This window comes from Oncorhynchus kisutch, linkage group LG25, assembly GCF_002021735.2.
Source record: "Oncorhynchus kisutch isolate 150728-3 linkage group LG25, Okis_V2, whole genome shotgun sequence".
Classification (NCBI taxonomy): domain Eukaryota; kingdom Metazoa; phylum Chordata; class Actinopteri; order Salmoniformes; family Salmonidae; genus Oncorhynchus; species Oncorhynchus kisutch.
The window spans coordinates 28,180,641-28,241,280 of record NC_034198.2 but is presented as its reverse complement, the minus strand read 5'-3'; the positions used below and the strand labels follow the sequence as shown (position 1 = coordinate 28,241,280).

Sequence of the window (60,640 nt, the reverse complement as noted above, 5' to 3'; positions counted from 1 at the left end):
AGACTAGTCAGGCTCGAGCGAAAGATGAACGGAGCAAAGTACAGAGATCCTTGATGAAAACCTGCTCCAGAGCACTCAGGACTTCAGACTGGGGTGAAGGTTCACCTTCCAACAGGACAATGACCTTAAGCACACAGCCAAGACAACGCAGGAGTGGCTTCGGGACTAGTCTCTAAATGTCCTTGATTGAACATCTCTGGAGAAACCGTGAAATAGCTGTGCATCCGAGCTGACAGAGCTTGAGAGGATCTGCAGAGAAGAATGGGAGAAACTCCCCAAATACAGATGTGCCAAGCTTGTAGCATCATACCCAAGAAGAATCGAGACTGTAATTGCTTCCAAAGGTGCTTCAACAAAGTACTCAGTAAAGGGTCTGAATAGTTATGTAAATATGATTTTAAAAAATTAATTATGTGCAAACATTTCTCAAAACCTGTTTTTGCTTTGTCATTATGGGGTATTATGTGTTGATTTATGAGGGGGGAAAACTATTTAATAGATTTTAGAATAAGGCTGTAACCTAACAAAATGTGGAAAAAGTCAAGGGGTCTGAATATTTTCTGAATTAACTATAAATAGAGTGTGCGACTCTCTTAATTTATTTTAGAGATTACAGTTTATTCGCCTTTAGTCAGCACCCCTACACTAAATCATTTTCTCTGGGTGTGTGCCAGCTCATGCTTTTTATTGGGTTCCAAATATAACTATTTTTGTAAGAGTGTGGATGGACACTACATTTCCCATTCCTCAGTCAGGAGAGATTAACTTCATTTTATATTGTAACATTCCAGGAACCTTAAAGTATGTTTTGTACTTACAACTTTGCCTTGGACCAGACGCCAGATAAAATACAGTTTCAGGAAGCACCTTAATTTGGGTCCCAATGTCCGTATCAGGGGCCATATATTAGCAAGCGTCTCAGAGTAGGAGTGCTGATCTTGGATCAGTCCCCCCTGTCCATGTAATCGAATTGCTTGTGATCCAAGGCAAAACTGATCCTAGATCCACACGCTGCAACGCTTTGGCTGCATTTACACAGGCAGCCCAATTCTGATAGTTTTTCCACTAATTGGTCTTTTGACCAATCACATTAGATCTTTTCACATCAGATCTTTTTCAGAGCTGATCTAATTGGTGAAAAGACCAATAGTGAAAACAATATCATAATTGGGCTGCCTGTATAAACACTGCCTTTGTGAATGTGGGCCTAGGACATTTAAATGAGTTGATGATTCATTGATTTTATTTTGGGTTAAACAATTTGTACAGTTTAAAAACAGTATCTAAAAGTACAAGAAACACAGATTAAGACACATGAAATGTAAAAATACTTGTCAGAAGACATAGCACACAGGAAAATGCATGTTTTTTTTAGCCTGTTTTTGTCCAAAACCTTGAGTACCAGCCAGTCTTCATGTCCATGCCAGCAGCAAGTTTGCGTCCCAAATGGCACCCTGCATAGTGCACCACTTTTGGCACATAGTGGACTACCAAATGGCAACCTATTCCCTGCATAGTGTACTACTTTTGGCACATAGTGGACTACTCCTCACCAGTGTTGGGGAGTAGTTCCACTACTTGTAATTCAACTAGTAATTGAACTACGTTTTGCAGTAGTTTTCTTGGCATGTATCGGTGTACCTAACTTCTATCTAGAACAACCCACTAGGCATACATGTTTTACAAAAAACAACCCCCTATTGTTCTCTCTCTCTCTGACCACTGGGAAATTAATGGAAAACTCCACCCATGTATTTGTTTCATTAGTCCTTTGTTGACATAGTCCCTAAATGTTTTTCTTGTCAGAACTCAAGTTTTCCATATACTGTATGTAACTTTCAAAATACTGAAATTATCCCCATTTTTCATCATATGGTGCTGCGTTTTGCATCATATGGGGATGATTTCTGTATTTTGAAAGTTCATACAGTATCTTGAAAAGTTGAGATCTGACAAGCAAAACATTTTGGGACTATGTTTTCCTTTAAGACCACACTCACTTTCTGGCTGTCACAAGGATCTCATTGCACTCTTAACATCTTACTACAGAGTGATGTGTTCTTGCTGTCGTGTGTCTCAACTTTGTATTACATATCATTTTTCACGAGGTCATTTTGATTCGTTGAACTACTTATTCATAGTAACTTTAGTTAAACGAACAATATTTATCTTATGGCTAGCTTTACTGTAGCTCAACTGCTTTCAGTGTGAAATAATTGTATAGCTTGGTACACTATATTTTCATCATAGCTTTCCCCAACACTGTGCATTATATAGGGAATAGAGTGGCATTTGGGACACCACATCCTCATTAGCATCTAAATCAGACTCTGTAAGAGCCAGCAACTATTATAATCAGACTTCAGGCAAGGGAAGGGTTGGGGTGTGGTGGGTCTAATAAAGTAAAACAGCAGATAAAAATCGAAGCATTTCTAAATTCCACCCAAGAAATTTAATTTCCCTTTGATCCTCTTCCAAGGTCACTCTGACCTTCAGTTCTCGCTACATTTCTAAGTGCATACTAACGGGAATTAACAGGACACAGAACATATTGTTCTTATCTTGAATTACTGTATATCTGTCTCGTGCAATCTTGTAGCATAAGCAAAAAAAAAATGGCGGACTGTCTATGATATCAAAATTATCATTTTCACCACATTCTAAGGATATACGGTGTTTGTTTACAATAACATTGTTTACAAATACATTTGTAAAACACGTTTATATGTTGGGTTTTGGTGGAGTAGTACAGCCGTTGAACTAAACTCCTGAGGCACTTATAAATTATGTTCTTCAAGAATCAATGGGTTTATATCATTAATTTTAACGTTTTTTTGTTTGTTTTTATCGCAGATTGACTATTTAATAGTGCTAATTGTATAATCCCAAATGAAAAAAGTTTCTGACAGTCCCAAGCAAACAATCCATCATGTCTGTGCTTTCACTGACCTCTGCTGGTTGAGAGGTGGTGTTGCAGCAGAGACTAATCTGTTTATCCTTGTCTTCGTTGCTGGAGAGGAGTTTCGGTATCTAGATCTCCAGCTAAACGTACATTCATACTGTATATTAAGTCTTCTGACAGCTAACTTTCTAGCTCCACCCACAATTCCGTTACTCCATAGCGTTCCCAGAAAGCATGGATTATTGAATCATTATTAGTTTTACACTTCAGACATCACTGCCATTGTGCTGTATTTTGTCTCTTGTATAATTCATTACATACAGTAGTTTATATTGGATTAAGTGTACATTTTCGTTAACTGTAATTTCGTTAGTTATGCTCCAACTTTCCCTTCCATCTTGTGCCAACATAAATTATTTTTAAGTCTAAATTCCAATAGTTTATATTTTTGTATAGGAGAATGTCAGTTGGATAAACTCTCTGCAAGGTTTTGTATATCTTCCCTATCATGTGAACATCCTTATCTGACTCAAATAAGATTCACTCAAGGTTGCATTTCGTCTAATCGAAATGTTGTGATATGTACCTTTTAAATTGCATATATTTGAAACTATCTACTTTGGTGAGTCCATATTTACTTTTGAATTCTCTCATGGAAATAAATGTGATTCATGTTACCAAGTCATTTATGGTTTCTTATGCCTTTAGTTTTCAATGTGGACCAGTTTATCAGTGAATTCTGAAAAGCTACCCAAGGATTATTCGACAAGGTTGTGTTTTAAGGGAGTAATATTGGTTCTTGTAGAGTAAGTTTAATTTTCTTCCATATTTTTATAGTGTTCTTAACTATGAAGTTGTTCATGTTCTTAACTTTATCCTTTGAAAATGAGGTACTGAGCTGGGCCGGCAGGGCTTCCACCAGGGTATCTCGCTCCTTCCTCCATTTCAGTAGGTCCTGTTCCTTCTCACTGAGCTGGGCCGACAGGGCTTCCACCAGGATATCTCGCTCCTTCCTCCATTTCAGTAGGTCCTGTTCCTTCTCACTGAGCTGGGCCGACAGGGCTACCACCAGGGTATCTCGCTCCTTCCTCCATTTCAGTAGGTCCTGTTCCTTCTCACTGAGCTGGGCCGGCAGGGCTTCCACCACGGTATCTCGCTCCTTCCTCCATTTCAGTAGGTCCTGTTCCTTCTCACTGAGCTGGGCCGACAGGGCTTCCACCAGGGTATCTCGCTCCTTCCTCCATTTCAGTAGGTCCTGTTCCTTCTCACTGAGTTGGGCCGGCAGGGCTTCCACCAGGGTATCTCGCTCCTTCCCCCATTTCAGTAGGTCCTGTTCCTTCTCACTGAGCTGGGCCGGCAGGGCTACCACCAGGGTATCTCGCTCCTTCCTCCATTTCAGTAGGTCCTGTTCCTTCTCACTGAGCTGGGCCGGCAGGGCTACCACCACGGTATCTCGCTCCTTCCTCCATTTCAGTAGGTCCTGTTCCTTCTCACTGAGCTGGGCCGGCAGGGCTTCCACCACGGTATCTCGCTCCTTCCTCCATTTCAGTAGGTCCTGTTCCTTCTCACTGAGCTGGGCCGACAGGGCTACCACCAGGGTATCTCGCTCCTTCCTCCATTTCAGTAGGTCCTGTTCCTTCTCACTGAGCTGGGCCGACAGGGCTTCCACCACGGTATCTCACTCCTTCCTCCATTTCAGTAGGTCCTGTTCCTTCTCACTGAGCTGGGCCGACAGGGCTTCCACCACGGTATCTCGCTCCTTCCTCCATTTCAGTAGGTCCTGTTCCTTCTCACTGAGCTGGGCCGACAGGGCTTCCACCACGGTATCCCAATCCTTCCCCCATTTCAGTAGGTCCTGTTCCTTCTCACTGAGCTGGGCTGTCAGGGCTTCCACCACGGTATCTCGCTCCTTCCCCCATTTCAGTAGGTCCTGTTCCTTCTCACTGAGCTGGGCCGACAGGGCTTCCACCACGGTATCCCTCTCCTTCCTCCATTTCAGTAGGTCCTGTTCCTTCTCACTGAGCTGGGCCGACAGGGCTTCCACCACGGTATCCCACTCCTTCCTCCATTTCAGTAGGTCCTGTTCCTTCTCACTGAGCTGGGCCGACAGGGCTTCCACCACGGTATCTTGCTCCTTCCTCCATTTCAGTAGGTCCTGTTCCTTCTCACTGAGCTGGGCCGACAGGGCTTCCACCACGGTATCTCGCTCCTTCCTCCATTTCAGTAGGTCCTGTTCCTTCTCACTGAGCTGGGCCGACAGGGCTTCCACCACGGTATCCCGCTCCTTCCTCCATTTCAGTAGGTCCTGTTCCTTCTCACTGAGCTGGGCCGACAGGGCTTCCACCACGGTATCTCGCTCCTTCCTCCATTTCAGTAGGTCCTGTTCCTTCTCACTGAGCTGGGCCGACAGGGCTTCCACCACGGTATCTCGCTCCTTCCTCCATTTCAGTAGGTCCTGTTCCTTCTCACTGAGCTGGGCCGACAGGGCTTCCACCACGGTATCCCGCTCCTTCCTCCATTTCAGTAGGTCCTGTTCTTTCTCACTGAGCTGGGCCGACAGGGCTTCCACCACGGTAGCTCGCTCCTTCCCCCATTTCAGTAGGTCCTGTTCCTTCTCACTGAGCTGGGCCGACAGGGCTTCCACCACGGTATCTCGCTCCTTCCTCCATTTCAGTAGGTCCTGTTCCTTCTCACTGAGCTGGGCCGACAGGGCTTCCACCACGGTATCTCGCTCCTTCCTCCATTTCAGTAGGTCCTGTTCCTTCTCACTGAGCTGGGCCGACAGGGCTTCCACCACGGTATCTCGCTCCTTCCCCCATTTCAGTAGGTCCTGTTCCTTCTCACTGAGCTGGGCCGACAGGGCTTCCACCACGGTATCTCGCTCCTTCCTCCATTTCAGTAGGTCCTGTTCCTTCTCACTGAGCTGGGCCGACAGGGCTTCCACCACGGTATCTCGCTCCTTCCCCCATTTCAGTAGGTCCTGTTCCTTCTCACTGAGCTGGGCCGACAGGGCTTCCACCACGGTATCTCGCTCCTTCCTCCATTTCAGTAGGTCCTGTTCCTTCTCACTGAGCTGGGCCGACAGGGCTTCCACCACGGTATCTCGCTCCTTCCCCCATTTCAGTAGGTCCTGTTCCTTCTCACTGAGCTGGGCCGACAGGGCTTCCACCACGGTATCTCGCTCCTTCCCCCATTTCAGTAGGTCCTGTTCCTTCTCACTGAGCTGGGCCGACGGGGCTTCCACCACGGTATCTCGCTCCTTCCCCCATTTCAGTAGGTCCTGTTCCTTCTCACTGAGCTGGGCCGACAGGGCTTCCACCACGGTATCTCGCTCCTTCCTCCATTTCAGTAGGTCCTGTTCCTTCTCACTGAGCTGGGCTGTCAGGGCTTCCACCAGGGTTATACACAGAGGAGTTTCTTTAGACACAGTAGAGGGTAAAGCAGCTCTATTCTAAGGGTAATTTGTACAGGGAGTTATTTTACCATTTGGGTTTGCTGTTTGATGTGTGGCTCGGGGTCGTCTGCAAACGTTCTCATCTCCTGGTTCCTCTTGTACTCTGCCTTGGATAATATCCATATGCCCACATCTCTATGATTTACTTTGATCTCTGCTTCAACACAGATCTTCCTTAGTCTGTTTTTAAAACCACAATCCTGAATTCGTCAGCCAAACAGCAGCCCCTTCACTTGATTTGCTATAAAGCTGAGTGATGGGGCTGGAGAAAGCCAAGGTAAGCTGATCCAATCTTAAATTCAGAGAAATTATGAATGCAAGGACCACCCAGTTTAATATTTTGAAGCTATAGGCTACACTGTTTGCTTACAGCGACTCAAATATCAAAAACATTTACAATGGATCACAAAATAAGTATTTGAAAATATCAGATTGGTTTATTGACTTAAACAAACAATAAATAACAAGCATAATATACAGATTAACTTTACAATAAATACAAAACTCAGTGAGGTCTCTTGACGCTTTGCATTCTAGTCTTTTCAAAAAAAAAACCATCAAAAATATCACTCAAATGATTTCCTATTTAAAACATTCTCTAAACCAACATCAACTTTCCATTCCAGCTCACTACTATCACTTCTGTCTGTGTGTTTAGACTGAAACAGGTGAATGTAACCAGAAACTAGCTTTGGTTAATACTCATTTGTTGTTCAAAGTCTTTTGAGCATACAATTGTACTGTTAGTTTTCCAGTAACATATCACCTTGTAAAATCCCACAGTACATGCAATTGCATTTGTCTTGCACTTGCTCTTGTTGCTGGTGATTCTCTGATCCACCTCTACGCAGACGACACCATTCTGTATACATCTGGCCCTTCTTTGGACACTGTGCTAACAAACCTCCAAATGAGCTTCAATGCCATACAACACTCCTTCCGAGGCCTCCAACGGCTTTTAAATGCAAGTAAAACTAAGTGCATGCTCTTCAACCGATTGCTGCACGCACCCTCACGCCTGACTAGCATCACTACTCTGGACAGTTCTGACTTAGAATATGTGGACAATTACAAATACCTAGGTGTCTGGTTAGACTGTAAACTCTCCTTCCAGACTCACATTAAGCATCCAAAATTAAATCTAGAATCAGCTTCCTATTTCGCAACAAAGCCCCCTTCACTCATGCTGCCAAACATACCCTCGTAAAACTGACCATCCTACCGATCCTTGACTTCGGCGATGTCATTTACAAAATAGCCTCCAACACTCTACTCAGCAAACTGGATGTAGTCTATCACAGAACCATCCGTTTTGTCACCAAAGCCCCATATACTGCCCACCACTGCGACCTGTATGCTCTCATTGGCTTGCCCTCACTACATATTCGTCGCCAAACCCACTGGCTCCACATCCTCTATAAGTCTCTGCTAGGTAAAGCCCCGCCTTATCTCAGCTCACTGATCACTATAGCAACACCCACCCGTAGCACGCGCTCCAGCAGGTATATTTCACTGGTTATCCCCAAAGCCAACACTTCCTTTGGCCACCTTTCCTTCCAGTTCTCTGCTGCCAATAATTGGAACGAATTGCAAAAATCACTGAACCTGGAGTCTTATATATCTCCCTCTTTAACTTTAAGCATCAGCTGTCAGAGCAGCATACACAGCCAATCTGGAAATAGCACACCCAACTACCTCATCCCCATATTGTTACTTATCCTCTTGCTCTTTTGCACCCCAGTATCTCTACTTGCACATCATCATCACTCCAGTGTTAATGCTAAATTGTAATTTATTTTGCCTCTATGGCCTATTTATTGCCTTACCTCCCCACTCTTCTACTTTTGCACACACTGTACATAGATTTTTCTATTGTGTTATTGACTGTACGTTTGTTTATGTGTAACTCTGTGTTGTTGTTTTTGCTTTGCTTTTACTTTATCTTGACCAGGTCACAGTTGTAAATGAGAACTTGGTCTCAACTGCCCTACCTGGTTAAATAAAGGTGAAATAAAAATAAAACCAACAATCACATAAATAGCCAACTTCAACACAACATCAAAATGCATGGAAGCTACAGCCCTAACATTGGCCAGCAATATCGGCATTCAACAATTCTATCAGTATCAGTTATCAATGACAATCTGAATGAATGGATGGATTTCAATAGCCATAGATCTCCCCAAGACCTTGAGAAGTCATTGTTCTATTTAACAGATTTGTCATTGTTGATGTTACACAGGAGGTTTTTAGCACCACTCTGCCAGGCCAGAAGATTCTCACTAGGGGACTTGCCTTCCTGTAAGGGGAAAAAACACAAACATTCAAATGAACTAAGCATTTGTAAAAATGGATCACCTTACTGTATCAACCATCAATATTCAAATGGACTGTAAATGGCGCTATGCTCACACAATAGCCAGTAACAATCATACCGACGTCACTGGAATATACTCAATGAATGTGAAAAGATTAGCCAAAATTGTATGAGGACAGACATGTTGGATGATTATGGAGTACTTACACTGTTCTTAGTTTTAAGACTGGCTCCATACATCAGCAGCAGCCTGATCATTTTGAATCGGTTTATCCTCACAGCATCGTGCATGGGTGTGTCTCCATCCTGGTCATAAACAAAGTAGCTATTAAAAACGCAATACACAACCATACTATACAATAGTGCAAATCAAATCAAATCCAAATGTATTGGTCACATACACATATTTAGCAGCCTCATTAAATATAAATTAAATTGTACCCGCAAAACACCAGTCTCAACGTCAACAGTGAAGAGGCGACTCCGGGATGTAGGCCTTCTAGGCAGAGTTGCAAAGAAAAAGCCTTATCTCAGACTGGCCAATAAAAATAAAAGATGAAGATGGGCAAAAGAACACAGACACTGGACAGAGGAACTCTGACTAGAAGTCCAGCATCCCGGAGTCGCCTCTTTACCGTTGACATTGAGACTGGTGTTTTGTGGGTACTATTTAATGAAGCTGCCAGTTGAGGACTTGTGAGACGTCTGTTTCTCTAACTAGACACTCTAATGTCCTCTTGCTCAGTTGTGCACCGGGGCCTCCCACTCCTCTTTCTATTCTGGTTTTTCTCGCATGGAATAGCCTTAATTTCTCAGAACAAGAATAGACTGACGAGTTTCAGAAGAAATGTATTTGTTTCTGTCCATTTTGAGCCTGTAATCGAACCCACAAATGCTGATGCTCCAGATACTCAACTAGTCTAAAGAAGGCCAGTTTTATTGCTTCTTTAATCAGGACAACAGTTTTCAGCTGTGCTAACATAATTGCAAAAGGGTTTTCTAATGATCAATTAGCCTTTTAAAATGATAAACTTGTATTAGCTAACACAACGTGCCATTTGAACACAGGAGTGATGGTTGCTGATAATGGGCCTCTGTACGCCTATGTAGATATTCCATAAAAAATCAGCCATTTCCAGCTACAATAGTCATTTCCAACATTAACTATGTCAACACTGTATTTCTGATCAATTTTATGTTATTTTAATGGACAAAAAAATAGCTTTTCTTTCAAAAACAAGGACATTTCTAAGTGACCCCAAACTTTTGATCGGTAATGTAAATATTAGGAAGAGCAATGTTGGAGTGGCATTGACTAAAATACAGTAGACTAGAATACAGTATATACATGAGTAAAGCAGTATGTAAACATTATTAAAGTGGCTAGTGTTCCATTATTAAAGTGGCCAGTGATTCCATGTCCATTTACTGTATATAGGGCAGCAGCCTCTAAGAGTAACTGGGTGGTAGCCGGCAAGTGATGGCCTTGAGATAGAAGCTATTTTTCAGTCTCTCGGTCCCAGCTTTGATGCACCTGTACTGACCTCGCCTTCTGGATGATAGCGGGACTACAAATGATAGCATGGAGTACAATTGGTGGGTTTTCGAAGCCTCTCTGTGATTTGCCCCATGCTTGCATTTGTCATATTAGGGTTTGTATGTCTTACTCTGTCTTTAGCGTTGACGTCTGCTCCACAGTGGATGAGGTGCTCAGCACATTCACTGTGTCCCGTCCTCACTGCCACATGGAGAGGAGTGCTGCGCAGCTGAGAGAAAACAGAGAGGGGGGGGGGGGTCAGACCACAAACACAGACTGCTCAACTATCCATATACCATTTAATATGCTCTATATGTGGCTCTGTTCTGTATATATCCCCAAGTAAAACCCTATATGTTTTTGATGTTGGGCATCACAAATTGGGTTTAAGGGCTCTCTGTCTCAGTGTTGTACCTTGTCTCTAGAGTTGAACTTCCCTCCTTCATTGAGAAGCAGCTCCAGAGTAGTCAAGCTGCCTCCCCTGCAGGCCCAGTGTACTGAAGTGGCATCCAACTGGAGGGAGTGGGCAAAACAAACAGTGTTAGGATGATGACAGTTCCTAGCCATTCTGAACCATTTCCCATGTACGGTATGTAATTAGAGCTCTGATGAGTGATTGAGTGAGCAAGTGAGTGAGAGTGCGTGTATGCTTGCATGACTGCGTGAGTATCTGAGTTTGTGACTAAGAGAAAGATAACTTACTCTGTCTTTCTTCTCAATGGAAGCCCCAGCCTCCAGCAGTCTCTTCACAATCTCCACATGACCCTTGGATGAGGCTTTGTGTAGTGCTGTCCTTAGGAACTGTAAGAGAGGGAGGGCAGACAGAGTTAAGTGAGATTCGTTTGGCTTCCTGTTACTTGTCCTGTGGCATTGTGAGACTAGTGCTATATTGGCCTTCGGCTGTCTGTAACTCAAGATGTTGTATCTCAATCAATGTAGCTTCTGGCATGTCAAAAGACTGATTTAGATGGCTGTCCATGTGTCATCATAAGAGAGACATGATGCGGTACTCACATGATCACCGACGTTGGGGTCACCTCCATCTGACAGGTACTTCTCAATCACAGGTAGTTTATTTTCCATAGCTGCTTTCAGGAACGTGTCTTCATCGACTGTGTCGGGCTGTGTGACAATGAAAAGAGACATGTTGCATTAGCTTAGTGCTGTTTGACTTGTTTTAATCCGTTGCTGGCCTTTCTACATTGAATTCCCTCTTCTTGATTATGGTGAGGAATTTTAAAGAAAGAAGGAGAGAAAGATTGTGTAGAGTGAATAGTGGTGGGACGTACAATGATCTCTGGCTCAGGTTCTTTCCTGTTCTGCACCTTCCTCTCCCTCCTCCTCTTCCTCAGTTTCAGGATGTTGAAAAGGTCATCCACGGTCTCTAGTTTCAGCCGGCCTGATTTGTCGGTCTGAAAAGGAATAAGGTATGCAGAATGTTGGGCCACATTTTGAAAGGCAAGTAGAATGTTCAGTGTTTCTAATTGAGCACTAAGCATATGAGGAGCTAAAAACTCACATTGAGATTGACAACTGTGTTCTCCTCCTGAGTGCTGTTCTCATTCTCCTCTGGGATGAGGTCTTTGTGTGACCTCCGGCCATCCTGTTTCTCCTGGTTGACGGCTGCCTCGTACACACTCTCTGAACACGCCCCCGATAGGTGCTGGCCTGCCTCCTTTCCCTCACACCTTTTACCAGTGACCTGGGAGAGAAAACAGATTGGAGATGAGCTGGCCATCCACCTAAGCAGTACTTTCTATTCCAAGAAAGGAAAAAACCGAATGGAGGACAGGTAGCCATTCACAACAAGCCTTCCCTCTGTGAGATGTTTCTGTCCTAATAAAGGACCAAAGAAGGAAGTATTGGGGTGCTAATAGTGAAATGTGTGCTGTCTAATGTCCAACTCATTTACAGACTGATCAAAGCCAACCCTTTTAGATGACTGGGCAGACAACCAACTGCTGGATTATTTTGGACCAAATGAAAACCATAATGTTTTGTTAATTGTATGTACAGATAGATGTAGGATCTTAATTTGAGCATGTTTGCTACAGCAGAAAAATAATCCTGCAGCAACAGGAAATGTGAATTATTATGTGGATTATAATTAATGGACATTTTTGTAGGAGATTGATACAGTTTTCATGAGGGAATATCAAGTCGGAAATGTGTGGAAAGATTGAAAAATGGAGATGGAGACCAAACGGAAAGATCTCCTACAGAGCCGGCTCTAGCCTTTTGGGGGCCCTAAACGAGATTTGGTTGCCCCCCCCCCCACACACATTTTAGTGGCTCCCCTCTTGACAGCAGAGAGATTTTTTTGTTTTAAAGTACATTTCCTGCAATTCTACATATTTGGCCATGGGGTGTAGGGAAAATATTGCCGTTGTAAAACTAGTGCTCTGCAGTTCTACACAGCAATTTTATAAGACATTTCCTGCAATTCTATACATTTTGCCATGATTTATACCATTTTAGTAATATCATAGTGAGAGTAACTTAAAAAATGTATGGGGGCCCCCTGGAGGACAGGGCCTCTAGGCATGTGCCCTGCATGCCCGATTGCTATTCAGCCATGATTACTACACGTTTAGATAGCTGGCTAGACTAATTTACCAATATAAAAATTGTTAGTTGACATTGCTAATTGAGTGACTGTCAGTGATTGGCATAACAAGATAAAAATTGCTGATGCAGAACCAAATTTCGAACTTGCACATTATATATATTCTACGAGTCAAACTCTAAACAGTAAATTAATTGAGAGCCAATTGAGAGCCAGACAGAGGCCCTAAGCGCTTCAGAGACTAATATTGTCAGCAACAACATCTAGAATCCCGATCACACATGCAAAAAACAACCTACCAGCTCTTCAACGCTGTGCAGTCCCATGTCTAGTCTGTCTGTGTGATAAAAAGTATTCCAGTGTCTCAACTCCCGAAGTGGCCAGTGTCAATTCTGTTCTGGGTGAGGATGAGATCCATCATCTCTTATATAGCCTACGAGTTTGTGATTAGGAACACACAAAAAAACAGAAATGAGGTCATGTTTCCCGCTATTCACCCTTTACCATCTCGCGCAGCCCCAGCCAAGGTGTCTCGTCAGTGGTCACGCCTGGCATGCGTCCGTGGTATGCGCTGATGTCACCATTGCTGGCTTGTAAAAATGTAATTCCTAAACCGCTAGACACCTTCAATCATTTGCACTCTCCTCATAGATAAGGTGACATCGCAGAATGCCTGCCTAATGGCTAGTCCTCAGAGCTGATTTATTGCGCGGACGGTGACAAAACTTCTCAACTATGCGCTTCCGTTCGTGATACCCACTCGCACTTGCCATAAACAGCTGACTGACACATGCAGCTTGAGTTCGACACGCACAAGGTCATACGGTAAAAAGGTACATGATGAGAGGTCCTTACCTCATATATGCTGCTATTTAAAGACAACAACGAAAAGTGCCACAAAAAATACATCATTGAACTTACAATTTATTTGGACGAGGCTACTATATAATATGCCTAATAGATGCATGGTTCTTTGAGGGGGGGTATTTAACACTTCACATAATTCTGTATAAAGGCTTACTAGCTAGTAATATTAATAATAACAATAATAGGTATAATCAATAGCAGTGCAGTCATAAGGTCACTATTTGGCCTGAACCAATGTAACAATTTCGCAATTTCAAATTGTGTTATAACTGTTTTATAAAGATAAACTATGTAGACTATGTAGCTTAATTAATGCAAAATGTTACCAAAAAAGTCAATTCCATAGTAGTCCTGTCAGTTATGAATTTTTTGGATCACTCATGTCAAAGTACATGTTCATAACTACAGAGTAACTCATTAAAACATTATTGCTGGTAAACTATTTTGAATGGTGCCCTTATAAATGTCGGTCTGTTATGGCAAGCATGTGGAGGCATGTGCATGGTCAGCAGCTGCCTTTTTTAGAGAACACAGCTTGAACTGTAGGCTAGATCTGACATTCAGACATCCATTTAGTAGGCTACCAACATCACTCATTTTACCTGTCCTTAAAAGGCCACCGAAGAGGCTGGTTGTGTGTGTCACAGGTTAAGTCTAGTAGTATCACTACCACACACAAGATCATGAAAATGATTATGGTGCTGACACAAGGAAAATGACTGTATTGTACTGTATTAATTGCCTTTCAAACTATTGGTATGACCAAGACAACCTCTTTTGTTTCATCACCCTTGTCTTTGTGCCCCTATCTTCAAGGTACAATGAGTTTCAAAGGATGACCACTGAGCAGCTGTAGTTGTTTGCACCATGTCCTTTGTACTTGATAAGACTCTGCTCCAGTAGCCTGCAGGTCACAGTGTCAAGTCCTGAAGGATATAGGAGTATTTCTGAATTAAAAATAGGCCTGTGTGAGATTCCTGTTCTTGAGATATATCTTGTTGATTCTAAAAATAGCAGTGTAAATCCTGCAGCTGAATTTATCAGTTTTTATGATAAGGTGCAGTTGGACATTGTATTGTCGTTAGTATATTATTGTATCATATTTCTGTGAGCATTGATGCCATGCTTACACAAGTTCAGCATCTAGTTTTGGCAACTAACATGAATTCAAAGTCAAATCAAGAACAAATTCAACCATGCCATTGGATTTAGTTTAAAGGTTAGCTGAAAAACAGAAAATCAACTAAATTCCTTGAAGTTAATGACTTTTCGCAAATCCAATCAGCTTTCCATTGATTCAACATAGATTTTTTTAAAGTTTCTTATTGAAATGACGTGGAAACAACATTGATTCAACCAGTTTGTATGGTATAATAATGATGACAAAACTCTTCCGTGGTCGCACATTGAGATTTGTGGTTGCAAGTATGATTTAATTATGCAAGCTGTATCATGAGGTGTGAATTTTTTTACAACAGTCACAAACTTGTAACTTGACATTTGAATACATTCAATAAGATTTGCAAGCATAATTTTTTACAGAATTATTACAAGTCCATTTACAACAATTCATATTCTGCTGTGAATATAAAATACACTTGGAGATTTTTTTTATCTGTGCATACTCAAAAATCTGTCAATATTGTCACGTTGGATTCGTAAACTTGTAGAATGTTTTGTAAGTTTGTAGAAAGAGATTTGCAAGTAAAAAAAACTGGTTTGAGCAGCTTTGCTGGCAGGAACTTTTGATCAGCCAAAACCACATAGAAATATGATTTACAGATCTGTCATTGAAAGCAAGTCTAAGAAGCGGTAGATCTGTTTTATGTGCGCCGTTTCTATGCTTCCTGTTTTGTTTTTGCGTCTGAAAAGATATTTCACAGCGGTTTGATTGGTACAATGATTCTATACATTGCTTGTTTTGTCACATAAACTGAAATTAGGAAAACTATTATATTTTTTTGCAACCAGGAAATGGTGTAGCGATTTCTACATATTGCACAGTTATTAACATGTGAAATATAATCACAGATATTTCACCTATGTATAAATGTGAAGCATCCGTTTGGCGTTTCCACTTACTACCAAATATGGTGATGAGAGGAAGCTCAGTAGCCGGCAGTGAGAGAAGAGATTGATTTTGGCCAACATTCTGCAACTTTTCTCATGATTGAAACATTTGATCTCCATACAGTTTTCTGTTTCCAAAACTAGAAACTGTAACAAACAGAGTGGACTGCATTTTGTAGACTTTACCCTTTGCCAAAGTTGCGTTGTTTAGAAGGAGTGCGAGGATGAATTTAGTTATTGCATACACGCACGTCACAGAGTAGGCATTCCCTAATGGGAAATGCGCAAATAAATGCTAGAACATGCCAATAGGATCTTACTAACTTGTGCTTGGCTCTGTCACCTCCCTGCTTGTTCCGCCCATTATGCTTCATTTGCTCCCATTGGAAATGACAAGCTCTGGTCTATCTTGGGTTAGTTATACAAATCTTTGATATAATGGTACATTTCATTTGAAATTGACAGCAGCTCATGTCAGCTAAACTGGCTTCTGATATTCATCCTCGTTTCACTATCAACTGATTGGCTTCATCAGGCAGCTTTAGATGTGAGTAGAAAGCACATATATTTTCTAGTTAAACATCTGGTTGATAACATGTAGCTAGCGAACGTTAGCTAAATTGAAACTGCTGGGGGGGAAACAGTAGCTAATAATGTTATGTTACTGGAAAATAAAAACAATATATTTTAAAGAATTGTTACTGACTTTTGAACACTTTTTGTCAAACTACTTCATTCCACTGCCTGTTTATTGATTAAATAGGCTGTATTGGTAAAATGTAGCTGAATAGGCTTAAACACATATACGTGCATGCTTAATTAGCCAAGTTAGCCAAATGACTACCTGACTAGGCTTATTGTTATTCATGTTTTTGTTGTTATTGCATTTCAGCTGGACAGGGAGGAATATTATTAGAAACCAGAATGCTGCCAGACAACCACAGGGCCATAGAGGTATAACAGTCAGTAATATTATTAGAAACCAGAATGCTGCCAGACAACCACAGGGCCATAGAGGTATAACAGTCAGTAATATTATTAGAAACCAGAATGCTGCCAGACAACCACAGGGCCATAGAGGTATAACAGTCAGTAATATTATTAGAAACCAGAATGCTGCCAGACAACCACAGGGCCATAGAGGTATAACAGTCAGTAATATTATTAGAAACCAGAATGCTGCCAGACAACCACAGGGCCATAGAGGTATAACAGTCAGTAATATTATTAGAAACCAGAATGCTGCCAGACAACCACAGGGCACATAGAGGTATAACAGTCAGTATTTTATGTAACCACTCATTTATACAAACTGCTACAGACACAAGAACTGACTTAATTGGTCCTATTCTTCAGGCTTGTCTGTGAAATATATTTTAGTTGGCAACCAGTATTCAGACCCCTTGACTTTTTCCACACTTTGTTACGTTACAGGCTTATGCTAAAATGAATTAAATAAATACAAATCCTCATCAATCTACACACAATACCCCATAAGGACAAAGTGAATACAGGTTTCTGCAGCATTGAATGTCCCTAATAACACAGTGTCCTCCATCATTCTTAAATGGAAGAACTTTGGAACCACCAAGACCCTTCCTACAGCTGGCCGCCCGGCCAAACTGAGCAATTAATTTTTTATTTTACCTTTATTTAACTAGGCAAGTCAGTTAAGAACAAGTTCTTATTTTCAATGACGGCCTAGGAACAGTGGGTTAACTGCCTGTTCAGGGGCAGAACGACAGATTTGTACCTTGTCAGCTCGGGATTTTGAACTTGCAACCTTTCGGTTATTAGTCCAACACTCTAACCACTAGGCTACCCTGCCGCCCCAATCAGGGGAAGAACGGCCTTGGTCAGGGAGGTGACCAAGAACCCAATGGTCACTTTGACAAAGTTCCAGAGTTCGTCTGTGGAGATGGGAAAACCTTCCAGAAAGACAACCATCTCTGCAGCACTCCACCAATCAGGCCTTTAGGGTAGAGTAGCCAGACGGAAGCCACTCCTCAGTAAAAGGCACATGACAGCCCACTTGGAGTTTGTCAAAAGGTACCTAAAGGACTCTCAGACCATGAGAAACAAGATTCTCTGGTCTGATGAAACCAAGATTGAACTCTTTGGCCTGAATGCCAAGTGGCACGTCTGAAGGAAACCTGGCACCATCCCTATGGTGAAGCATGATGGTGGCAGCATCATGTTGTGGGGATGTTTTTCAGCAGCAGGGACTGGGGGACTAGTCAGGATTGAGGGAAAGATGAACGAAGCAAAGTACAGAGAGATACAGAGCACTCAGGACCTCAGACTGGGGTGAAGGTTCACATTCCAACAGGACAATTACCCTAAGCACACAGCCAAGACAACACAGGATTGGCTTCGAGACAAGTCTCTGAATGTCCTTGAGTGGCCCAACCAGAGCCCGGACTTGAACCCGATCTAACATCTCTGGAGACCTAAAAAATAGCTGTGCAACGACGCTCCCCATCCAAGCTGACAGAGCTTGAGAGGATCTGCAGAGAAGAATGGGAGAAACTCCCCAAACACAGGTGTGCCAAGCTTGTAGCGTCATACCCAAGAAGACTCAAGGCTGTAATCACTGCCAAAAGTGCTTCATCAAAGTACTGCGTAAAGGGTCTGAATACTTATGTGAGTGTGCTATTTACATTTTATTTTAACTAGATTTGCAAACATTTCTAAACCTGTTTTTGCCTTGTCATTATGGGGTATTATGTGTATATTGATGAGGGAAAAAACTATTTAGTCAATTTCAGAATAAGGCTGTAACGTAACAAAATGTGTAAAAAGTCAAGGGGTCTGAATAATTTCCGAATGTACTGTGCATTAATAAAAATGTATACACCCTGGACATGGCACTTGCATTGATTTTAGACCTTTAGGAGTCATAAGCACCAAGTGCTGTCTTGTTGGAGAAAGTCTGCATGTTGTATGATGTTTAAGTTACCAAAGTAGTTAGTAAAAATGTTTAGAACAGACTATTAAAAATGTACTGTTTTTTAACAACTTGAACATGATTAGTTTATACCAAACTTTATTGAGTTTGGTGATCATCCCCCAAATTTGGCCTTTGAAAGCCTTGATATTTGCTGATAACTGACAACAGAGTGGCAGGTTCTTTTGATGTGCTGCTCTCAACTTCCATGGCCCAGCACTCACCTGGGGACAGGGGGATTGACACGTTAGTTTGTCTGGGAGACTTTTAGAGGGAGGAGATAGCATGAGTTTTGGGGTGAGTACAGTAAATCCAATTCAACCAGTGGCCCTGGATAATATGCTATAATACGCTCATCACTTAGAAAGACAGCAATTGTGATGGAGATTTGCATAGTGCATAAAGTATATTACCACCAGCGATGTTTACTTCTCTGCTCTGGAGAGATCACATGTAGTTGGTCAGAAGGCTCTGGAGAGATCACATGTAGTTGGTCAGAAGGCTCTGGAGAGATCACATGTAGTTGGTCAGAAGGCTCTGGAGAGATCACATGTAGTTGGTCAGAAGGCTCTGGAGAGATCACATGTAGTTGGTCAGAAGGCTCTGGAGAGATCACATGTAGTTGGTCAGAAGGCTCTGGAGAGATCACATGTAGTTGGTCAGAAGGCTCTGGAGAGATCACATGTAGTTGGTCAGAAGGCTCTGGAGATCCTTGGAATATTTTCTCTGTGCCACCTGTAAAGAGATGGATAAAGGTACTGAATGCAATTGACAGAGAGAGCAAGAGAGTTAACAATTACATTGTTGATTATTACATGAGGACTATAAGGGTACCTTCCAATCAGACAAATGGATGTGTAAAAGACACAGCATCCCAATGGCTTTCAAAGGGAGGAGTGTGTTGGGGGAGAGGGTTGTGCTGTCCTGTCTGTCAGAAAAGTTGCAAAGACTATCCTTCAACCAATTAAAAATGTAAAACAACGTTTTCCCCAAGCAAACAGGTGTGTTGGACATCCGTTTCATGCCTTTGTGATTGAAGGCAACCTTAGTCAGTGGTTCAAGTTCTATCTTCATGTCTGTAACTTCGCTCTCACTCTCCCTAAGCCCTCAACCTTGACTTCCCATTGGCCCAGGGCCTCCTGCCAAACCATCTAATGAGTCTCTTTGATAGGGAGTTACTCCAGGAGTAGATATGTTAATGGTGCATAGGGCTTCTTCATTCCTCATGTAAGTGGATGATTATATACATGTACAGTGGGGCAAAAAAGTATTTAGTCAACCACCAATTGTGCAAGTTCTCCCACTTAAAAATATGAGAGAGGCCTGTAATTTTCATCATAGGTACACTTCAACTATGACGGACAAAATGAGGAAAAAATTCCAGAAAATCACATTGTAAGATTTTTAATGAATTTATTTGCAAATTATGGTGGAAAATAAGTATTTAGTCACCTACAAGCAAGATTTCTAGCTCTCACAGACCTGTAATTTCTTCTTTAAGAGGCTCCTCTGTCCTCCACTCGTTACCTGTATTAATGGCACCTGTTTGAACTTGTTATCAGTATAAAAGACACCTGTCCACAACCTCAAAACAGTCACACTCCAAACTCCACTATGGCCAAGACCAAAGAGCTGTCAAAGGACACCAGAAACAAAATTGTAGACCTGAATCTGCAATAGGTAAGCAGCTTGGTTTGAAGAAATCAACTGTGGGAGCAATTATTAGGAAATGGAAGACATACAAGACCACTGATAATCTCCCTCGATCTGGTGCTCCACGCAAGATCTCACCCTATGGGGTCAAAATGATCACAAGAACGGTGAGCAAAAATCCCAGAACCACACGGGGGGACCTAGTGAATGACCTGCAGAGAGCTGGGACCAAAGTAACAAAGCCTACCATCAGTAACACACTACGCCGCCAGGGACTCAAATCCTGCAGTGCCAGATGTGTCCCCCTGCTTAAGCCAGTACATGTCCAGGCCCGTCTGAAGTTTGCTAGAGAGCATTTGGATGATCCAGAAGAAGATTGGGAGAATGTCATATGGTCAGATGAAACCAAAATAGAACTTTTTGGTAAAAACTCAACTCGTCGTGTTTGGAGGAGAAAGAATGCTGAGTTGCATCCAAAGAACACCATACCTACTGTGAAGCATGGGGGTGGAAACATCATGCTTTGGGGCTGTTTTTCTGCAAAGGGACCAGGACGACTGATCCGTGTAAAGGAAAGAATGAATGGGGCCATGTATCGTGAGATTTTGAGTGAAAACCTCCTTCCATCAGCAAGGGCATTGAAGATGAAACGTGGCTGGGTCTTTCAGCATGACAATATTCCCAAACACACCGCCCGGGCAACGAAGGAGTGGCTTTGTAAGAAGCATTTCAAGGTCCTGGAGTGGCCTAGCCAAGTCTCCAGATCTCAACCCCATAGAAAATCTTTGGAGGGAGTTGAAATTCCGTGTTGCCCAGCAACAGCCCCAAAACATCACTGCTCTAGAGGAGATCTGCATGGAGGAATGGGCCAAAATACCAGCAACAGTGTGTGAAAACCTTGTGAAGACTTACAGAAAACGTTTGACCTCTGTCATTGCCAACAAAGGGTATATAACAAAATATTGAGAAACTTTTGTTATTGACCAAATACTTATTTTCCACTATAATTTGCAAATTAATTAATGAAAAATCCTACAATGTGATTTTCTGGATTTTTTTTTCTCATTTTGTCTGTCATAGTTGAAGTGTACCTATGATGAAAATTACAGGCCTCTCATCTTTTTAAGTAGGAAAACTTGCACAATTGGTGGCTGACTAAATACTTTTTTGCCCCACTGTATATATATATATATTTTAAACACATTGAACCTGGTCGTGGCTGATGCTGCTAAAAGTTCTGTCAATGCCACAGGTTACTTTGGCATCTTATACAAACTGTACACCTTGTTCTCAGCCTCCATACAACGATGGGCCATCCTGAAAAAACATGTGGACATCCCTTTGAAGATGTGGACTTAGACAAGGTGGGAGAGGAAAGTTAAGAGTGTCGAGCCACTGATATCAGGCAGCAGCGTTGAGAGAGGCACTGATTGAGGTGAGTGATCAAACCAAAGACCCTGTGATAAAGATTTAGGCCCAGTCCTTGTCAGAGGAGGTGGGATCATACCGCTTCAGCATCTGTACAGTGGTGTGGTGTGACAGCTTGAGCCAGATCCTTGACTTCCCATTGGCCCAGGGCCTCCTGCCAAACCATCTAATGAGTCTCTTTGATAGGGAGTTACTCCAGGAGTAGATATGTTAATGGTGCATAGGGCTTCTTCATTCCTCATGTAAGTGGATGATTATATACATGTACAGTGGGGCAAAAAAGTATTTAGTCAACCACCAATTGTGCAAGTTCTCCCACTTAAAAATATGAGAGAGGCCTGTAATTTTCATCATAGGTACACTTCAACTATGACGGACAAAATGAGGAAAAAATTCCAGAAAATCACATTGTAAGATTTTTAATGAATTTATTTGCAAATTATGGTGGAAAATAAGTATTTAGTCACCTACAAGCAAGATTTCTAGCTCTCACAGACCTGTAATTTCTTCTTTAAGAGGCTCCTCTGTCCTCCACTCGTTACCTGTATTAATGGCACCTGTTTGAACTTGTTATCAGTATAAAAGACACCTGTCCACAACCTCAAAACAGTCACACTCCAAACTCCACTATGGCCAAGACCAAAGAGCTGTCAAAGGACACCAGAAACAAAATTGTAGACCTGAATCTGCAATAGGTAAGCAGCTTGGTTTGAAGAAATCAACTGTGGGAGCAATTATTAGGAAATGGAAGACATACAAGACCACTGATAATCTCCCTCGATCTGGTGCTCCACGCAAGATCTCACCCTATGGGGTCAAAATGATCACAAGAACGGTGAGCAAAAATCCCAGAACCACACGGGGGGACCTAGTGAATGACCTGCAGAGAGCTGGGACCAAAGTAACAAAGCCTACCATCAGTAACACACTACGCCGCCAGGGACTCAAATCCTGCAGTGCCAGATGTGTCCCCCTGCTTAAGCCAGTACATGTCCAGGCCCGTCTGAAGTTTGCTAGAGAGCATTTGGATGATCCAGAAGAAGATTGGGAGAATGTCATATGGTCAGATGAAACCAAAATAGAACTTTTTGGTAAAAACTCAACTCGTCGTGTTTGGAGGAGAAAGAATGCTGAGTTGCATCCAAAGAACACCATACCTACTGTGAAGCATGGGGGTGGAAACATCATGCTTTGGGGCTGTTTTTCTGCAAAGGGACCAGGACGACTGATCCGTGTAAAGGAAAGAATGAATGGGGCCATGTATCGTGAGATTTTGAGTGAAAACCTCCTTCCATCAGCAAGGGCATTGAAGATGAAACGTGGCTGGGTCTTTCAGCATGACAATATTCCCAAACACACCGCCCGGGCAACGAAGGAGTGGCTTTGTAAGAAGCATTTCAAGGTCCTGGAGTGGCCTAGCCAAGTCTCCAGATCTCAACCCCATAGAAAATCTTTGGAGGGAGTTGAAATTCCGTGTTGCCCAGCAACAGCCCCAAAACATCACTGCTCTAGAGGAGATCTGCATGGAGGAATGGGCCAAAATACCAGCAACAGTGTGTGAAAACCTTGTGAAGACTTACAGAAAACGTTTGACCTCTGTCATTGCCAACAAAGGGTATATAACAAAATATTGAGAAACTTTTGTTATTGACCAAATACTTATTTTCCACTATAATTTGCAAATTAATTAATGAAAAATCCTACAATGTGATTTTCTGGATTTTTTTTTCTCATTTTGTCTGTCATAGTTGAAGTGTACCTATGATGAAAATTACAGGCCTCTCATCTTTTTAAGTAGGAAAACTTGCACAATTGGTGGCTGACTAAATACTTTTTTGCCCCACTGTATATATATATATATTTTAAACACATTGAACCTGGTCGTGGCTGATGCTGCTAAAAGTTCTGTCAATGCCACAGGTTACTTTGGCATCTTATACAAACTGTACACCTTGTTCTCAGCCTCCATACAACGATGGGCCATCCTGAAAAAACATGTGGACATCCCTTTGAAGATGTGGACTTAGACAAGGTGGGAGAGGAAAGTTAAGAGTGTCGAGCCACTGATATCAGGCAGCAGCGTTGAGAGAGGCACTGATTGAGGTGAGTGATCAAACCAAAGACCCTGTGATAAAGATTTAGGCCCAGTCCTTGTCAGAGGAGGTGGGATCATACCGCTTCAGCATCTGTACAGTGGTGTGGTGTGACAGCTTGAGCCAGATCCAACATGTGAGAAAGCTGATGCAGTCTCCCAAGATGCATGTGGATGTTGCAGTCAGTCTTCTCAGAAAGACAGAGAGAGGTCTCTACAGGTCAACAGGCTTTATGACTGCACAAACATCAGCCAAGGATATTTGTGAGGGTGTGAATGTAGAGGCCGTTCTACAACAAAAAAGACTGAGGTCCACAAAGCGGCACTTTTCATAAGAAGCATTTGATGAGCCTTTGAGTGATGTCCTGAAGAAGCTGGAGGGGACATTTTTCAATGTTGTTGTTGATGCTGCAACCTCAGCCCTTCAGGAAAGATTTTCCACATTGGAAAATGTGAGAGAGAAGTTTGGAGTGCTGGGCTGAAGGGGGGATCGCCCAGGGAGCCATACAAACTAGATCCGTCACTGTGTGTGTGTGTGTGTGTATGTACGGGATACACATGGTATACACCATCCAATTAAATTCTTACTTGCAGGGTCCTTCGACAATGCAAGAACAATAAGAAATAATACAAGAAAAGAATACAAACATTAAGTGAATGGCTCAGTAGAATATGTATATTCTTAATTTCATACCAGCAGCTGCTGTTTTCCTAAGCAAAGTGACTTCTAGTTACTCTTTTATAATTGTCATAATTATTATTATTATTATAATAGTGTCTCTGTAGCTATGGCACCCAGAATAGCTTCCGGCAGTGTGTCTTTGACCTTGGTCTCAAGAGTGCAAAAAAGAATTACACACACAGAGTCATGACCACTTGTATACTCATCATAACCTCTGTCATGCTGAGTTAATCATTGCCCAAGGTCAGTGGGTTACCGGGCAAGGAGGGTAATTCTGACACCCCTAATCTCTAGTGGGGCATCAACACATATGCACCCCCCAAAACCCCCCTCATTAGTAACACCTCTGGCTCCAGGGGCTATTAATAATCATGGCCCTCCCGCTCAGTCTACTCTTCAGCCCACAGAAGGGTTTTGGGGTCTCGTGCCAAAATACGTCTCACTCATGAATCTGATTTCAGTCATAAACACACACCTGTACAACCTCACATACGTAACACATAACTTGTAAAAACAGTCCATATTTAGAGTGGACTGTTCCCTGTTTACTGATTGAGTGCTTTATCATCGGCATGGCAAAGAGAAGCAGCATTCCCTCTGTTTCTCTAACATGCTGGAGGGATGACTGATGATACACAGTATTTAGCTCTGCATTTGTTGTGTTGGAACCTAAATAAGTTGGCACCAGCCCTCAGCTGAAGAGAACACCATCATGTACAGTTCAAGTTTACATACACTTAGGTTGGAGTCATTAAAACTTGTTTTACCACTCCACAAATTTCTTGTTAACAAACTATAGTTTTGACAAGTCGGTTAGGACATGTACTTTGAGCATGACACAAGTAATTTTTCCAACAATTGTTTGCAGACAGATTATTTCACTTATAATTCACTGTATCACAATTCCAGTTGGTCAGAAGTTCACATACACTAAGTTGACTGTGCCTTATAACAGCTTGGAAAATTCCAGAAAATTATGTCATGGCTTTAGAAGCTTCTGATAGGCTAATTGATATAATTTGAGTCAATTGTAGGTGTACTTGTGGATGTATTTCAAGGCTTACCTTCAAACTCAGTGCCGCTTTGCTTGACATCATGGGAAAATCAATGGGTCTGAAGGATGCACAGTGGTCCTCCCGCAACCTGCTGGTAGTGAAACGAGTAGAGACCACCCCCCAGGCAGTGGCCATGGTAGTCACGGAAGCCCTGGGGTGGTACAGAAGAAAGGGGGCCTCGACCCCAGGCGATGGGTCCCCCACAACACCCAAGGTCCCGGCGGCCACGGCCTGACAGCGCTGTGGGGCCTAGGGCGATGCACCTAGAGGATGGATCTCCTCTGGGCCCCGACGGACAGGACGGTAATTGATTCGGAGGAGCAGGAGGAGGCAAGTTTGATAAGGACCGTTCCTGTACAAAAGACAGAAGAAAGCCTTTTAACAGTAACTTTTTAAAATGTTTTTCATGTCTTAAAAATGTTTTTCCTTGGTTAAATCATTTGTACACATTTTAAATGACTTTTTACAGAATTTGATGTTTTTTACAAGAAAAAGTAATTTTATTCATGGTTGTTTCTATTGGTTTTAACAACATGTACTTTTAAACTAATTTAAATGTAACATTCAAATGCTGTGTTTTATGCTTTTATGCCGTTTTTATGTGTATAAAAGTGTGCAAAAATACATGAGCTGTTTTAAAGGAAGTGCAACAATAAAACTTTTCCAAAAGAAAAAATTAACTCACTGTTGACCTGCGCTCTTTTTTATACTCTCATCTTAACCTCATCTTAACCTCATCTTAACCTCATCTTAAAGATATTGCACACTTCATGCCACACACAGCGAATACAGACGGGTTAACCCAATGGCATGGTCAGAATGTTGGATAAACAATCCAGCCCAAGGACAGGTGTGATGGGTGGGGCTGGACAAGAGAGACCCTGTGGTGTGGAAGACCGACCTAACACCAGGCACGGGATAAAACCTGATCCCCAGACCCAAGGCTAGAGAGGGGACTCGAGGAAGTGTAGTAGTTAGGGGATAAATCATAATAGGGGGAGTAGAGTAGTTGGTGTCATTGTGATATGTGAGGCACAGAAATAGACCCCCCAAACCCAGATCTCGTGCAGGATGGGTGTGAAGGATTAGGGACAAGGTTGTTTCCCCCAAGGAGTTCACATGTCCGGTTGTCAGACAGGACATTGATGTGTTGTAAAACATACCGCTCAGTCTAAAGAGCAGCAGGGAGTAGCACATATGTGACAAGTATGTGATCTTTCTTCTATTTGTGGAACAAAGAGATCATTGGGACAATGTTTTATACAGCTGCTTCAAAATATGAATTCAAATATTTTCAAAGACTCAACAGATGTTTTGGTTTTTTTGTTGAACAAAAGGGTCCAAGTATTAGTGACAGTTAATATACAGTAGGGTCTGGCCATGAAAATAGGGTCATTTGCATACCTTTGATATTTAAAGTAGAAATTGTGCACCAATATTTAATTTTAAAGCCTGTTATATTAAATGGTATAGACCACATAGAGAATTCAATATTCAGCATTTTGACATGTCCCTCTGTCAACCTTATGTAACTTCTAGGAAGATTTTTACCCACTTAACACCCAGATTTCTCTAAGTTTCACCATCATTGTAATATTGTATTGTATTTTGCTGCTTTGACGAAGTCATTTCAGAACATCATTATTTATTTCATGATTAGTGATTAATGTTCCTCATCTTAAGGTCAACCATGTTACTTGAACTGAACTCTTGTTTTAAGATGGTGAAACTATTCATTTTAAAATATAATTTTCCAAATGATACATTAACATCTAATAGTCTAATCATATTGTAAAAACAGGTGAGCTGGTTCTACTGTTTTTGGCCATTTTCTGGTGTTTTGTGGTGGAAAACTGAACGGGTCGAGCAGAACACGTCAACCCTGTTCAACCCATTGATAGACAGGCAAGAATTTTTTTCACAATTTCATTTTTTTTGTGAAGCTTGCATTCAATTGCCATTCCATGTTGCACACAACAAGCTTCCATTACCCTTGTCACAAGGGGATTTAGGGCTGATTTAAGATCAAATTGTCAACCTCTGTCATGGTCAACCCTTTTATTTGGCACTTAATAGGCACATACTATAGAATTTGTGAATTCTTGTGATAGAAAAATGTGTTTTTTATGAAGTTGAACATGTGCTCTTTATGACAGAATGACAGAATGTAAAAATTAGGTGAAATCCCTCCCAAAAATTTATGGAATGACCCAGTACATGCCTCTCTCTCTGTGTTACGAAATAAACAGAGCATGCATAGCTAAATTCAATTGGTAAATTGAACACTGTGAGTATTTAATTTCACACTTTTGAAGTGTTTATATGAGAACCACCAGAAAGTGTTGGATTTACACTTTTCAAAGTGTTGCCCTTTTAATAAAGATACTTTCCAACACCAGCAGCATTAAAATGTTCCACTCCGTATTAAATGTACACTGTTACGCTGATCACTGATACTTTCACAGCAAATTATCCAGTGTTAAATCAACACTGATCCAGTGTCTATACGGGTCCACACTTTTCAGTGTTAAATTAACACACTGCTTAGTGCAAAACCGAATTTGCATATTTCCCAGATTGCCTTGCTTTTCGAGTGAATTGTAGCATTACCACCCATGACTGTATTTGTTAGTGACAGAGGCATGGTTGTTGCATTCATCCATTTTCAGTATTGTGGCCTTCTTTAAGTGGGATCTTAAGCAAATAAGTTATCATAAACATTTTATTCATTAACACAATACAACACATTCATAAGGCCTTATTTTCAGGGCCTAGTTTAACCCTAATACAGAGGACTGTAAACTCATGGTTTACAGGCAAAATCAGGCCTGCAAGTAACATTATGCTGGCTTGCAAAGTGATGTGTAATTGCTGTTGGAATCCAGCCAAAGTGGAGATATCCAACATTTTACTTTTTTATTCACCCACAACCTGCATTCAGAACGACTGCATAGTTGGGAAGATTAAGATATGAGGCTAACTTAAGCATCTAAACTGGAACAACCATTTCAGTAACAGATGCAATAATTACATATAACAGATTGGATTAGTTTAGAATATTATATTTTTTAAATATATATTCGAGTAGCATAACATTAATTAATCAATCAATGTACATGCAAAAATATAGATATTGAAACAAACAATTCTAAAATCTAACTTCACTGAAAAATCAACACTAAGTAACACTGGACAATTTGACACCGTGATTGAAGAACATTTATTTTTGACAACAACTTAAAAACCAACACCAGCTGGCACTCAGTCCATTCATAGTAACACAAAGTAACACCACATCAAAACCAAAAACTGCTTACACCAGGATATGGACACTGACGATTTTGCTGTGTGACAGGCGTGAACATGTGCTTTCATAAACATACTGTACTGTATGTTCTCAGATGCTACTGAATAGATGCAGCCCATAGAACCAGTAGTGTTTCTATTTATACTGAGCCTGCTCTAACAGTCATGGTGGAGTAAATATAGGCCTATCTACCGCTCAGCTGTTGATAAAAGCATTTCTGCTGTGATCTCACCTAGCCTATTTCAGGAATGGATCTGTGATGTCTCTGGATGAAGGGAATACAGATAGACACAGCAGTTTCGTCTCTTCAGCTTTGATCATCACACAACTTTCATATATGTTTCAGGCAAAGTGGAGCATCAAAAACATATTACTTCAATCCTATCCTTTGTAAAACATGCGCATGTGGTCTAATAAGTAAAATAGCCCAAAGTAATAGAACATTTTAAATAATACAGTAATTTGGGATATTATCAAAAGTAAAAATACTCTGAAACATGTTACTGCAGCATACTGTAAATTATGGTGCGTTGTGTGAAAATGTTGTGAACAGGGAAATACTTGCTGTATTTTGAATGGTACTGTAATTCCACCCCACAGAATACAGTACCGTACTGTATCTTCGGAGTGCCAAAAACCTGTTGATGCGTGGTATTGTTATTTCTGTCTCATTAACATATTTTGAGGCATACCTTGTAAGACACTATATTTGTTACACACGAGTGAGAATGCTGTATCAATTGCACTCTTATGTGGTTATAGTGCCTCATCAACATGTATAGGGGATATATTGGAGTGGCAGCAAATCTTAAACCTTAAATTGTTAAGCATTTTGCCACCTCCTTTTGGTCCCATTTGCCCTGTAGTCTCAGTCAGTTTGGAAGCCTTTGTTAAGGCCTCTAGAAAGACAAGTGATACAGTGCATTCAGACCGCTTGACTTTTTCCACATTCTGCTATGTTACAGCCTATTCACAAATTGATAAAATATTTTTTTCTCTCATCAATCAACACATAATACCCCATAATGACAAAGCAAAAACAGGTTTTTAGAACATTTAGGAAATGTATAAAAATACAAAGCAGAAATACCTTATTTGCATTCAGACCTTTTGATATGAGACTCGATATTGAGCTCAGTTTGTTCCTGTTTCCATTGATCATCCTTGTGATGTTTCTACAACTTGATTGGAGTCCACCTGTGGTAAATTAAATTGATTGGACATGATTTGGAAAGGCACACACCTGTCCATATAAGGACCTTGAAGGAATTGTCTGTAGAGCTCCGAGACAGGATTGTGTCGAGGCACAGATCTGGGGAAGAGTAACAAAACATTTCTGAAGCATTGAAGTCCAAGACAACACAGTAGCCTCCATCATTCTTAAATGGAAGAAGTTGGGAACCATCAAGACTCTTCCTAGATCTGGCCAAACTGAGCAATCGGGGGAGAAGGGCCTTGGTCAGGGAGGTGAGCAAGAACCCGATGGTCAGTCTGCCAGAGCTCCTCTGTGGAGGAGGACAACCATCTCTGCAGCACTTCACCAATCGAGCCTTTATGGTAGAGTGGCCAGACGGAAGCCTCTCCTTAGTAAAAGGCACACGACAGCCCACTTGGAGTTTTCCAAATGGCACCCAAAGGACTCTCAGACCTTAATACCAAGTGTCAATACTGAGGTCTTTGTTCTGTTCCTCCAGGCTATCTCTATCTCGGTGACACCCACCACATCTGATCTATGGAATGCCAGCTGTAGGTTTTTATCACCAAGCCATCACTTAATCAGTTGCCAGCCCAAGCTCCATAAAGACTCCTCTCAGTTAACTCAGAAAGGAGAGAGAGAGTCCTCAGAACTTACTCTATTAAATAAAACAACCATTTGGTGCATAAATATAACATAATCCTGTAATCCTGCTACCACAAGGAACCTGGCACCTTCCCTACAGTGAAGCATGACGGTGGCAGCATCATGCTGTGGGGATGTTTTTCTGCGGCAGGGACTAGGAAACTAGTCAGGATCGAGGGAAAGATGAAAGGAGCAAAGCACAGAGAGATCCTTAATGAAAACATGCTTCAGAGCGCTCAAGACTTCAGACTGGGGCAACGGTTTACCTTCCAACAGGACAACGACCCTAAGCACACAGTCAAGACAACGCAGGAGTGGCCTGTCCTTGAGTGGCCCAGCCGGAGCCTGGACTTGAACCCAATCTAACTTCTCTGGAGACCTGAAAATAGCTGTGCAGCAACGCTCCCCATCCAACCTGACAGAGCTTGAGAGGATCTGCAGAAAAGAATGGGAGAAACTCCCCAAATTCAGTTGTGCCAAGCTTGTAGCATCATACCCAAGAAGACTCGAGGCTGTAATCGCTGCCAAAGGTGCTTCAACAAAGTACTGAGTAAACGGTCTGAATACTTATGTAAATCTGGTATTTACGTTTTTAATTTTTAATACATTAGCAAAAATGTATAAAAAACTGTTTTTGCTTTTTCATTATGGGGTATTGTGTGTAGATTGATGAGGGGAAACAACTATTTAATACATTTTACAATAAGGCTGTAACTTAACAAAATGTGGAAAAAGTCAAGGGGTCTGAATACTTTCCGAATACCCTGTATCCAACACCAAATATTAATTAATATACTCATGTGTAAACACTTTATCTAGTAGCCAACTTGCTTGCACCAATCCCTTTGAATTACAATAATATACTGTGAAATACAAACCCCTCCCCTCAATTAATTTCATCCATTAATTCTGATTACAGTAGCATTTACGATTTACAGTATAATCTAGTACATTTTACGGTATTGTACTGTGTCATCACAGAGTATTCGCTTTGATACCATGTTTATATTACAATAAGTGTGCTGTAACATGAAATATAGAGTTGTACTTGCCACTGAGCTGCCCGTAAGCTACCGTCAAATTCACAGTAACCCCTTCACAGTGTACACACGGTTTTGTTTTAAATCTGCAATATCTGCAGGGTTTGACCATAAGTGGGCTTAAGCACTGTGTGTAGAATTAGCATGCCCATAGTCCAGTATCAGAATAACTTTCCTTTAATAATAAACCAGTCAGAGTGAATGACTGACACAGCATTTCCCTTGGCTCACTGAGTCTACCCACTTTATATTATTCAAATGATGCCAGTCTTATCTTGGCCATAGCAGACTGGGAGAATAGACATGCAGGATCTCGGGGCTGGAGAAAGCCTTATCTCTCACTCTCTCCTTCCCTCTTTCTTTCTCTCAGGCTGCTTTTAAAGGGAAACAATGAGAATAATACAAGTTCAAAAATAGACTGAGAACAGAAAGATTGTATTTGAGCCTTTGAAAATCCACAGAGATGTACTCTCAGCCTATTCAAATATTTGTGATGACTGATTAACATGACCACTGTTATACAGACAGCTAGGTCACCCGTGATACAAGTCAGTATTCAACGTCCATCCATGTCTGAGGACATCGGGAGATGATGTGGAAACTGGCCACTAGGGGCAACATTGAGCGCTGTTACCTTCAAGTAGGTTTCGGTTGTGGGTGGGCATAAGCACCTGCTTCTGATTCCAAAGGTTACAAGTTTGAATCCAGCTGTAGAATGCTGTTTTTGAGATTTTTTGTTTTAAACCTTTCCCAAACCTTAACCCTTACCTTTCAGACTTAATGCCTAAACTTAACCTTAAACACTTTGAAATTTGACGTTTGCAACAACAAATGTGTTGTGTGAGAAACATGGATGAACGTCTAATTCTGACGTAAGACTGAGACCTAGTTGTATACAGTAGCCTACAGGTTTTATATAACGCAGTGCATTATAATATGAATGATCATGTTTTAAGCAGTTTATCCCAAGGAGCAAGGAAATATTGGTCCCTCTCACATGTTAATCCACTGATAGGAACTTTGATTGATCTATAAAAACATTCTCAACATGATCACCAAGTAATACATCTCTGCCTCAGTCAGAGAAAGAAAGAGATACAATTCAAAACAAAAAATAAACAACCTATTTTATATCACAAAAAGAAACACATAAAAATCAAAACAGCCAGCTAGCTGCAACACAATATCTAGTTTACTCAACTTTGGGACAGGAAAGCTGCATGCATAAGCTGCATTACTGATATAGGCCTATGCCAAAGTTGAGGAAACTAGAAATCGTGTTGCAGCTGGTTGCCTTAAATGTTTGTGTGATATATTTTTTTTAAGTTGATGCAACTTCAGTTGTTTTTACAGTGATGCAGTAGCAGGTGTAATAAGCTGAATTTGCTGTACAACCTTTGTGTATATGTTTAATGTGTGTCTAATTTGGATTTCCTGTTTTTCTTGGCCATTGCCAACACTAAATATGTCAATTAAAACATAGTTTTTGTATTGAATATGACCCTGAATTCCTAATTGCGATGAACACATTTGTATGGATATTATATGAATAGTACTTGTTTTACCCTATAAATATTACTTATTTGGGTTGTAGTAGACCTATAACATTGTGCAAACTGTATGTGTTCTGGTAGAAGGCCATTCATTTAATTGGCAATACACACCGCTGCGACTCATCTGCCGGACTAGGTTGCGGGTGCGTGACACTGCGTGTGTTGCAAGCATTGGATTTGTTCAATGTGTTGCTTTGCAATGCGGTAGGCTACCAGTAGTAATGCCGCATTCACTTGATAGTTGGTTCTAGAAAATGCAGAAATGTCAAACTTTCTAACTTGTTGTAGTTATACACGTGCCACGTTCAACCAGTTAGCACAGGTGTGTCAAACTAATTCAACAGAGGGCCGCGTTTCTGCAAGTTTTTCGTTTTTCCTTCCAATTAAGACCTACACAACCAGGTGAGGGGAGTTCCTTATTAATTAGTGATCTTAATTCGTCAATCAAGCAGGGTGGAGCAAAAACCTGCAATACACTCCTCCCTCCATGGAATGAGTTTGACACATGTGAGTTAGCAAGTAGGAAATGTCTGAGTTTCCTAGTTCCCGAAAGGAAGTGAGCGCTGCATAAACCACAGAATGAGTTAATGTGTAGCGTGATTCCGTTTTTTTATATACAGACTTAAGTCAAACGTACCATACAGCAATAACCTGTGTTCACATAGCGTGTGAATTGGCAGCATCACAAGCGCTGGAAAATCTCCAGCCCACTTTTAAGATCTGCGTGGCTGTGGTAATGCCGCGTTCGAATGTTAGTCGGAACTAGGAAACTCAAATGTCCGACTTGCTAACCCAGGTGACAGAATCGAACAATAGGAAGCTCTACGCAAATAGCTTACGTTCATTTGAACTCTGAGGTCCCAAGTTTCCAATAGCACATGAACGCAACAATGGTGCGCTCAAGACAACTCTGACGCCTTGATTACACCGATAACAATTATGTATTTTGGTACACCAGAAGTACATTAATTTCCAATGGAACGCTGTGCTTGCATTGCAGAAACAGTTGTAGTGCGTTCTGTGTGGTGCATACGTTGGATTTATCAATGCGTACATGGCTTGACAGAAATGGTAGCAGAAGGTGAACGCTGAACTTTTCTTGCACAGATATCCAGATGATGCTGCGTACCATTTTTATTTATTATTTATTTTTATTTTACCTTTATTTAACCAGGTAGGCAAGTTGAGAACAAGTTCTCATTTACAATTGCGACCTGGCCAAGATAAAGCAAAGCAGTTCGACAGATAGAACGACACAGAGTTACACATGGAGTAAAAACAAACATACAGTCAATAATGCAGTATAAACAGGGCTATATACAATGTGAGCAAATGAGGTGAGAAGGGAGGTAAAGGCAAAAAAGGCCATGATGGCAAAGTAAATACAATATAGCAAGTAAAATACTGGAATGGTAGTTTTGCAATGGAAGAATGTGCAAAGTAGAAATAAAAAATAATGGGGTGCAAAGGAGCAAAATAAATTAATTAATTAAAATTAAATACAGTTGGGAAAGAGGTAGTTGTTTGGGCTAAATTATAGGTGGGCTATGTACAGGTGCAGTAATCTGTGAGCTGCTCTGACAGTTGGTGCTTAAAGCTAGTGAGGGAGATAAGTGTTTCCAGTTTCAGAGATTTTTGTAGTTCGTTCCAGTCATTGGCAGCAGAGAACTGGAAGGAGAGGCGGCCAAAGAAAGAATTGGTTTTGGGGGTGACTAGAGAGATATACCTGCTGGAGCGTGTGCTACAGGTGGGAGATGCTATGGTGACCAGCGAGCTGAGATAAGGGGGGACTTTACCTAGCAGGGTCTTGTAGATGACATGGAGCCAGTGGGTTTGGCGACGAGTATGAAGCGAGGGCCAGCCAACGAGAGCGTACAGGTCGCAATGGTGGGTAGTATATGGGGCTTTGGTGATAAAACGGATTGCAATGTGATAGACTGCATCCAATTTGTTGAGTAGGGTATTGGAGGCTATTTTGTAAATGACATCGCCAAAGTCGAGGATTGGTAGGATGGTCAGTTTTACAAGGGTATGTTTGGCAGCATGAGTGAAGGATGCTTTGTTGCGAAATAGGAAGCCAATTCTAGATTTAACTTTGGATTGGAGATGTTTGATATGGGTCTGGAAGGAGAGTTTACAGTCTAACCAGACACCTAAGTATTTGTAGTTGTCCACGTATTCTAAGTCAGAGCCGTCCAGAGTAGTGATGTTGGACAGGCGGGTAGGTGCAGGTATCGATCGGTTGAAGAGCATGCATTTAGTTTTACTTGTATTTAAGAGCAATTGGAGGCCACGGAAGGAGAGTTGTATGGCATTGAAGCTTGCCTGGAGGGTTGTTAACACAGTGTCCAAAGAAGGGCCGGAAGTATACAGAATAGTGTCGTCTGCGTAGAGGTGGATCAGGGACTCACCAGCAGCAAGAGCGACCTCATTGATGTATACAGAGAAGAGAGTCGGTCCAAGAATTGAACCCTGTGGCACCCCCATAGAGACTGCCAGAGGTCCGGACAGCAGACCCTCCGATTTGACACACTGAACTCTATCAGAGAAGTAGTTGGTGAACCAGGCGAGGCAATCATTTGAGAAACCAAGGCTGTCGAGTCTGCCGATGAGGATATGGTGATTGACAGAGTCGAAAGCCTTGGCCAGATCAATGAATACGGCTGCACAGTAATGTTTCTTATCGATGGCGGTTAAGATATCGTTTAGGACCTTGAGCGTGGCTGAGGTGCACCCATGACCAGCTCTGAAACCGGATTGCATAGCAGAGAAGGTATGGTGAGATTCGAAATGGTCGGTAATCTGTTTGTTGACTTGGCTTTCGAAGACCTTAGAAAGGCACGGTAGGATAGATATAGGTCTGTAGCAGTTTGGGTCAAGAGTGTCCCCCCCTTTGAAGAGGGGGATGACCGCAGCTGCTTTCCAATCTTTGGGAATCTCAGACGACACGAGAGAGAGGTTGAACAGGCTAGTAATAGGGGTGGCAACAATTTTGGCAGATAATTTTAGAAAGAAAGGGTCCAGATTGTCTAGCCCGGCTGATTTGTAGGGGTCCAGATTTTGCAGCTCTTTCAGAACATCAGCTGAATGGATTTGGGAGAAGGAGAAATGGGGAAGGCTTGGGCGAGTTGCTGTTGGGGGTGCAGTGCTGTTGTCCGGGGTAGGAGTAGCCAGGTGGAAAGCATGGCCAGCCGTAGAAAAATGCTTATTGAAATTCTCAATTATGGTGGATTTATCAGTGGTGACAGTGTTTCCTATCTTCAGTGCAGTGGGCAGCTGGGAGGAGGTGTTCTTATTCTCCATGGACTTTACAGTGTCCCAGAACTTTTTTGAGTTAGTGTTGCAGGAAGCAAATTTCTGCTTGAAAAAGCAGAAGAAAAAAAAAGCATTTTGTGTAACGACACTATCGATATGATCAGGCATGAACTCCGAATTAGGAAATCTCCGACCTCCGACTTCAGTGCATTCAAGAGAACTGGGAACTCGGGAAGCAACGATTTCTGACTGGGAAAATCTTTGACAGTCGGAAATTCGGGCATCGTGGTGCTTTCAAGACAACTGGGAACTCGCAAAAACACAAGGTCAAATCACGTCAGTGATTTTTCAGGTCGGAAAGTCCGAACTGTAGAAAGATGCCTGAGTTAGAAGACCATCGGAGCTCGTTTATTTCGAGATCCCAGTTGTCTTGAACGCACTGAAGTCTAAAAGCCGGATATTTCCGAGTTTCGAGTCCCCAGTTGCTTTGAACGCGTCATCCTAGTGTTACGACTTTTCCGACCTGAAGATCACTGACGTCACGATTTGTCCCATTATGAGCTCGTTTTTTCCGAGTTCCCAGTTGTCATGAACGCACCATCAATTCCGTATTCTTGCCACTAGTTTCATACTAGCCTACGTAGTTGATACCACCTAGAGAACGCAGTGTCACGGACAGCCAATTCTTCTCATTCGACCAGCTATAATAAATCCTAATGGAAAAGGTACAGATGTTACGAGGTAAGAAAAAATGTAGCCAATGTTGTTCAAACATTTCAGGCAGAAAATAGCCTAAAAAGAATCGGTTTATCATCCCGGTTATAGCCTACAGTCAAACTTTGGGGGTGGGATGATGGCTTATGTTTCGTCTGTCGTGTGTGACATAACTGTATGTAGGTTGCTAATGCTAGTGCTTTTTAAAAAACGTTTATAGAACAGGTTTATTTAGCTCGACTTTACTTCATTCCGCTATCTCCTTGCGAGTCGCAACTTTATTTAAAGTATGTGGTGTGTCGCGAATGTCGTAGTGGCTACAGACAGCAGCCATATGTGTGGGGCTTCAATGTTGTTATGATACAGGTGACACTAACCGTGACGTTCTCTACGATGAGATAGCTTAGTGTGTAGCTTACGGATTTTCACAATGAAGCGTGTGGTCCTTTTGTATTTATTAACTGCGTGTCAAGGATTGTTCTAGTAAACCGAGGGCATTTGTATGACGCTAACACCTTTATGTGCCCCTCCATGTACCGACTTTTTCGGTCTTCCTAGACTACTATTTATAGTTAATTTACACGTGTTTTGTCAGTAGGACGTGTTTTAACAGTGCTATCTGGTTGTCAATGCATGGTTTATGATGGGGATAGATGAAGCAGGTGCAGGCTCTAGTGGCAGCGTGACCAGTCATTTTTAAGTGATTTTGACAAGCATGTAGGCAATTGGACGTTGTTACCTCACCTGCGTGCAGCACATGGCATAATCATCTACTTTCTTGTCTGTTCTGCCTTATGGTCTGTCTGACAAGTAATCTGAGATGGTCTTTAGAAGAATGGCTTTCCCAGCCGATGAGTACTGGCTGAGGATGATGAAGACGAAGAAGATACAGGGGTCACCGCAGCAGTGTCAGGGGCTGCAGGGACCTCTGTGATTGCTGACCTCATCTCTGACCTCCCCAGCTCTGTATTGGCTGACCATGGCCACTCAGAGGACACCCCTGGTCAAAGACTTTAACCACTTCATTACCTGCTACCTGTGCAGAGGTTACCTGATCAAACCCACCACGGTCACTGAGTGCCTGCACACATGTAAGTAACACACACACACACATGTACACACACACAATCACACAATTCCTGTGCACCAGGTAATGCAACATTGTCGTGTATTCAAGTTTTAAAAAGGCTTCTAAAGTTTTAATTTACACTTAAATGTCAGACTTCCCTTACGAAAAAAGTTTCAACCCCAACAAAAATGTCCATTAATTATAATCCACATAATTGTCCTGTTGCTACAGGATTATTTTCCTGCTGTGAAAAACTGTTTAAATTAAGATATTACGTATTCATCTCTATACGTCCCCTCACTCCCATCTTCTCCCACACACACTAGAAGCATCTTATATAATAGTAGTGTGATTTTTCTTGTTTTCCAGTTTGTAAGAGCTGTATCATCCAGCACTTTGAAGACAGTAATGACTGTCCCAAATGTGGCATTCAAGTCCATGAAACCAACCCTCTAGAGATGCTAAGGTATGACATATACAAACATAGTCCTCCACTAGCTTTGACCATCCCTGACAGACAACAACACTCTTAGGAAAAAAAGCTGTAATCTAGAACAAAAGAAGGTTCTTTGGTTGTCCCCATCGGCAAGCCCTTTGAAGAACCCTTTTTGTTTCCAGGTAGAACTTTTTGGGTCCCATGTAGAACCCTTATCGCAGAGGCTTCTACATAGAAACTAAAAGGGTTCTACCTGGAACCAGAAAGTGTTCTCCTATGGGGACAGCCGAAGAACCCTTTTGAAACTCTTTTTCTGAGTGAAGCTAACAACAAACACTTGGCCTTCACTTTGCTTTGAATACTGCAAGTGCACTGTCAGCACAAACCACAGCCTCCTCTTTCTCTTACCCGTGTCACATCCTCATCTTCACTGGTCCTCTCTCTTCTCAGGTTGGACAATACTCTTGAGGAAATCATTTTCAAGCTTGTACCTGGATTACGAGACAGTGAGTTCTTGTCATCTGTCATCTAGGAAAAAACCGACATATTTCTAAATGATCTGTCAGTCAATACTTTCAATCACTCTTTAGAGGAGACTTGTCATTAGATGTAATGAGACTCATGAAAGTACCTTGTACTTCTGTATTCTTTATGACTGTGTGTGTTGACCAGAAGAGGAACAGCAGGAGATTAATTTCTGGAGGAAGAATAAATCCAAAGAAAATGGACAAGGTACAGAATAAATCTCAGTAACTAAGTCACTCTCACAAATGGTACTGTGTGTTACTATAAAATGTAATAAGTATGTCATTACACATGAATAGAGTAAAGCACTGATATTGGACAACCTTTTTCAGCCAGGCTTGCTAGTATTATCTCCTAAAATCACATGTGCTCTGCTATCCCACAGGAGACTGCCTTGGGTCTAGGCTTGGGCTCAGTGATGATGAGGATGGTGATGAAGATGGTCAGGATTATCACAGGAGTGACCCCCAGATAGCCATCTGCCTGGACTGTCTCCACAACAATGGACATGCTGCAGACGACACAGTAAAGGTGTGTGTGTGTGTAGCAGTTTCATGCCCATAGGAAGCAACAGGGGCATGTGCCCCCTCAGATTTGTCCTGTTTAAAAATAATAATAATACAAAAACATATTTTTGTTGTTGTTTCTCTGTAATGCTACTAGCCAGCTAGCAATTTTATGAAGTTGTCTTTAGCCAGCCCAGATTGGTTCCCAATCTCCCAACCTCATAACTAGCTACCAAGAAGCCATTTCAGGATATCAATCAAGTTAGACAAGCTAGCTACTCTATCTATCTTAGCTGGCATGCCTGCTGGCAAGGTTCGTAGACTTTAGAAAAGCAAGCAATTGCTAAATGTACTGAATAAGACTCACATTTAATTTCAATCTTCTTTTTAAAAATTTAAATCAGAGATGCAGAGAAGCATATTTAGTTTCTTTAAAAGAAGAGCCACCAGTCAGGAGAATACAGACAGCTATGCAGAAAAATAAACATATTTTTTACATAGAATTAAGCATAATGATTATGGCTCTAGATTGCAGGAAAAAGCTGTTTTGGGTGTTTAAAAAATGCTAAATTCTACAACCCCTCACATATTTTGTGCCCACTCAGATTTTTTTGGGTATGTGTGTTTGAACTTTTTTCCTCTTCCGATAGGAGTGTTCTGTGTGAGTGTTTCTTTCAACATGCTCCGGGCCAGTTCAGGTATTCTTTGCATGTACTCTGTGTGCTATATGAATGTACAGTAAACATGCTCCTGTTGTTTACCCCAGTGTTTAATGAAGAAGTTCCTTCGCTGCTCTAGTCGAGTCACGGTGGGAACCATCAAGAAGTTTCTCAGTCTAAAGTTAAAGCTTTCAAGCTCTTGTGAGGTAAGATTACTACTGTTATTATTTTATAATGTACATAACTTGACTTTATATTATACTGCTGATGGGTATAGAAAATGTCTATAATGTGCCTTTGTTTACGGGCGAGCGAGCACGTGTTTATCTGTCTCTCTCTTTGTCTCTCTGTGTGTGTCTGTCCTCTCTCGCTAGCTGGATGTGCTGTGTAACGGGGAGATCATGGGTAAGGACCACACCCTGGAGTTCATCTACATGACCCGCTGGAGGCTGCACGGTGACAACGTGAGTCTCTTATATCATGTCCTGTTTCTGTCCTTTCCTCCACACTTCCCCTGTCTCATCCGGTTCTTAGATATCATGTTCTCTCTGGCATGCCCAGAAATCTTCCATACCCGCCCTAATAGCCAATACACCGTAGATCACGGCTTGTCAAACATTCCGCGAGGGGTTCCAATCCGGCCCGTGGGTGGTTTGAGTAAGTTTGATTTGATTTTGGGGGGGAACGAACGAACTCGATAAACTTTAAAAAAAACAAATTTACCTAAATTCATACACTTTCTTGTCTGTCCAGCTCGCTAATAATCACCCAAATGAAAGCTAGACAGTCAGAGCATAGACAATTCCAGAAACGATGGATAGAGGACTATTCCTGCCAAATGTTGATGGTGAGGAAATATACCACAGTTTCTATGCGGTCCCCTGGACCTTGTTGAAGACAGAATGCCTGTCCCTGCCCTCCGACCAGCTGTCTTTACTTTAGCAGTTCATCTTTAGTAATTCCATCTTCTTGCCCAACTGTCACTAGTACCACGGTCAGGCATTAGACCTATTAAAGGGGCTGAGTATTAAGCCTTGTCATGTTGCCACATCCTGAACAACTCGCTCATGTTAAACAGAGCCAAGTGGATGGAAAGAAGCATCGAAAGTTGAATGATATTGTGCTCATCAGCCTATGAAAAATAAATAAAGATTACCTTAAATTACATGTCTCCCCCTCAAAAAGAGGGGGGGGGGCCTTTTGACCCATTATACCAGACTCAGGCCCTGACCTTGTGCCACACTAAACTAGGCCAGACTAAGCCTAGTAGAATACAACAATAGAGATATAAGTGTGAAGGGGAGTGTGTGTGTGTGTAGCGTTACAAATAAATCTAGACAGTGTTTTATCGATGGATATCCAGCAAACCCCTAGAAATCATCAGTAGCAGTAAAGTTTGGACTGACTGCAGATAATTAATTGAGACATCCCAAAAGCATAACTTAATGCCTTGGAGCTCTGCTACCTGGCCCTGACATTATACATCAGGTTAGGGCTGGGTAGGGCCTGTTTTTTGTGTGTTTTTTTTTCAATAACTAGGATACGAGCCAGGCTTGGGTATCATTTTATAGAATTATTAAATTGATCACTAACATTTTGGAGCCATTTGCTCCCTTCTGCGCTGCTGCTCAGTGTCTCTACAGTCATATCTTACTGTCATAACATGGTGTTAGAAGTGCTTCAACCTCGTCAAATATTAGACCAGAACATTTTTATAAAATAAGACCAGTACATCATCCGAGTCGACAGGAGAGATTACTTCACAGAAAATAATAATAGTGAGTTTTGTCACAGTTTAGAATGATTAAAAAGTAGCTAGTTAACAGCTCTCTCTCCTCAACATCCAAGCGTAGCTGTTTCTATGGATACTCACACACGCAGAGAGCGCATGGAGCAGATGCAGAGCAGGGACAGACAGAGATGAGCAGCTAACAGAGAATGTTATTTCTGATTTCAGGTTCGGGCCAGGCCTTAAATTTCGCAGATTAAATTGGGCCCGGGTAGGGCCTGAATGTCGCCGGGATGTCGCAGGGTTTGGTCTTAAATGTCATGCCTGTGCAGGGCTCTAATCTGAATGTCCAATACTGCCCCCTGTCTTCTTTCAGCTGTCAGCCATAGGGATCTGGGATGGTTCACAGGATAGTATGTTCTCCTTAAAACACCATGCATGAAAACTTTGGCTTGAAGTCAGTTGAAAGGGGCAATTCTGTCTCAATGCATCCATTCCTGTGAAATATGGGCCATTTGAGATGGAATTGCAAAGTTCATTAGTGAAATACACTCGTCAGAACGTGCCAGCATCTACTAGGCTATTTACTTTGCAAGTTGTCTTTGTATAAACTTCCAGGAAACTGAGAATAAACAGCACTGTCTTTCTACACTCTCCTCAGACATATCCCATGGTCCTGGAGTACAGGCCACGAATAGACTTTGGCTGAACAAAGCCCTTGAGAAGCCTTCATCGACAAATAAAAGCAATGACTGGATGTGCATCAAACTGAGGCCAGGGATTCAAATCTTTCCCAACATTTTGAACTTCTGTTTAATATTGTTGTGTCCTTCGTTGTTGAACATTCCGTGCTTGTGGCCAAAGTGATCTTTAAGACGAGTAACTAGCGAGACAAGCTTAGCTGAAACATAGATGTATGAATGTATCCAAATGGTATTTATTAGCCAGGTATCCTGGTAACCCAGCCAATGACAAGGATTGACCTGCATCTACATGATGAATACAACTTGGTGTGTACAGAAAATGAAATGGAAAGAGTAATAGGGAGGAGTCAAGTAACTCCAAGGCCTTCCAACGGATGCCTGACTGTTTCAACAAGAAAAGTTTAAAAACATTTTTTTTTTAATTAAGCCATTTTTTCATTTTATAAAATGCACATAACATATCCACAGATTTGCACACAATCAATCAATTGACCGAGCAACTTAATGTTGCCAAAAGGTTTCAGAGACTAAACCGAAGCTCATTCGTCTTCGTATACGTATTCGTATTATAACCAGTCTGACATGTTGCTGAAATCAACAAACACTCTCTGACAGAGGCTCGGGAGCCTGCGTGATGGGAAGAGAAACGTTAAGCCTCTTTTTAACAAACAAACACACACCCACACACTCACTCAACCCAAACTGCAGTGTGATTGCCCTGGCTCCTGCCAATCTCAGACCTGCACTAATAGCTTTTTTTGGCACCAGTCAGAGTGACCAGGTATTACATTTTAGTTTTTCAGATTAATCTTAGTATCTCTCTATCCTAAAAAGATACAATCTTACATGTTTTGAAAGGAAACCAGTGGTGTGTACATTTCATATTGTTACTAGACCTTTGAGCTATAAATGTGTTTTTTGAAGTACATGACATTACAACATGTAATAGTTGTAATGTTAGTAGTATGAGATATGAATTATGCCAATTATGGATCTTTGATCACAGAATAGTATTGGGCACTGTAAGAACTGGTTGGCATAAGGCTTATTGTATTAGCGTTGAGGTGTAGTGTACTGAAGCTGAATCTCACAGTGATTCGGTATAGAGAGTATACCGTGTCTGCTTCATTACCCATTCATCTCAAGTTTAGCCTTTTAAACTGTAATCTATGTTGATGTGGTTTATATGTGAAAACCATTTGAGGTGTGTTCCTTGCAGTGAAGCCAACCTGTCCTTTTGCTGACAAGGATTTATTTTTTATTTTTTTTAAGACAGAAAAGGAAACATGTACATATTATTATGGTAAAAGTTTTATGCTGCTTAGAGTAATATATTATATTTTTAAATGTACCCATGCCTGAGAATCATTCTTGAGATATTAGAGCTGTAGAAATATTGTTCATAACTGTACTTGATTTATAATAATTATTCATTAATAAATTAAATGTTTTTATTTTACTTACTGTCTATTGACTTGACTGCCATTGATGAGACCGTTTTTTGGTTTGCTTGGGCTTTGGGCCTCTAAGTCAGGAGTCAGGACAAAGGCCTAAAGCTTTAACCAATACTCCTTTTTCTCAAATTAGGAACTTTTTTTTCCTAGCCCGTATTCTGTTTGCTCCTATGAACTTTGTTTTATAGGTTCATTACAAAGTGATCCTGCCTCCTACCCAAACTGGTCGGACCAGTTGTAACGATGAGGAATTCCCTGATATGTTTATCTGACTGGACAGGCAGGAAGAAAAGTGTTTCTAGATGCGAAAAGCGGTCAGTATGTGAAATACATCTGCCCAACTTCAACTGGAGAGAGAAACATGGTAGGAATGCACACACAGATGCTTCTCTCTCTTTGTTTGTCCTTTCTGCTTTCCCTGTATGCTTATCTGGGAGCTTTTAAGGTCAGATACTGTATACATGTATGTAGGCCAGAGTTCCCTACAGGCTTCATACTGTATGTACATTCACTCACTCATACCAGCATTTGGGTCTGAAGGATTTAGGGCACATTGACTGTAAGTCTGTAAGATGTCTCAAGAGTCCTGAAAACCCTCTATACAATCTATTTTGTAACTTTGTTTTTATTTTGGTGTTACGAAACTAAAAAGTGACCTTTTATATTAAACATAATTGAGATCTCATGAGTTCTGTGATTTAACTGACAACCTGATGACATCTGAGCTCATCATTTGGATAAAAAATAGAGTGAATCTGTGAAGTCCTGTGCTTCGAGGGGTCTATGATATTTTTATACTGTTTGCAGCAGACTGACTGGCTCCCAAAGTTCACATGGGGCTCTGGAGAGTTGGTACATTTTAGGGAAGGAGTTTCGTGGGGCTTATGTACTGAGTAAACACTGACAGATGCAACAATATCCCTTCTGTCTCAGGATGTTCCGTCTCACAAACACGCATCATGACATGAAACGAGAACTCTCATTACAGTTCTTCATTTTGTTTTTGTTTTTTTGCAGAGATGTTGATATTGATCATGTTAACATGAAGGGAAATGATTGTATTTGAGAACAATACATTCACACTCGTTCATCTGTTGCTATATTGTGTAATAACAGGTGAGAGAAGAAACTTGCAGGTATTTTGGTGGGTCAACAGTTCGAGAATGACTAAGTATCAGAATGAGTCGTTGAATACGCCTGTCACAAACTGTTGGAGTAGCACAGAGGGGCAAATTAGTAACCGCCACTTTAAGGAGGCTTAGTTATAATTGGACTGGTATGGAGGGTTGGACAGGGGCTGGATGTCTAGTTGGGTTGCCTTGTTGTTATCCTGGCTGCTGACACAACTTATTGAGTGGATTGCTCTATGTTGCATCATCCTCCCCGTCTGCTGCTGCTTCATTCTTCTGTCAGACCGATTGTGGGCTGTGTATGTAAAGGTAATATACAGTATTAGCCAAAACAGAGATTTTGGGTTACTAAGTATGATTAAAATGTATTTAATTTTTTTTGTCATTGATCAAATACTCCATAATGTCAAAGTGAAAATTAAAATTCTACAAATCTTTAAATATTGACAAAACAAAAATACATAACTAAAATATAGTTTTGCAAAAGTATTCACCCCTTTATGTTTAGGCAAGTACATTTTGGCTTAATAAATCACAAGTTACATGGATTTATATGGAAATAATAGGGATTGACATGATTTTGAAATGACTACCCCTTCCTCTGTCCCCTATACATACACCATCTGTAAGGTCTCTGTCAAGTATTGCATTTCTAGCACAAATTCAACTACAAAGACCAGGGAGCTTTTTGAAAGCCTCATAAAGAAGGGCAATGATTGGTAGATGAGTAACAATAACAAATCAGACATTGAATATCTCTAAGCATAGTAATGTTAAACTTTTTGGCCTAAATGCAAAGCCCAATGTTAGCGGCAAATCCAACACATCACTGAGTAACTGCCTCTTTATTTTCAAGCATGGTGGTGGATGCATCATGTTATGGGTATGCTTGACATTGGCAAAGACTGGGGAGTTTTTCAGCATACAAAGAAACAGAATGGAGCTAAGCACAGGCAAAATCCTAGATGAAAACCTACTTCAGTCTGCTTTACACCAGACACCAGAGAGGAATTCACCTTTCAGCAGGACTATAACCTGTAACAAAAGGCCACCTTTTGTTGCGCACGAAGAAGACAGTGAATGTTTCTGAGAGGCCAAGTTACAGTTTTGACTTAAATATGCTTGAAAATATATGGCAAGACATGAAAATTGCTGTCTAGCCATGACCCCCAAAACTATTGACAGAGGTTGAGGAATAAAATATAAAAAAGAATGGGTAATTTTTATTTTTTATTTATTTCACCTTTATTTAACCAGGTAGGCTATTTGGGAACAATTTCTCATTTACAACTGCGACCTGGCCAAGATAAAGCATAGCAGTGTGAACAGACAACAACACAGAGTTACACATGGAGTAAACAATAAACAAGTCAATAACACAGTAGAACATTAAAAAAAAAAAGTCTATATACATTGTGTGCAAAAGGCATAAGGAGGTAGGCGAATAATTACAATTTAGCAGATTAACACTGGAGTGAAATGATCAAATGGTCATGTGCAGGTAGAGATACTGGTGTGCAAAAGAGAAGAAAAGTAAATAAATAAAAACAGTATGGGGATGAGGTAGGTCAATTGGGTGGGCTATTTACCGATGGACTATGTACAGCTGCAGCGATCGGTTAGCTGCTCAGATAGTAGATGTTTAAAGTTGGTGAGGGAGATAAAAGTCTCCAACTTCAGCGATTTTTGCAATTCGTTCCAGTAAAAGGCAGCAGAGAACTGGAAGGAAAGGCGGCCAAATGAGGTGTTGGCTTTAGGGATGGTCAGTGAGATACACCTGCTGGACCGCGTGCTACGGGTGGGTGTTGCCATCGTGACCAGTGAACTGAGATAAGGAGGAGCTTTACCTAGCATGGACTTGTAGATGACCTGGAGCCAGTGGGTCTGGCGACGAATATGTAGCGAGGACCAGCCGACTAGAGCGTACAGGTCGCAGTAGTGGGTGGTATAAGGTGCTTTAGTAACAAAACGGATGGCACTGATAAACTGCATCCAGTTTGCTGAGTAGAGTATTGGAAGCTATTTTGTAGATGACATCGCCGAAGTCTAGGATCGGTAGGATAGTCAGTTTTACATGGGTAAGTTTGGCGGCGTGAATGAAGGAGGCTTTGTTGCGGAATAGAAAGCCAACTCTAGATTTGATTTTAGATTGGAGATGTTTGATATGAGTCTGGAAGGAGAGTTTACAGTCTAGCCAGACACCTAGGTACTTATAGATGTCCATATATTCTAGGTCGGCACCATCCTGGGTTGTGATGCTAGTCGGGCATGCGGGTGTAGGCAGAGAACGGTTGAAAAGCATGCATTTGGTTTTACTAGCGTTTAAGAGCAGTTGGAGGCCACGGAAGGAGTGTTGTATGGCATTGAAGCTCGTTTGGAGGTTAGATAGCACAGTGTCCAAGGAAGGGCCAGAAGTATACAGAATGGTGTCGTCTGCGTAGAGGTGGATCAGGGAATCGCCCGCAACAAGAGCAACATCATTGATATATACAGAGAAAAGAGTCGGCCCAAGAATTGAACCCTGTGGCACCCCCATAGAGACTGCCAGAGGAGCGGACAACATGCCCTCCGATTTGACACACTGAACTCTGTCTGCAAAGTAGTTGGTGAACTAGGCAAGGCAGTCATTAGAAAAACCGAGTCTACTGAGTCTGCCAATAAGAATATGGTGATTGACAGAGTCGAAAGCCTTGGCCAGGTCGATGAAGACGGCTGCACAGTACTGTCTTTTATCGATGGCGGTTATGATATCGTTTAGTACCTTGAGCGTGGCTGAGGTGCATCCGTGACCGGCTCGGAAACCAGATTGCACAGCGGAGCTGTTGGACGAGGTAGGAGTAGCCAGGAGGAAGGCATGACCAGCTGTTGAGAAATGCTTGTTGAAGTTATCGATTATCATGGATTTATCAGTGGTGACCGTGTTACCTAGCCTCAGTGGGCAGCTGGGAGGAGGTGCTCTTGGGTGCTCTTGTTCTCCATGGACTTTACAGTGTCCCAGAACTTTTTTGAGTTAGAGCTACAGGATGCAAATGTCTGCTTGAAAAAGCTGGCCTTTGCTTTCCTGACTGACTGCGTGTATTGGGTCCTGACTTCCCTGAACAGTTGCATATCGCGGGGACTATTCGACGCTATTGCAGTCCGCCACAGGATGTTTTTGTGCTGGTCGAGGGCAGTCAGGTCTGGAGTGAACCAAGGGCTATATCTGTTCTTAGTTCTGCATTTTTTGAACGGAGCATGCTTATCTAAGATGGTGAGGAAGTTACTTTTAAAGAATGACCAGGCATCCTCAACTGACAGGATGAGGTCAATATCCTTCCAGGATACCCGGGCCAGGTCGATTAGAAAGGCCTGCTCGCAGAAGTGTTTTAGGGAGCGTTTGACAGTGATGAGGGGTGGTCGTTTGACTGCGGACCCGTAGCGGATGCAGGCAATGAGGCAATGATCGCTGAGATCCTGATTGAAGACAGCGGAGGTGTATTTGAAGGGCCAGTTGGTCAGGATAACGGCTATGATGGTGCCATTGTTTACAGATTTAGTGTTGTACCTGGTGGGTTCTTTGATGATTTGTGTGAGATTGAGGGCATCTAGCTTAGATTGTAGGACTGCCGGGGTGTTAAGCATATCCCAGTTTAGGTCACCTAACAGAACAAACTCTGAAGCTAGATGGGGGGGCGATCAATTCACAAATGGTGTCCAGGGCACAGCTGGGAGCTGAGGGGGGTCGGTAGCAGGCGGCAACAGTGAGAGACTTATTTTTGGAGAGAGTCATTTTTTAAATTAGTAGTTCGAACTGTTTGGGTATGGACCTGGAAAGTATGATATTACTTTGCAGGCTATCTCTGCAGTAGACTGCAACTCCGCCCCCTTTGGCAGTTTTATCTTGACGGAAAATGTTATAGTTGGGTATGGAAATCTCTGAATTTTTGGTGGCCTTCCTAAGCCAGGATTCAGACACGGCAAGGACATCAGGGTTGGCAGAGTGTGCTAAAGCAGTGAGTAAAACAAACTTAGGGAGGAGGCTTCTGATGTTGACATGCATGAAACCAAGGCTTTTTCGATCACAGAAGTCAACAAATGAGGGTGCCTGGGGACATGCAGGGTCTGGGTTTACTGGGTTTACCTCCACATCACCCACGGAACAAAGGAGGAGTAGTATGAGAGTGCGGCTAAAGGCGTTGGGGACAAAGAATAAAAGAAGCAGATTTCTGGGCATGGTAGAATATATTTAGGGCATAGTGTGCAGACAGGGGTATGGTGGGGTGCGGGTACAGCGGATGTAAGCCCAGGCACTGGGTGATGATAAGAGAGGTTGTATCTCTGGACATGCTGGTTGTAATGGGTGAGGTCACCGCATGTTTGGGAGGTGGGACAAAGGAGGTATCAAATATTGCACAAGCCAGTTGGCAAAGCTCTTAGAGACTAACCGAAGAACCCTCACAGCTGTAATCGCTGCCAAAGGTGTTTCTAACATTTATTGACTCATGGGGGGTGAATACTTACAATATCTAATCAAGTTATAATTTTTCTCAACTTTTTAAGAAATGTAAGGATTTTTCCTCCCCATTTTCATTCGAGTATTTTGTGTAGATCATTGACAAAAAAAATTACACCTAATTGATTTTATTCCCTCTTTGTAACACAATAAAATGTGAATATAAAGGTGAATAAAAAGGTGAATACTTATATAGCCACTGTCTGTGGCTGCTTCTGATGGATCATGACTACCAATGACATGTTGTCATGCTATCCTTAAGCTAGCCATATATAAACAAAGTTAACGTTAGTTAAATGACCTATGATCTCAATTTGCCTGTGATCATAAGGTCATATGTTCGGTTACCATCCTGACATGTCATCAGCCAAGAGTAATAGTATATTATTAGGAGACCAAGATGGCAGACAGTACTCATAGGAACTCTAAATATGGAACTAATATAACAGCACTGACTGTCATTCACACTTTGATTGCTGACCTCGCCTGAGGATGACATCACCCTGTGGAGAAAGTACTTCATTTATATGCCTTAGGAGATGTCATCACCCTTCATGGGCTTCAAAAGAATGGTAGAGAGCCCCCATGACATGTTGTACAGTATGATATAGATCAAAGTTCAAACACACATCGCTTAGGGTACATGGCGCAAGGCCATCGGTGACAGCTGACGGTCAGTACGGGCCTGGCGAGGCAAAGACGCTTCCAAGATGATGTCGCCCGTAAGATGATAGTTTCACCCTATCGCTCACCAGCCCAGAGCCAGTTATGACACGTCTCGGTGCCTATTGTGTGACATCGATGACATATGCCAGCTGATGTAGGCAAACAGCTGAAAGAGTACTCTCCACTTACAAGGATGTACTATCACTACTGGGACCTTCTGGGGCCATCTGGGGCCATCTCCAATGCCTTCATAAGTCAAGCCACTCGTAGGGAGACAGACACAGTGACAGAAATTATTTTCTCTGAGGTAGACTAGATGAGTCTGTAATGTAGATGTTGCACAAATCTAATCCTAAAGTCCCTTTCTCACCTTGACTCCTCCTCAGCTTTAAGCCACCACAAGCAGGTGTGTGTGTGTGACTGTGTGTGTTTATATGCAAGAGACAGACAGGTGTGTCTCTGAAATAGATGGGTGACGTAAGGCTCTGAGAGGCAGAGCCGGGGTACAACATGTTCGACATGGTAATGGTAGTGTGTGTGGGTTTGTATTGTATGTTGAGTGTGAGAAAAGATGAATGTGTGTTCATCTATGTCGTTTCAACGATGTTTCTAGAGACAATATCTCTCTCTTCATCACTCAATACCTAGGTTTACCTCCACTGTATTCACATCCTACCATACATTTGTCTGTACATTATACCTTGATGCTATTTTATCGCCCCCAGAAACCTCCTTTTACTCTATGTTCCAGACGTTCTAGACGACCAATTCTCATAGCTTTTAGCCGTACCCTTATTCTACTCCTCCTATGTTCCTCTGGCGATGTAGAGGTGAATCCAGGCCCTGCAGTGCCTAGCTCCACTCCTATTCCCCAGGCGCTCTCTTTTGACGACTTCTGTAACCGTAATAGCCTTGGTTTCATGCATGTTAACATTAGAAGCCTCCTCCCTAAGTTTGTTCTATTCACTGCTTTAGCACACTCTGCCAACCCGGATGTTCTAGCTGTGTCTGAATCCTGGCTTAGGAAGACCACCAAAAACTCAGACATTTTAATTCCAAACTACAACATTTTCAGACAAGATAGAACTGCCAAAGGGGGCGGTGTTGCAATCTACTGCAAAGATAGCCTGCAGAGTTCTGTCCTACTATCCAGGTCTGTACCCAAACAATTTGAACTTCTACTTTTAAAAATCCACCTCTCTAAAAACAAGTCTCTCACCGTTGCCGCCTGCTATAGACCACCCTCTGCCCCCAGCTGTGCTCTGGACACCATATGTGAACTGATTGCCCCCCATCTATCTTCAGAGTTCGTGCTGCTAGGCGACCTAAACTGGAACATGCTTAACACCCCAGCCATCCTACAATCTAAACTTGATGCCCTCAATCTCACACAAATAATCAATGAACCTACCAGGTACCTCCCCAAAACCTTAAACACGGGCACCCTCATAGATATCATCCTAACCAACTTCCCCTCTAAATACACCTCTGCTGTCTTCAACCAAGATCTCAGCGATCACTGCCTCATTGCCTGCATCCGTAATGGGTCAGCGGTCAAACGACCTCCACTCATCACTGTAAAACGCTCCCTGAAACACTTCTGCGAGCAGGCCTTTCTAATCGACCTGGCCGGGGTATCCTGGAAGGATATTGATCTCATCCCGTCAGTAGAGGATGCCTGGATATTTTTTTTAAAATGCCTTCCTAACCATCTTAAATAAACATGCCCCATTTAAGAAATTTAGAACCAGGAACAGATATAGCCCTTGGTTCTCCCCAGACCTGACTGCCCTTAACCAACACAAAAACATCCTATGGCGTTCTGCATTAGCATCGAACAGCCCCCGTGATATGCAGCTGTTCAGGGAAGCTAGAAATCATTATACACAGGCAGTTAGAAAAGCCAAGGCTAGCTTTTTCAAGCAGAAATTTGCTTCCTGCAACACTAACTCAAAAAAGTTCTGGGACACTGTAAAGTCCATGGAGAATAAGAACACCTCCTCCCAGCTGCCCACTGCACTGAAGATAGGAAACACTGTCACCACTGATAAATCCACCATAATTGAGAATTTCAATAAGCATTTTTCTACGGCTGGCCATGCTTTCCACCTGGCTACTCCTACCCCGGACAACAGCACTGCACCCCCAACAGCAACTCGCCCAAGCCTTCCCCATTTCTCCTTCTCCCAAATCCATTCAGCTGATGTTCTGAAAGAGCTGCAAAATCTGGACCCCTACAAATCAGCCGGGCTAGACAATCTGGACCCTTTCTTTCTAAAATTATCTGCCGAAATTGTTGCCACCCCTATTACTAGCCTGTTCAACCTCTCTTTCGTGTCGTCTGAGATTCCCAAAGATTGGAAAGCAGCTGCGGTCATCCCCCTCTTCAAAGGGGGGGACACTCTTGACCCAAACTGCTACAGACCTATATCTATCCTACCGTGCCTTTCTAAGGTCTTCGAAAGCCAAGTCAACAAACAGATTACCGACCATTTCGAATCTCACCATACCTTCTCTGCTATGCAATCCGGTTTCAGAGCTGGTCATGGGTGCACCTCAGCCACGCTCAAGGTCCTAAACGATATCTTAACCGCCATCGATAAGAAACATTACTGTGCAGCCGTATTCATTGATCTGGCCAAGGCTTTCGACTCTGTCAATCACCATATCCTCATCGGCAGACTCGACAGCCTTGGTTTCTCAAATGATTGCCTCGCCTGGTTCACCAACTACTTCTCTGATAGAGTTCAGTGTGTCAAATCGGAGGGTCTGCTGTCCGGACCTCTGGCAGTCTCTATGGGGGTGCCACAGGGTTCAATTCTTGGACCGACTCTCTTCTCTGTATACATCAATGAGGTCGCTCTTGCTGCTGGTGAGTCCCTGATCCACCTCTACGCAGACGACACCATTCTGTATACTTCCGGCCCTTCTTTGGACACTGTGTTAACAACCCTCCAGGCAAGCTTCAATGCCATACAACTCTCCTTCCGTGGCCTCCAATTGCTCTTAAATACAAGTAAAACTAAATGCATGCTCTTCAACCGATCGCTACCTGCACCTACCCGCCTGTCCAACATCACTACTCTGGACGGCTCTGACTTAGAATACGTGGACAACTACAAATACTTAGGTGTCTGGTTAGACTGTAAACTCTCCTTCCAGACCCATATCAAACATCTCCAATCCAAAGTTAAATCTAGAATTGGCTTCCTATTTCGCAACAAAGCATCCTTCACTCATGCTGCCAAACATACCCTTGTAAAACTGACCATCCTACCAATCCTCGACTTTGGCGATGTCATTTACAAAATAGCCTCCAATACCCTACTCAACAAATTGGATGCAGTCTATCACATTGCAATCCGTTTTATCACCAAAGCCCCATATACTACCCACCATTGCGACCTGTACGCTCTCGTTGGCTGGCCCTCGCTTCATACTCGTCGCCAAACCCACTGGCTCCATGTCATCTACAAGACCCTGCTAGGTAAAGTCCCCCCTTATCTCAGCTCGCTGGTCACCATAGCATCTCCCACCTGTAGCACACGCTCCAGCAGGTATATCTCTCTAGTCACCCCCAAAACCAATTCTTTCTTTGGCCGCCTCTCCTTCCAGTTCTCTGCTGCCAATGACTGGAACGAACTACAAAAATCTCTGAAACTGGAAACACTTATCTCCCTCACTAGCTTTAAGCACCAACTGTCAGAGCAGCTCACAGATTACTGCACCTGTACATAGCCCACCTATAATTTAGCCCAAACAACTACCTCTTTCCCAACTGTATTTAATTTTAATTTATTTATTTATTTTGCTCCTTTGCACCCCATTATTTTTTATTTCTACTTTGCACATTCTTCCATTGCAAAACTACCATTCCAGTATTTTACTTGCTATATTGTATTTACTTTGCCATCATGGCCTTTTTTGCCTTTACCTCCCTTCTCACCTCATTTGCTCACATTGTATATAGCCCTGTTTATACTGCATTATTGACTGTATGTTTGTTTTTACTCCATGTGTAACTCTGTGTCGTTCTATCTGTCGAACTGCTTTGCTTTATCTTGGCCAGGTCGCAATTGTAAATGAGAACTTGTTCTCAACTTGCCTACCTGGTTAAATAAAGGTAAATAAATAAAAATAAAAATGTCTATGACTCTAGTCACCCAAGTCATAAACTGTTTTCTCTGCTACCGCATGGCAAGCAGTACCAGGGTGTCAAGTCTAGGACCAAAAGGCTCCTTAACAGCTTCTACCCCCAAGCCATAAGGCTGCTGAACAATTAATCAAATGGCCACCAGACTATTTACATTGATCCCACCCCTCCATTTGTTTTGATAAACTGCTGCTATTCACTGTTTATTATCTATGCATAGTCACGTCACCCCTACCTACATGTACAAATTACCTCAAGTAACCTGTACCCCTGCACACTGACTCTGTACCGGCACCGACTGTATATAGCCTCGTTATTGTGTTACTTTTTATTATTTTTTACTTTCATTTATTTGGTAAATATTTTCTTAACTCTTCTTGAACTGCACTGTTGGTTAAGGGCTTGTAAGTAAGCATTTCACGGTAAGGTCTACACTTGTTGTATTCGAACAAGTGACGAATAAAGTTTGATTTGATTTGACTAGAGTGCGTGTTGTACATACACATACTGTATGTAAAGACATGTGAGTCTATGTGGCTGTATGTTCCTGTGAGGAGGGGCTAGTGCATAAGGCCTGAGTATGGATATCTTTGGCTCGGACGTCTGACGCCTGGCATGAGGTCATTTTCTTGGTTGATGTGGGACTGGGAGGTTGGTTTATTTACGACCTTCCTTAACCCTTCAATTTATCTGCATCTACAACCCTCAGATTTAGCTTCACAGTGAAGTGTTTCACCATTTTCTTTTCAAGTCACCTAGGGCTACAAGTAGAACAGAACTAGATTTGACATAAACAGTTATATTCATGAGGTTTATTGACAAATGTCAATAAAAAAGGTCTGCCAAAGCAAAATACAGAAAAAAATGAATTTATATGAATGTGTAAGTACAGAAATGTTTTCTCTGTGGGAAATTATTATTATTATCCAACTAGTCAGTGACAACTCTATGGAGTTTGGAGTTTGTGACAGCAACTTTGTGTGAATGTATTACAGTATTATAGACACTATGTCCTTGGATTTCCTATGATCTTCTATGAAGAATAGAATATTTTCTAAAGACTCTTGCGTGACTTGTGACTGTCATAGAGCAAAACATGTTAAATGTGTAGAACCATGTAAACACGTGCACAATCTCAGCAAGTATGCATGTGTCTGTCTGGTGCATGCATTTGTATCTTGTGCACATGCTTCAGGTGATACATCAATGCACTACCAGGGCATTGATAAGTTGATGTAATTATACTTTCCTGTGGAAATATTGTCTCACATTCCTGCCGCCAAAAGGACCAACTGCATGGATAACCAGTATGTTAAAATATAATTTCATTCAACATTATGGCTTTTAGAGATAGTGAGAGGAAACTTTCCTGATTCAAACGTTAATTTCTACCCGACGTAGAATTCTATGCAATTCACTGTTGGGTTTCTAGGTAAGTGTATTGAAGGCATATAAAGCTAAGCATCTACAGATCCTACGGAAAACTGTCTCAATTCAGAAGGACACAGATACCGGTAACGCACAATCCAGCACCATCGTTGGCCAACAGCACATAAAAAACAGTTTTCCCAGATCAGAGGGAAACCAGCCACCACAAGCAAGGTTCATTTACTCAAATGGCATAATATACTGTCAATAAATATTACACTTCTTCCAATTATATAAGCTAGATACTGCTCTCTGCTGGACGAAAATGGGAAAAGAACACTAAGATGTTGTTAGAGCTATGTAGTCATTAGAACAACTTAAATGTCCTCAGTTATTTACAATGTCCTCAGTTACGTTGCAAAACCTTTACTAAAATACTCTATACAAATCAAACATCAAGCTTTTAATTGACAGAAATGTACATCAACAAGACTGTTCCCGTAAAATGTAAACATAATTCCATACTCACTGCATAAAAAAACAACAACTCAGAAGTAGACTTGATTCAAGTGTAGACAGGAATGTAGTTGCATATCAGTGTCCTCTTCATTATCAAATTTGTGAATTATTTTTCTGGGTGTTAAAAGCAATTGCAAATACACTATATGTACAAAAGTATGTGGACACTATTTCAGGCACAGGTGTATAAAATCAAGCACACAGCCATGCAAACTCCATAGACAAACATTGGCCTAACTGAAGAGCTCAGTGACATTCAGCGTGGCACCGTCATAGGATGCCACCTTTCCAACAAGTCTGTTAATGATCTTTTTGCCCTGGTCAACTGTAAGCACTGTTATTGTGAAGTGATCATCAGCACAGTGGTAGGACACACAAGCTCACAGAAAGGGACCACCAAGTGCTACAGTTGAGTCATTTAGCAGATGCTCTTATCCATATAATTTCATATATTTTGCTCATACCCGGTCCCCGTGGGAATCGAATCCACAACTCTGGTGTTGCAAGCACCATGCTCTACCAACTGAGCCACATGGGACCTGAGTGCTGAATTGCGTAAAAGTGTTCTGTCCTCAGTTGCAACACTCACTACAGAGTTCCAAACTGCCTCTGGAGGCAATGTCAGCGCAACGTCGGCACAAGAACTGTTCGTCTGGAGCAAAATTAAAAGGGTTTCTTTGGCTGAGCAGCCGCACACAAGCCTAAGATCGCCATTCACAATGCCAAGCGTCAGCTGGAGTGGTGTAAAGGACTCTGGAGCAGTGGAAACGCGTTCTCTGGCAGTCCAATGGACGAATCTGGGTTTAGCGGATGCCAGGAGAACGCTATCTGCCCCAATGCATAGTGCCAGCTTTAAAGTTTGGTGGATGAGGAATAATGGTCTGACGCAGTTTTTCATGGTTCGAGCTGGGCCCCTTAGTTCCAGTGAAGGGAAATCTTAACTCTACAGCAGTGGTTCTCAAACTTTTTATAGTCCCGTACCCTTTTAAACATTCAACCTCCAGCTGCGTACTCCCTCTAGCACCAGGGTCAGCGCACTCTCAAATATTGTTTTTTGCCGTCATTGTAAGCCTGCAACACACACACTATACGATACATTTATTAAACATAAGAATGAGTTGTGGGAAGTGACAAAGGGCTCTTATAGCACCAGGGCACAAATAATAATATAATAATAATAAATAAATAATTTTGCTCTTTATTTAACCATCTTACATATAAAACCTTATTTGTTCATCGAAAATTGTGAATAACTCACCACAGGTTAATGAGAAGGGTATGCTTGAAAGGATACATGTAACTCTGTATGGTGAATAACTCACCACAGGTTTATGAGAAGGGTGTGCTTGAAAGGATACATGTAACTCTGTATGGTGAATAACTCACCACAGGTTAATGAGAAGGGTGTGCTTGAAAGGATACATGTAACTCTGTATGGTGAATAACTCACCACAGGTTAATGAGAAGGGTGTGCTTGAAAGGATACATGTAACTCTGTATGGTGAATAACTCACCACAGGTTAATGAGAAGGGTGTGCTTGAAAGGATACATGTAACTCTGTATGGTGAATAACTCACCACGGGTTAATGAGAAGGGTGTGCTTGAAAGGATACATGTAACTCTGTATGGTGAATAACTCACCACAGGTTAATGAGAAGGGTGTGCTTGAAAGGATACATGTAACTCTGTATGGTGAATAACTCACCACAGGTTAATGAGAAGGGTGTGCTTGAAAGGATACATGTAACTCTGTATGGTGAATAACTCACCACAGGTTAATGAGAAGGGTGTGCTTGAAAGGATACATGTAACTCTGTATGGTGAATAACTCACCACAGGTTAATGAGAAGGGTGTGCTTGAAAGGATACATGTAACTCTGTATGGTGAATAACTCACCACAGGTTAATGAGAAGGGTGTGCTTGAAAGGATACATGTAACTCTGTATGGTGAATAACTCACCACAGGTTAATGAGTAGGGTGTGCTTGAAAGGATACATGTAACTCTCTATGGTGAATAACTCACCACAGGTTAATGAGAAGGGTGTGCTTGAAAGGATACATGTAACTCTGCAATGTTGGGTTGAATTGGAGAGAGTCTCAGTCTTAAATCATTTTCCACACACAGTCTGTGCCTGTATTTAGTTTTCATGCTAGTGAGGGCCGAGAATCCACTATCACATAGGTACGTGGTTGCAAAGGGCATCAGTGTCTTAACAGACGATTTGCCAAGGCAGGACACTCTGAACGCAGTCCAATCCAGAAAGGGAGTGGCTTCTGATTGAATTAAATTTTCACAGAACCGCTTGTTGCAATTTCGATGAGGCTCTCTTGTTCAGATATCGGTAAGTGGACTGGAGGCAGGGCATGAAAGGGATAACGAATCAAGTTGTTTGTGTCATCCGTTTCAGGAAAGTACCTGCGTGATTGTGCATCCAACTCACTCAGGTGCTTCGCTATATCACATTTGACATTGTCCGTAATCTTGAGTTAATTTGCACACAAACAATCATACAATGATGGAAAGACCTGTATGTTGTCCTTGATTACGCAGACAGAGAAGAGCTCCAACTTCTTAATCATAGCCTCAATTTTGTCACACACATTGAATATAGTTGCGGAGAGTCCCTGTAATCCTAGATTCAGATCATTCCGGTGAGAAAAAAACTCACCCAGATAGACCAGTAGTGTGAGAAACTCGTCATCATACAAGTGGTCAGACATCTCTCAATTCAAAAAGTGTCAATACTTTGCTCCTTGATAACCAGCACACTTCTAAGTATGTTGTAAAAACGTTACATGGTCGCTGCCCATATCATTGCATCGTGCAGAAAATACACGAGAGTTCAGGGGCCTTAACCATTTTCACATTAGTGTTCAAAACGTCATTCAAGCGGTCAGGCATTCCCTTGGCAGCAAGAGCCTCTCAGTGGATGCTGCAGTGTACCCAAGTGGTGTCGGGAGCAACTGCTTGCACGCACGTTACCACTCCACTATATCTCCCTGTCATGGCTTTTGCGCCATCAGTACAGATAACAATATGAGCAGCAGCTACCGTTTGGCTACATACGGACTGTTAGTGGAATTCCCACGAGAGAGTAACGGTTAATGTGATTGGATGTTAATTATTTGACTAGGACAAATGTATTTGACATTGTGTTGTTATTTCGCTGAACACTAGATGATTTAATTACATTTTTGGCAGTTGAACGAGGCAACTCAGGCGAGAAAAACACCTCACCCAAATGTATAGCCCCGTTGAAAAATGTAAATAGATTTTTTGAAAATGTGAATAATTATTCTATATTTTTTAAAGATAAAAAAACATGCGTACCCCAGTTTTGGAATACCTGCTCTACAGCATTCTAGACGATTCTGTGCTTCCAACTCTGTGGCAACAGTTTGGGGAAGGCCCTTTCCTGTTCCCACATGACAATGCCCCCTTGCACAAAGCAAGGTCCATACAGAAATGGTTTGTCGAGATCGGTGTGGAAGATCTTAACTGGCCTGCACAGAGCCCTGACCTCAACCCCATCGTACACCTTTGGGCTGAATTGGAACGCCGACTGCAAGCCAGGCCTAATCGCCCAACATCAGTGCCCCACCTCACTAATGCTCTTGTTGCTGAATGGAAAAAAGTTCCCGCAGCAATGTTCCAACATCTACTGGAAAACCTTCCTAGAATACGGGAGGCTGTTAATGTAGCAAACTGGGGACCAACTCCATATTAATGTCCATGATTTTGGAATGAGATGTTTGAAGAGCAGGTGTCCACATATTTTTAGTCATGTAGTATTGTTACGGATACAGTTATCCTGTGTGTGTGTGTGTATCCTGTGTGTGTTTCTTTTCTCTCCTTCTCCCCTCACAGGTGAGAATCATCACTCCCCAATCAGTCAACCATCAATCAGAAGACACACCTCCTCCTATTTCCTACCCTATTACAGTTCC

The 60,640-nt window shown here is 41.9% G+C and overlaps 2 protein-coding genes and 1 long non-coding RNA gene across 6 annotated transcripts; 1 reads left to right on the top strand and 2 right to left on the bottom strand.

Moving 5' to 3' along the window:
- Positions 1 to 8,291: 8,291 nt before the first annotated feature.
- On the bottom strand, positions 8,292 to 13,267 carry LOC109870600 (ankyrin repeat domain-containing protein 1-like). Its single transcript, XM_020461175.2, has 9 exons — positions 13,076 to 13,267; positions 11,730 to 11,912; positions 11,500 to 11,622; positions 11,225 to 11,332; positions 10,913 to 11,011; positions 10,625 to 10,723; positions 10,341 to 10,439; positions 8,881 to 8,979; positions 8,292 to 8,655 (listed from the first exon to the last, which is right to left on the bottom strand). The coding sequence occupies exons 1-9, from the start codon at positions 13,100 to 13,102 to the stop codon at positions 8,563 to 8,565; spliced, it is 930 nt and encodes a 309-aa protein (XP_020316764.1). The 5' UTR covers positions 13,103 to 13,267; the 3' UTR covers positions 8,292 to 8,562.
- A 5,201-nt stretch (positions 13,268 to 18,468) lies between these two features.
- On the bottom strand, positions 18,469 to 25,911 carry LOC116357476 (uncharacterized). Its single transcript, XR_004205484.1, has 3 exons — positions 25,580 to 25,911; positions 19,074 to 19,395; positions 18,469 to 18,884 (listed from the first exon to the last, which is right to left on the bottom strand). It is a non-coding gene; the product is annotated as an uncharacterized LOC116357476 (long non-coding RNA).
- Positions 25,912 to 37,149: 11,238 nt separating this feature from the next.
- On the top strand, positions 37,150 to 45,046 carry LOC109870409 (polycomb group RING finger protein 5-B-like). 4 transcript variants are annotated; one of them, XM_020460909.2, is made up of 9 exons: positions 37,150 to 37,306; positions 38,242 to 38,370; positions 38,718 to 38,814; positions 39,235 to 39,290; positions 39,460 to 39,516; positions 39,695 to 39,840; positions 40,582 to 40,680; positions 40,849 to 40,938; positions 42,865 to 45,046. In XM_020460909.2, exons 1-9 carry the CDS (start codon positions 37,282 to 37,284, stop codon positions 42,910 to 42,912), a joined length of 747 nt encoding a protein of 248 aa, XP_020316498.1. In that variant the 5' UTR covers positions 37,150 to 37,281; the 3' UTR covers positions 42,913 to 45,046. The 4 variants fall into 4 exon arrangements, with proteins under 4 accessions (XP_020316498.1, XP_020316497.1, XP_020316499.1 ...); XM_020460908.2 differs by having other exon boundaries at positions 37,152 to 37,306; positions 39,457 to 39,516; XM_020460910.2 differs by having other exon boundaries at positions 37,153 to 37,306; positions 38,091 to 38,370; positions 39,457 to 39,516.
- Positions 45,047 to 60,640: the final 15,594 nt, after the last annotated feature.

Excerpts from the sequence above, each read along its gene's own strand:
- LOC109870600 (XM_020461175.2), bottom strand. The coding sequence starts at position 13,102 with ATGGGACTGCACAGCGTTGAAGAGCTG. Across the intron at positions 11,913-13,075 it reads TGCACAGCGTTGAAGAGCTG|GTCACTGGTAAAAGGTGTGA; the intron begins GTAGGTTGTTTT and ends TTTCTCTCCCAG. Across the intron at positions 10,724-10,912 it reads CCATTGAGAAGAAAGACAGA|TTGGATGCCACTTCAGTACA; the intron begins GTAAGTTATCTT and ends CACTCCCTCCAG.
- LOC109870409 (XM_020460908.2), top strand. The coding sequence starts at position 37,282 with ATGGAAAAGGTACAGATGTTACGAG. Across the intron at positions 39,841-40,581 it reads CTGCAGACGACACAGTAAAG|TGTTTAATGAAGAAGTTCCT; the intron begins GTGTGTGTGTGT and ends TGTTTACCCCAG. Across the intron at positions 40,939-42,864 it reads GGAGGCTGCACGGTGACAAC|ACATATCCCATGGTCCTGGA; the intron begins GTGAGTCTCTTA and ends CACTCTCCTCAG.